This window comes from Apodemus sylvaticus, chromosome 9 (assembly GCF_947179515.1).
Source record: "Apodemus sylvaticus chromosome 9, mApoSyl1.1, whole genome shotgun sequence".
NCBI lineage: Eukaryota > Metazoa > Chordata > Mammalia > Rodentia > Muridae > Apodemus > Apodemus sylvaticus.
Window position 1 is genome coordinate 7,036,914 of NC_067480.1, and position 60,948 is coordinate 7,097,861.

General features: G+C 45.6%; 1 protein-coding gene across 1 annotated transcript; it reads left to right on the forward strand.

The window, feature by feature from the left end:
* The first annotated feature begins 5,002 nt into the window (after positions 1 to 5,002).
* Positions 5,003 to 49,513, forward strand: LOC127692755 (protein THEMIS3-like). Its single transcript, XM_052193355.1, has 4 exons — positions 5,003 to 5,090; positions 6,415 to 6,549; positions 44,780 to 45,250; positions 48,528 to 49,513. Exons 1-4 carry the CDS (start codon positions 5,003 to 5,005, stop codon positions 49,511 to 49,513), a joined length of 1,680 nt encoding a protein of 559 aa, XP_052049315.1.
* Positions 49,514 to 60,948: the final 11,435 nt, after the last annotated feature.

The following is a 60,948-nucleotide window of genomic DNA, read 5'->3' on the forward strand; positions in this document are numbered from 1 at the left end:
GCCTGGTCTTAGGTGTTTTATTATAGCAACAGGAAATGGATACAATGCAGCCCTTGCCCGTGGGCATGTGCAGGGGAAACTAACGAGAACACTGCTGAAAAGATATCACTTTTGGTGGCCGCTGTGAGCAGCACGGCCATTCGTTCATAAACAAACCAATGGAACAGCGAACTGCAATCCCAGGAGTGTGGGTGTCACTCACCTGGCCGGGTGTTGCCTGGTGTTCTTAATCCCTGGGTGCAATGCCCATGGCTGCATTGAGTGGATGTGTTGGTGCATGCCAATAATCTCAGCACTCAGGAGGTAGAGGCAAGAAGATCAGAAGTTCAAAGACATCTTCAGCAGAGCCATGTGTGAGGCCAAACTTGACAAATGAAACCCTGCCTCAAAAGAATACAAATAACCCAAATGGTCCCTTATAGCTTTGTAACTGGCAAGGGGCAGACACGTGTGTCCCTGCTGTGGTCTCAGAAGCATAAGACTGAGGGTCGGCAGCAGTGGGGGTTGCTGCCCTGGCTGTCATTTCTGTTCTCTAATGATCTTTAACAGCAGGAAGGGGTCCTGCTGTTGAAGTCCTCTCCAAGGTAACCATGACTTAGACCCCATGGCTGTGACTTCTCCACCTTTCTAATAATCAATCCAAAAAGAGCAGATTCTCTTCATTATTCTCTCCAAACTAGCAGCACCCTGACCTTGCACCTCGTCCTTTCTGTCAGGCTCAAGTAGAGACCTGCACAAGCCCTGCTGTTGCAGTGGCTCACGCAGGAGATGTGTGGAGTGAAAAGGCCAGCCCCCAACCTTTGAGGCCATAAACAACATTCAAGAGGAGGTAGGAGCCTGTGGCTGCTGGGAAACCTAGCTGCAGAAAACAAACACCCCAGACTAAGCATAGGCCTCGAGAAGTCTAAATGAGTTTCAGTGTTAATGTTACAGTGACGTCCTCTTCACTTGTGCAAAGTTCATAAAGAATATACAGAGGGAACCGAGTGGGGGTGTTGGTAGAACTGAACAGTTACTGCAGGCTGGTGACATCTGACCAGCAGGGAGCTAGAGCTAAGCCAAGCCCTTATTCCTCACCAAAGCTTGTCCACCTGGATATGGGACTATCAGCCTCTCTCTCTCTCTCTCTCTCTCTCTCTCTCTCTCTCTCTCTCTCTCACACACACACACACACACACACACACACTTTATAGGTTTACTAGAGGCCTATCTGAACTGTAAAACCCACAGGTAGAAAGGGGCTGCTGGGAGCAGATCAGGTAGACTGGACAACAGTTGCCTATGAGTGTGGTCAAATCCAGATGTGGCCCTGGTCAAATCCAGATGTGGCCCTGCGTCAGATGATATCTGGCCTGGGATTAGCTCTCTCAGGTATATTCCAGAGAGCTGGAAAAAGTTACTGGCCATGAGTGTCCAACCGCAGGGGAGCTGCGGGACGTATGTGGAGAAAGCTGGATGGCCTCCAGAGGCCTGAATCCCATTGTTTTTTTTTTCCCATGGTGGCATGGCCACACAGTGAATGAAGGCCCATCACCACCGAGGAAACAGGAAAATCACAACCACACCAGACTGGTTCCTAGCACATTAGCATATCCCAAATCAGCAGTTCTCAAAGCTGGAGAGGAAGTCGGGTACCCTGATACACAAGTCAAAGTTTCAACGATTAAAACTTTCTGCAGAACAACTTGGCAATAGATAACAAAAGCCTCAGAAATATTAAAATCGTTTAGCTCAGTAATTACTATAATTAACGTTGGTAGGACTTGCTCCAAAAGAAGTGGGATGAATATAAAGATCTCCTTTGCACATATAGAAGGAAAATTTTAAGTGGTCTATTGTTTAACATTAGTACCAAAACAGTTTATTAGTGGCTAGTATTTAGATATTTATAGGAACTAAAATTGTGTCTTTAGAGTACTTTAAAGCCTAAAATATATCTGTATAAACTGGTCACATGACTGCCCCATGGTACGGTTGAGAAGAATGGTTGTTAGTGTGGCTGTAGAGGAGAGAACATCCAGAGACATCTGACAGAGTCCAGAGCAGAGAGAGAGAGAGTAGTAAACTGAACATGGCCAGCAGAAACAGGAAGAGGGAGAGGGGAGATGGGGGGAGGGAGAGGGGGAGGGGAAGAGGAGGAGGAAGGGGGAGACGGAGGAGGAGAAGGAGAAAGAGGAGAAAGAAGAAGAAAAGAAGGAGAAGAGAGGAGAGAGAGAAGAGAGATGATAGAAAGGAGAGAGAAGAGAGAGGAGAGAGGAGAGAGAGGAGAGAGGGGAAAGGAGAAATGGGGAAAGGAGGAAAGAGGGAAGAGAAGAGAGTGAGAGGAGTGAGAGAGAGAGAGAGAGAGAGAGAGAGAGAGAGAGAGAGAGAGAAGAAAAGAAGCAAATGGGAAAGTGTATAGCTGAAAGAGCGGGGTTATAAGAAATAGCTGTGGGAGGAAGGCCCATGAGCTGTGGACGTTGGCGTTTCCGGTAGAAGAGCTGAGAGGAGCCAGGACGCCCGCATAGACCTTGCAATGTGTAAGAGGCACTCGTGCTGCTGAAGGATGCAGAGGCCAGCACCCACTTCAGTGTGTGCTGACAGCTATAGACACCGAGAGACACTTGGCCCTTCCGCCAATGATAAGGGAACTGGCTCCTCTTGATAGAAGAACTGTCTTCCCAAGTTCCTGAGAACGACTAGCTTTTGTCCGACTTCAAGAATTTGGGAAAATGGAGTTTCCCTTGGCCCTGATAACATCAAGTAAAAATAACTTTCTGAAGGATGCATACAAGGAGAGAGAGAAGATACATTCCAAACTATCAGAAGTAGCCTCTCCTGGGAGGAGAGGCATGGGGAACTGCACATCTCTTCTTTACAATTGTATTTTCTCACAGTAGATATTACTCTTCTAACCAATAAGGAAGAGGTGCCCGGGGTGGGCTGTGGTGGGTGGATCATGTGATTCATGTGGCCCACTAGGACCCAGTTCTGACAGAGGGTGTTAACCAATGCTCAGTTCTAAGTAGCTGGGGTGTAGAAAGCCCCTGGGGCTTGAACTGTGTCGTCCTTTCAATAATCAAGTGCCCAAGGCTGCCATTACCGAACAGTTCTGCTGCGGTACCTCTCACATCTGAGGTTTAACCCTATCAGCTGGAGAACCTGTTTAGACGGGGATTCTGGTTCAAGGTGCCTGGGGTAAGGCCTGCATCCTCGACACACTGGTAGATGTCAGAAATGCTGTCCACCCGAGGCCACAGCCTACTGGATCCCACACCTAGAGATCAGGTTTGACAGCTTGGGAGGGGCTTGTTGACCTGCATTGTGTCTCAGGTAATGTTGGTGCTGATCTATAGACGTCCCAATTCTAAGAGACTGGAACTTTTGCTGGACCTCACAGCCAGAGTAATAATATACCCTGTAGTCAATGGAGACTGTTATCCTACTGTGTGCTCGAACTATTTGTTTAACCTGCTTTTAAGAGAACAAAGTCACAACCAAGCTAACTTGCCTGGATTTCCCCTGCAGTCGGCTTTTACAACCCAAGCCAGTGCACAGCTGTAATCTTAAATCAGTCTCTTCCACACCCCGGACCCAGACAACGCATGTGTATGGCCTACTGAGTGCAGCAAACACAGAAGTTGAAAGCAGCATCCTAAAATCCACCGTAAAGATTGAAAGTGGCCGTTTATCGTTTCTCGGTTGGTAAGCAATAATGTCTGCTACCTGATAAGTAGGAAGCCATGGCGGCCAGCAGCTCAACCTCTTATGAAGCTCTGTTAACGATCTCTGTAAAGTATCCCGTTCCTTCCCCCATGTCATGTTCCCTGTGTTGTTCAATAAAGGCAGAGCGAAACACTTTGTGAGAGACAGACCTCTTACACATGGCTCATACGACAGACAGACACACACACAGATACAGTGACAGATTCACCAGACAGTCACAGATTCAGTCAGACTCATACGACAGACAGACAGACAGACGGAAGGAAGATGCACATGGACATAGAGACTTCGAATCTAGACTCACTCTGCGTCCAAGGGGCAGTACTTTGCTTTCCTTCCTTAATGTGACCCATATGCGATATTGGTGATGCAGAATTAGTCTCTAATACATATAATCCAAGTAAAACTAGTATCCCTTCTTGGACTTTAGCTTAGGCTCCACCCCACAGTTACCAGGCAACAGCCAGGTGTGCCTGACTCACTATAAAAGGGGCTGCTTGCCCCCTCCTCTCTTCTCTTGCTCCTGCTCCCCTCCCCTCTTCCCCTTCTCTCCCCGTTCCCCTCCCCCTCCCCCTCTCTCCACATGCTCATGGCCAGCCTCTACTCCTCCATTCTCTCTCTCTCTCTCTCTCTCTCTCTCTCTCTCTCTCTCTCTCTGCCTTTTTTTGTCTCTACTTCCTCAACTCGCCTCCCCAAGCCCTAAGTAAACTATTCTATACTATACCCATGCTGAGGCTGGTCCCTCAGGGGGAAGGGTGCCTCAGCATGGACCTACAGAGGCACCCCCTCCCCCACACCATACCACGCCTCCACCAAACATATCCCTGACTTTTTTCTTTTTATAAAACATGACATCCCTTGTACCTTGTTCCTCAAAAAGGAGTTTAAGAACCAGCAGGTGTTGTCTAGAGGCTTGGCAGAAATGCAGGTGTCCAGGCCCCCACCTTCAGGATCAGAACCTGCGCTGTGACAGGACACTTGGGTGATATGTATGATGCTGCTTGGGAGTCTCTAATCTAGAAGATGCTCCCAACAACACCTAGTGAGCCTTTTCAGAGAACCCTTCATCCTAGTCCCCTACCCTGCCCTTCCCAGCCCTTGGCCTTTGAACCAATAAACTTTCTTCCTGACAAGTTAGTTATTTCCTCCTTTTCCCTGTGACTCATGCGTGTGTGTCTCACAGCCAGAGTCACAATCTGGTGGCTGATTTCCTGGTCCCGAGAGACCTCTTCTGCTGTCGGTTCACTGCCTTGAGCACTACTGACCATGTCCTGAAGGATGAGAACAATCCAGTGACATGGAGCAGACCTGGGATTCTTACATCAGTTCCTTAAGTCAGAACTCCTTGCCCAGACAAGTGGAGGTGACCCAGGGAAACTATTCAGGTAGGAGAGAGGGGGATGTTATCTGAGGGGGCCAGGAGAAATATAATCTGCCAAATTCCAAGGAAACGTGGTTGGTCACAAGACTTCAGGAATGGGACTGGGTGAAGGGAGTCATGGTCTATCTAGATTATGCTGGGAAACGCTAGGCTAAGGAGAACCAGGTGTTTTTCTACCAGAATCATCTGCCTGTTAAAAAGAAAAATAACAACTGCACTTATTTCTTTTTAGCATACCATAACTTAAAGGGGGCAAGAAAACCTCTTTCCCAAGAAGATAGAGCATTGGAAAAGAGAGAGAAAATGTTCTGTTTATGGAAGACATATATTTACTTGCTAAAGTGTTTTCCTTCGCCATGGGCAGAATGAAATATACCACCTAGCAGTGCTCCTTGCTACATAGTTGCCCCAGCTGGCAACACAGTTGGCAGATTTCTGCTGTCTGAAGAGCTATTTTGTTTATTTATTTATTTATCTGTTTATTTATTTATTTAAATTTGGCAAACAGCTGGGAAAGAAAGGAGCTATTTACCCATATTTTCTAGGAAGAGGGAAAAATGTTATTTTTGAGTGGTGAATATTTTTCACTCTACTGAGAAATTGCAGCAATTTGACACATGAAGTCTAAGGCATGGATAAATGTGAGCTTGAAAAATTGTCTTTTGTTAGTTTGATGATAACAAGAAAAAATCATGTCAATGCTCTGGGGGTTCCCACCGTTAGGAAGGAGTCCACCTGGGCACCAGAGGGCCATCTACCACTTACTCTGCATTGTGAGAACACAAGAAATAGGGCTCACGGCTGGAAATGACAAAGGTGGCCGTACTGCCCACTGGGCAAGACAAATCATGATGGCTACTCTGGAAAAAAGAATTATTTTTAACTTTAAAGTGAATTACACATAGTGACATACTGAGGAGTCTACTGTCATAAAAGATGCTGAACTGTTCAATTAGTGGTCCTGGTAATTTTTCTGTATTCATTAAAAGACCTCTGTCTGTATCGTGTCATATTTAATAAATTTTACTTAAAATTTTATGTAAAGTTTTTATTTACCTGGAGAAATACTAGATACTAGATACGAATCTCTGGGTGTAACCTCGACCTTTGAGGCCTTTGAACCAATGAACTTTCTTCCTGGCAAGTTAGTTATTTCCTCCTTTTCCCTGTGACCCATGTGTGTGTGGCTCACAGCCAGAGTCACCATCCGGTGGCTGATTACCTGGTCCTGAGAGACCTCTTCTGCTGTCGGTTCACTGCCTTGAGCACTACTGACCATGTCCTGAAGGACGAAAACAATTCCCCCCATGTCAACTATTGTCTTTCAGTGTCACATGAAGACCTGTCGTTCTCCAAAGGGGATATCATCACGGTGGTTGGCCTGGAGCCAATTTACGTCAGAGCAGAAGTGAAGGGTGATGAGCGAGTTCTGGATGTGATCAATATACCCCTTGAATATGAAGGTACTGGGTACAAAACGCTTCCTTTTTGGTCTTGTGACTCTTCAGAGCACACATGGAAGGTCATTTTGGTCCCGATTTGTCAGGTGCCAGAGAAGGAAACCAGGTTGTCTGCTGGACACTGGTGAGTGGGGGAAGCAGTCGGAAGAGGGTGTTTGCCAGACCCGCAAAGCCCACTGCACGATCCGATCCGTGCCTGGAGCAGGGCTCCCTGGTGGTGTTTACATCCGCCTGCAAAGCTCCTGACCCAAGCTCCGGCTATGTCCTCAACCCCATGCCTGTCAGAGACGAGTGGGGAGGAAATAAATTCTGGCTTTTCTCTCTTCTGCTGGCTCTAGTTGTTAAACATTCCTTCGCAAAAGTAAAAGCCAGTTTTAGAAACTGTGGAGAAGATCGCAAAGGCACAGCATCGATCAGTGTAGCTCAGCCGAGGGACTGCTTTGTTTTGTTTTTGAGAGTTAAAGAGGGACAAAGATATGAGATAAAGGAACCACAGCATGAATGACTCTCGTATCTACAGTAGGGTCAGTCAGGAAACAGCAAAGAGAGGGGAAGACAGTGAACAGCGTGCAGGGCATCACACCCATGCAAGCTGAGAAAAAGGAAGGCAGAGCCTTTAGCAGGAATGGCGGGGATTTTTAGGTCTAGGCGAATGGAGACCTTCTATGTGGGGCGTTAAAGCTCAGAGTGCAGGTACAGTGACTGTCACATCCAACACTGAGAAGGGGATGACTCTGCTGGTGCTTTGAGGATGCTAAGGCCCCGATGGACACCTTCTGACCTTGAAATCTGGGAGGTCCACAGTAGGTGCCAAGGCTGGTGTCAGAGCAGACGGTGCTGACGCCTGAGCAAATCCAAAGGACATGTCTAATGGCTTCTTTATGTGTGGAATATTGGAAGGCAGGGCTGGAAAGAGAGCTCACGAGTTAAGAACACTGGCTGCTCTTGTGTCAGGGACTCTTTCTAAAACATTTATCAAAAAAAAAAGTTAGAATGCTCTGAAGGGGGCAGTTCTGGTGCTAAGGTCTTATTCCCTAATTGATTCTCAGATTTGTCAGGAAAGAAAGCCGGGTGGGGGTGTGGCTAATTTCTGGGTGGATACTATAGGCAGGACTTACAGGTCCCAGGAGGAAAGGGCAGACCAAGAAAGGAGAGGGCTGTTTTTTTCTGCTTGGTTTTGGAGGTATAAGAACGCAACAACCGCGAGAGGTCTCTGGGTGAGCTAGGGACTGTGGCCTATGCTACAGGCAGGTGGCCAAGGATGTTTGACCCGGGCTAGGTGGGACTAGCCACTAAAGTTTAGGGCAAGTGGAGAGACAGAGATAAAAAATTGGTAAGGGTACGCTTTTCCAGGCGGGAGATATCAGCGCCCAGCAATTGTGCCAAGAAGGCAAATTGTAAAGGAACAAACTGTATGTGTGTGTCTTTTATCCTTGGATTCAAAGATGGGGGGGGGGGTAGTACTGTCACCTCCCCGAGCAAAGGAAAATAGAACAAAAGGGAAGCCAGAAGGGCTAGTGGATCACCAGTCGTGGGCACTACACGCAACAATGCTTAAGTCACGGATGCAGCAGCCTACTACCTATGTGAGGGAAACGGTAGTGGCAGTGAGATCCTGCGGGCAGCTTCTCCATTCTAACCACAGGCCCAGGCGCTCCCATCTCTGGGTGTGGACACACACTTTGCAGCTCTCCCAGAACACGAGTGAAGATACTGAAGCATGAATTCCCTGGAAAGGAAGGAACAAAAATGTCAGTTTTGTTAGTCGGGGTTCTGGGCAAGCATTTCTTGGATCTGGATTAACTTGGGAGGAAGAAAGCTTCTGAAATGTTCCCCAGAGCCCGCATTCCATGGCTGTGTTTACTGATGCAGTCCGAGCTGTCAGTCTGGTCTGATGTGCAAGGCACCAACCAGCCCTGCCTTTCTCTTCTCCAAGAGCCCTTCTTCCCAGCTGAGGAAGTTCTTATTTAAAACTGTAATTCTTTGGGCTTCAGTGTGGGGTGTGGGAGGTGGTGGCTACTAGCTCCACCAGCTGGTCAACCCGAACCTCTGGACAGGCTTCGTGCTGGAGCTCCCGCTGCAGGTGACTGGACACCCTCTCCAAGCTCCACCCCCAGGCAACAGGCCAGCCTAGAACCCAGGCTTGCCCTCTCCACTACCACCGCTGTGCCCTGTGCGCTGTGCCCCACCCTCCTCTGGGACAGAAACTATCCCAACACAGGACTCTGAACAGCCAGAAGACAAGCCTCCTGGCTCAGGGGTGTGGGCTCTGTCCCTGCCAATCAGATTCAGAGACCTGCAGTCTGCTCTGTTTTCAGAGTGGGGTGGACCTGCTGAGCTCTAAAGGGCTTATCAGAAGGCAGTGGTAACCAACACTCTCTGCAGGCTCCGTGTGAGACAGGCGAATAAAGAGAGGGTGAGAGGAGGCACCAGGGAACCAGGAAGCCCCAGGATGGCCACAAAGCAGGGAATGCCGGCACATGGGCAAAGGAGGCTGCCCTGGAGCTCTCCCAGTCGGGCCTGTGAAGGGCACACCCTTGCTTCTGTTGCGTCTTCTGCTTGCTGGCAGGTGGGGGACATGGCTAACCTTGCAAGGTCTCTGCCGAACAATCTGTAACTACTTAACCAACTCCCCAAGCCGCTGATAGGCACATGGCGTTTCAATATTGCCAGGGGCAGTGCTCTGAGAGCCAGTTAAGATGGTGTTCCTCCGTTGTAACAGCTCCATCAAGTACAGCTTAGGGATAAAGCAGCAGTCATACCTGCTGTTCTGACTGACGTGGGCCTGTTTCAGTTTTCAGTGCAAAGGGTGGACTTGTCAGAGAGCAGAGGGCAGCCTTGCGGAAGGCCAGGCTGAGCTGGACACCTGGGGAGTTGCTTCCTCAGCTGCATTCATTCCCTGATTAGCATGCTAACGTGCCTCTCTGTTAAGGGTGGCCCAAAGGGTCAGATTAATCAAAGTGGAGAACATTCCTCTTTAAATTGCAATCACAAGCATTATCTGTGTTTTGATATTAATCAATCACCATTGACTACCCTTACTATTTTTACAGCATTTTGGCGAATGAAACAAACAAAATTTCAAGGCCTTGCAGGGTCTGTAGCCCCATGCTACAAGGCAGAAATGATCTCATGTCGAGAGGAAGGGAGGAAGGAGGGCTGGCTGGTGGTGGTGGGTATTAAAGCAGAGCTGGCAGTTTCTGAATAAAGCAACATGTGGTTTGCGACTCTGAGGTAAAAGCTGGTACTTCTTAGAAAAGGTGCCTGCTTCCTGGGTGTTTTGGAGCTGAGTGCAGTGTAGCACTGTATTCAATCCAGCCTCTCTGCGTGTGCACTGGAGAGGTGTCCACAGGGTCCTCTTCCTGGTTTCAGTGTGTAGGGATTTTCCTTAGCATAACAGAAAATGTACACAGTTAACAACTACACTCATGTCTGCTGTGCTGGTACCCACCAACAGGATATGCCAAAGAAGCAGAGACAGGAGGATTATGAGTCTGAGGCCAAAGAAATGGCTCTGTGGTTAAGAAGAGAGGTACCCAAGTTCAGTTCCCAGCATCCATTTTGGGTAGCTTACAATCACCTGTAACTCCAGCTCCAGGGAATCTGAATCTTTCTTATGGCCTCTTCAAGCACTTTTGCACACATGCACATAACAACAGCTACAACAACAAAAGACCACTCTCACATTCTGAGGATGATGATGATGATGATGATGATGATGATAATGATGATAAATTCAGTTGAAAGAAGGAAGATTTTAAACATCATCTAACACAAGACTTCCTAAGCGTCACAGAATATGGAAGGGATTGGTACAAACATCCTTCCCCAACATGAAGAGGAAAATCTTAAGCTGCTCATATACCTTCAATAAAACGGCACATTAGCATATAATCTGTATGTATTCCTCCCATCTATTTCAAATCACTTCTAGATTATTTACAACATCTAGCAGAATATACATATTATGTAAGTGGTTAATCTGGACAAGTTGAGTACTGATTTGTTTGGTTGTTGTTGTTATGTTGTTATGTCTAATTGTGTAGTCTAGCTTGGCCTTGACCTCACCATCCTCCAGCCTCACCCTCCTAAATCACTTTTCCCCGAATGTTTTTGACCACAGCTGGTTCTGTCTGAAGGTACAGATCCTGCAGGAAGGAGGGCAGCCATTTTGCTAGCATCTTTTACGGTTATTGTTCTGTGAGCTGAGTGAGGCAGTTACTAGGCATCTACAAGATGTGGTGTGGAGAAGCGATAAATTTAAACAGTGCTCTGAGTGTCAGAAAGGTTCGATTTTGAATGTCAAACCTTGTCATTGTGTCCTCAAGAGTGGAATCCTGACAGGGAGGAAGACAGGCACATAGAAGCGTGGTGCACACTGCATCCAGACACAACCCCAGGCTCTTAGTCGTTCCCTCTACTTTCTACAGTTTTCTCCAGAAGCCCATTTCCCAGCCCCAGACCTCAGACCCTGCAGCTTCTGGAAGCCCAGGATCAGAGGTCTCTGTGTCCAGTCCCACGAACTGGGTGCAGGCCCTGCTGGGAGAAGGAAACCAGAACCAAACTTAGCCTGGCTGGTTCTACCTTGCCTGCTGACAGGATTCGGACTGACCGAGACCCCTGTGAGGCCAGCTTCATCCTTCTTTCTAGGTTGACATGACATGGTTAAGTGTCCTTCCTCTTGCAGCTAGCAGACCAGGTTTCGGAGACCAGTCTCAGACCTAATGCCATGACCGGCAGTTGGCAGTTAGCAGATCCTCCACATCGAGCCGAACCCGGGAATTCATAGAAACCAATTTCCGAAGAAGCCCAGGAAGATGGAGCCCAACCGACCTCTCCCCATCTGGTGGCTAAGCTTCTTTCCAATTAGGGAAATGGATGACCTGCTGAAAAGTGAATGAATGGTCAAATCAATAATATCCTTGTGCAGTAATTGATTGCTTATCCCTCCACATGTGCCTTCGTATTCCAGTCACTTCAGCATCTAAGTCTCGGGTCCAGTGTGTTAACTCCACAGATAAAAAGACTCTCCAATCCTATTTGACTGTCAAGGCCCCTGACAGGACTCAATAGCAGAGCAAAACACATTTTCTGTTTACTCCCTGAACATGTTATGTTTTGCTGTTAAGCTCAGAGAAGAGCCTCCTGGAGACTGCTAAGGATCTGAGGCTGATACCTGCATGCCTTTCTCACTTCTCATTCAGAACAAAGAAAGGGAATCAGGCGTGGGATAAACCCACTTGCCATCCCCATTAGCCCTACTTTAAAATGCCACAGTTCACAGAACAGCATTGTCTAAAGCCTCAGGAATCTAGCCCAGCTCCCATTGCAACCACAGGCAATTCTGCCCTGATTGTTCTAACCTAGATGGCCGTGCATTTTGCTGTACAGGGAAAAACTAATGAGATGGGGAGCTTTCTGCGATGGGAACCTGCTGGCCCCCTGCCTGAGGCACCATGCCTGGGACCTCTGGGAGCCCACCTCCCTGACTGCCGCGTGCCTGGTTGCAGAAGAACATGCTTATGTGCCTGTTGGTGCCGATGGGATGTAAGTGGACTGTAAAACGGAACAGCGGGTGAAGGGGGACCCTGCGGGGAAGCAGCCAAATGGCCCCTCCTCTCAGCACACCAGATATCAGCATCATCGTGGGCATCATTACCTGCCTGGAGAGTGCATCAGGAACCCAGCTGTGGAACCAAGATAGGAAGGTCACAGTTGGGAACCGAGGCAGCAGCTAGAGACCTGGCACTCTCTCACGTCAGGAGCCAGGAGTTATGTCTTAGCATTGTGAATCTCGCAGCAGCTGAATTGTGGTACTGATGATGTTATCAAGGTGAATCCAGATGTGCAGAGAGCTGGTGACCTCCTCTTCACTGAATTAGGCCACTCAAGTTCAAAGGGGAAAGGTTAAAATAAATCAGAAGTCTTTGGTGGTGGTAACGTTGGTCAGCTAAAGGACAATCAAAGGAGAAATGGAGACCAGGAGCTTCGAGCACTGTGGAAGTCTCCAGGGAAGACAAAAGCTTCATCTCGAGCGCCCTGTTCGTTTCCTTGATGGAGGGTCCTACGTGTGACAAATGACTAAATCACAGCTGTGTTTTCCTCTGTGCCTCATTTGGCATGTCTTCCCATCCTGCAGAGCTCTCTGTTGGAACATGGAAGGCTGGCAACGTTGAATAGAGCAAAGAGGTTTAAAAATCAAATCCTCTCTGCTTTGATTGAGTCACCAGCTCTTCCCAGAGAAGGAGTCAGCCACGCTCCTTGGCTCCGCTCTAGTTACTGAATCCCAGGGGACGCCATATGAGGACTCTCCCAACCCCTGTCTCACTGATGTTTCTGTCTGCTGGGCTATAAGACAAATAGAATGCTGGGGGCAAGGAGTCACTGCCAAAGATGTGACTGGTCCCATCTGGAGTGCTGGGGCTCCGTGACAGAGGGCGCACTTGCCTCACCAACTTCACTGCCAACCTTCAGTGTACCCAGTGCTGCATGTCTGGTCTCCACTCTGGGTACTATAACCAAACACAAAGCCTTGTCCTTGCCAATCTGAACAAAAGAAGAGAGAGACATGAGCCTCTGGGTAAGATAAGATGTCAAACAAATCAACTCCAATCTGCCAACCACCCTGAGCTCTGCTGAGAAACTGAGGCAGTGGAGGCTTGTGTTGAACCCAGCAACCCTTCTGGCAAGCTGCTCTGAACATGGAAGGTTGCTATGAGCCCTGTAGAAGACAGCCACAGACAACAGTTACACAGCTCCCACCTCAGTGCCAGGCTCATTCCAGCAGCTGACAGAGGATCTAGAAAGTTCTGGTCTACCACAGCCTTTTCAGTCCTCCAGGTTCCAGCACTCTGCCAAGTTGGAGAATTCTGCTTCCTGTGTGAGCAGTGCTTTAATCCATGCATTGGCTATAGCAGTGCTGGATAGATTTTGGAAAGAACATATGAGTTCAAAGCCAGCCTAGGCCAGGAACTCACAAACAAAAAGAAATCACTCCTTTTTGTGGGACTCCTAACAGGGGGAGCAGGGGCTGTCTCTGACACTTTTGCCTGCTTTGGGGACCCTTTTCCTCATACTGGGTGACTGCATCCAGCCTTAATACAAGGGTAGGTACCTAGTTTTACTACAACTTAATATGCCATGTTTGGTTGATGTCCATGGGAGAAGGCTGCCATTATCTGAACAGATAGGGAGGTGTGAATGGGGGACACAGAGGGACAGTGCAGGGACAGACTGGGAGGAAAGGGGGAAGGGGAACTGTAGTCAGGATGTAAAGATATAATAATAATAATAATAATGAATCTCTCATGCCTAGACTCTCCTGTGGTCCCGCAGGCTTCAGCCAAGTTCTGATTACAGCCAAGAGAGGCTTCCTGTGCTAGGTGAAAAATTGAGACCATTACTAAACCATCTTAGAAGTTTGATTATTGGGACTGAACACTGTTTTCAAGGGTGTTCTTGGCACAGGGTACTTAGCTGGGGCTCAGTGGGCTGCCTCTCTGAGTCCCATCAAGGGCCTGTGTTCAGCAGAGGCTCCAGATGACGGTGACCTTGCTAGGAGACAAACTGGGAAGGCCAATGCTTAACCTTGACCTTGATGGAATCTACAATAACCTTGGAGGAGTATCTCTGGACCGGGCTGAGGGGGACCACCTAGACGAGGTTAGGTGAGGTAGGAAGGCTGAATATGGGCAGCTCTACTGGACAGAAAGGAGAAGGCAAACTGTGAACAAGCGTCTTTGCTCTGAGCCCTCTGGCTGCTGGCGCATTGTGACACCAGTCACTTCAAGCTCTCCGAGCTATGCAGACCCCACTATGATGGATGGAACCTTTGAATTTTCCACCAAAATGAACCCTTTCTTCCCTAAGTTTCTTTTGTCAATCTTTTAATCTTTTTTCACAGCTGCAAAACAAGTAACTGATAGAGAAGGGAATCTGGATGGCCAGATCAAAGGGAGTAAAAACCCTGCTTGGGGTACAGGGGTCTCATAGAGGGTCTCCTCCATCCCATGGTCCCTGGCAACTGCCTGAATGGTTGTGGTGGCTGAAAGACACTGCCCATCAAGCAAGAAAATGAATCACAAAACCCTTTCCAGGAAATAAAACCCTGTTAGGTACAGTTCCCAGGTGAACCTGCAAAAACAAAGGAATAAATGCTTGCTGTATGAAATTAATAATGCCCCAACCCTTCATTTCTACATCCAACAAGAAACTGCACGTGATGTTGGCTTTGCCCTCCTGAAACTCAAATGTATTGATCTAAGGGGTGTCACAGGGCAGCCCAGGGATGGCTTAGACATGCCTTTGTGCCTCCGCCATTGCCCACTGCTGTACCATTGCCCAGATGAGATGATGGTGAAATGCAGATAGGATTGGTGAGCCAGTGGTAAGCTGTTGGTGCTTTGTAACCAACCAGAAATGAAGGGTTAGGCCAAGGAAACCCATGTTCCTTAGGAAGCTCAAGTAAGCAAATGCAAGTCAAGTACAGCCAGGGCAGGAAGGGGCCTTGCTAATGGACTCTCGTCTGTCTGTGTCTAGGAAGAGATAGCCCCATTCCTACAGTCTAAGGAAGATTGATAAAAACGGACATTTTTCAAAAAACGACTTTCTCCCCAAGAGGAAGATGCTTACTATTCCAGCAGAGCCAAAGTCCGTCTTCCCATGACTATTTGAATGATGGTTCTGTGCCTTGGGCAGTCAGCCTGGGGTTCCAGGAAGCAAGACTAAAGGATCCAGCGATTCTCGTCACTCTGAAGGTCCATGAAACTCAGTCACTACAGCAAGCTAGGATGGTCATCAGGAAAATCCTACATGGTGCCCCTTTATTTAAAATAAATGGCCTTTTCTCTGTTCAGTTGATGACCTCTTCAGATTTGTGGGGCCATTGTTCTCCCCCTTTGGCTTCAGTTTTGGTACTGCTAGTTGATCAAAACTGGGGCGTTTATTTTTTTTAAGGCTCTTAAAAGTGTATAACCATATTTCTTCCTAAAGGTGTGTGTTTTAGTCTATTCTGATATGCCAGAAACACATCCATTCATTTGTTTCTATTAAAAATCTATCTTCTTTGTTATCATGATTCATAGTAGTTAAGATATGGAAACAATCTAAGTGTCCATCCATGGATGGATGGGTGCAGATAAATGATGGAGTATTATGCATCAGTTATAAAGATAAAAGTCTGGCATTTGCAACAAAGTGGCTAGAACCGACATACATTATGCTAAGGGAAATAAATAACTGAGATTTGGAAAGACATGTACTATATAGTTTCAGTGATATGTGGAGTCTAGAAAAGCTAAGATATAGAAATGTTTTGGTGACTTGCTACAATGCATGTTGATCACAGAGGACAATGTCTTGGGTGTTTCAAAAATCACTGAAACTTTAAACATGCTTACCACACAAAAAAAAATGAATTGGTGACATAACTGATATATTAGCTAGCTTGATTGAACCTTCCTGATTCTAAAGGCCACGTGGTTCTTTGTAGTAAGTTCTGAAACTGGTCTCTGTTTTAGAAGAAAGCATATTTGTACTATGAATTTGTTCAAACATGACCACGTAGGTCCACATCAGCAATGGGATAAATAGGAGAGAGCTACTACTCAAGGATCTTTCTAGAAGGGCATCAAGAATGAGCTAAAAGTCTCTAGGATACTTATTCTGAAGATGAAACCATGGTTGACTTGTTCCCTAGAGTACATGACAGAAGAGGCCATTTTTCTTCACCACCGAGTCTCACCTCTCCACCCGTGCTTTCTCCATGGGCACCCTGCTTCTCGGCAGTAATGGAAACCTAACAGTTCTTTGCACTCAGGAGTACAATTTCCTTTTGAGTCATCAGAAGGCTAGATTCATTAAACTAATGAAGGACTGGAAGAGATGCTATATTATACCTTCAAATCTGTAAGTTAGTCAACAAAGGCAGCCTCTTCAGCTCACTGTATCGTCTTGAAGACCAGGTTGAGTCCACAGATGGCAGAAGTCACAGAGGCAAAGAAAAATTGCAAAGAGATCTGGAGAAGCATAATGTCTGGATTAGTCCTGAAGACAGTGAGTTTGATTGCTTTTACCTAGCTAACTTTCTAGGGGGAAGAACCTGGAGATGCTGGTGGATTCAAATTGGTGAAAGGTGAACATAGACGATGAGTTCACTTTTGAGAGACATTGCTAGGGTAGCACAGCCAAGGAAGCCTCCATTGTCCCTCAGATGGCACCCAGTGGGGCCAATCTGAAGCATGATAACATGTTACAGCCAACCATACTAGCTGGTCCAGGACGTGGCTACAGCTCCCACATCAGGGCAATGCTCATAAACTTCACTGTCTCTTTCCTGGCCAGACACCGTTGTTCCATTGACTGAAGTCACTCTTCCCACATATACCTGTTGCCATCTGCCTCCTCATGGTTGATGATGTTCACAGTTCCCCAAGAAGGAAACCAAGGCTATCCAGCCCCAGCCTCCCTCTGACACACACCCCCCCCAGGGCTAAGACATTAGCAACAGCATGTTATTCTCCTATGGTGTGACTAAGCATGGTGATTAAGTTCTTAAGTGTGTTGGCAGTCCATCCTCACAGAGAAGGTATTTGGCATTGTATATGTGATAGAGCTTGCAGAAGGAGAAGGTAATGGAGACTTCCTTTAATTTGCCTTAGTACTTGACTTGGTTCCTAGGTCTCTTATGGTTTCATGGTTCTTATGTTAGAGTTACTAACTTATTTTAGAATTACTCCAGTGTCTCAGATAGCTTAGATGCACAGTTTAAGGCTCACAGGGCTGAGGCATGATGATGTCATTGCTATGCTTTTCCCTTTTATAACGCCTTCCAAAAGGAGGCTGAGGAAAGTCTTTACGACCACAACTTAATCCTTGCGAGTGGAATTAAAGTCTGGGAAGAGGCACAGCAGTCTCTGATTCGTAAGTGAGGGGTTCCGATGGGAGGGGATAAACAGCAAGCAGCATCCTCTTGCACCCTCATGCCAAGCTCATGATACCCAATGCTGAGTGCAGACTCACAGACGCACCCAGTGTGTACTGGAAAGAAGAGATGGGAGCGCCAGCCTTGACTACACAAAGATGACAGATTCATCTATTCCCCCCAAGTTCACTGTGGCTCTCGTTAATCGGCCTCCATTATTCTGACAAAATTCCTACAAAAAAACCTGAAAAGCCGAAGAGTTTGGGGGGGGAGGCATGGTTCATGAGTTCACAGTTCTCAATCTGAAGGTGCCTGGCCCTCTGTGGCACCAGCATCTGGTGGGAGCATGGAGGAGGAGGAGACCCCTCCTGTAGCCCCTCCCTCTTTCCTTAGCACGTATGTTCCCCTGTCCCCAACCCAGTTACAGCCTCGTGTTCCTTCCTGTATGGCCTCTTTGCAACTTCCAGGTCTCCACTTGATCTTAGTCAAAAGGCCAAGAAGCGATAACTTCCAGGTCTCTACAGACGTTCCAACTAAACAACTAGCACTTCAAAGCCATCATCTACATATGAGAGAACATACAGTATCTGGCTTTCTGGGCCTGGGTCACTTCGCCCTCTATATCTTTCCAGCTCCATCTATTTTCCTGGAATTTTCACAGTTTTCTTTCTTTTTACAGCTGAATAAAATTTCCACTGTGTTTGTGGTAGTCATCCATTACCCCTCAGCTGATAGATGTATAGGCAGATCCTATTTCCTAGCTACTGTGACAAGGGCAGCTGTGGATACATAGTATCTCTGTAGTTAGATACAGAGTCCTTTGTGTATTCCCCCACATATGGTAGAGCTTGGTCATATGGTATCTTATTTCTAGTTTGGTCGGTTTTGTTTTTGTTTTTAGAAACCTCTAAAGTGATTTTTCAAAGTAGTTACACTAGTTCACACTCCCACCGGCAGTGTGTAAGAAGCCACACCAGGATTTCTACTCTGGTTCTCCAGGTCCTAGAAACAAACTGAGATTCCCACATAGGTAGCAAACTAGTGACAGTCACGCAGGTAGTGAGTGCCGTGCAGGCACACAGGCTGGAACACCTGTACACACTGGGTGGGGCAGCCGGCGGGCATCAAGAGATCTCATCAAGCTAGTCATCATATTGAACAATTTAAAGTTTATAATTTGTTTCTGGCATTTTCCACTTAGTGTTTTCAGACCTGGTTGTGTATAGGTAATGAAGCCCCCAAAAGGGAAGTCTCAGATAAGGGTGCCTGCTTCAGTCAGTAACTCCTGCTTGAAAGAAAATGCTTCAAAAGTTCACCTCAAAATAGTAAACATGTGAGGTAACATGTGTTAGCTTGATGTATTCATCCCCCAATGGACACATATTTAAAAACACCATGTCATATCATCATATAAATTCACTTTTATTCAGCAATGCAGAAACAAAAACAATACTGACCCTAAAAACGTCTACCAAACGATAATAACTGCAGATGAGTTTCCTGTGTGTTTGCTCTGACCTCAGAGCCAACACAGACGATTATCTCAGCCTTAGAAATCGTTGCTGTGAAATCACAGTCGCCTGCTAACAGCTGTGGCCAGGCACCCAGCCGCTCCACGCTCTAACACAGTGAGCCGCGGCTCTGTGCATTTTACACCGTACCTGAGACGTAGGAGCCTGAGGAAGGTGACCCAGATGACCAAACTGCCCCCAACACCCTGCCTCAGCAGCTGGGGATACGATTCTGTGGCCCCTAATCCGTGTGTGTGTTCAGCAACTCAGGTTCAGCAGCGGAAATTGCAGATCGATGGCTTGCCATAGGTCTGCCTGTGGTTCTGCTAGGCAAGGTGAGAACACAGCCGAAGAGCAAAGAAATAAGGGCCAGTGGGGATCGGTAGGGCAGGAGATGGTCTAGGCTGCGCATTAGAATCCCCCAGGGGCGCTAAAAGGCTGTGGTGGCCTCACGCTGCCACATCGGATTTAATTAGGCTAAGGTGGAGCTGGGCCTGGCTGGCTGCTAAGGCTCCCCAGGTGACTGTAATAAGCAGTCAGGGCCGAGCATAGCTTAAAACCACTCTTCTGCCGTGCATTGTCCCACTAGTGTCCCAGAGGACAGCAGCATTCCCGGGTATTTCGTAAAATCATGCTTTCCTGTGCCCAGCTCGGGTCGCTCACCCACAACATGTGTGTACTTGGCCATGCCCTGTCGAAGATTCCAGTGTAGCCTAAGGTTTGAGAATCATCAGGTTCAAACAAATTGTGAAGTGTAATGAAGGTGTTGTGCCCAGAGCTTGCGGGTCGGAGGGTAGAAGTGAGGATGTTGCAGAGAGAGCTGGCTGGAATCCAGTCACTAAACTCGCAGTCTGGGGAACTGTGGTGCGGAGCTGACTCCGGATGATATGGGACTTGCAAAGGCAAAGGAGGTTGGGACATAAGCTTCCCCGAGATGTGCCGGAGTAGAGTGGATGAAGAATTAGCATATGGATGCCCTGAGCCGGGTTAGGGAGTGAAAGGTGGTTGTTCAAAAACAGGTTTGTGTTGTAGCGTTTCAGGCTTTGTCGCGTGGCCCTTGAGCCTGTAGTTCTTTGGCCCTGAATGGTCGCCCCGGAGACCCTCAAAAGAAAGGAAATACTCCCTTGGGGACACTATTTGTATTTCAGGTATATTGTCTACTTTTCTTGCAGCACAAGCTATCAGACAGAGGCCAAGGAAGGAAGAGGGTTTATTTGAGGCAGCTGGTGACTTTGTATCCACCACTAGGAAACAGCAATGAGCACGGAGCTCTGTTTCCTTATACTCCGTCTGGGACTCCAGCCCACATTTAGGGTGGGTCTCCCCACCTCAGTTAACCCAGTTGAGAAACTGGGTTGAGAGGCTTGTCTCTTCGGTGATTCTAGATCCTGTAAATCTGGCCATCAGTCTTAACCCTATCACAACTGGTACCCAGCAGCTAGGGTGAGTTGTGGAGGAAGAGGCGCTGAGTGTGCCGCCGAGGGAAGGTTCCAGAAGGGAGCAAGAGCCACAGAGAGAGGGGCGCACAGTGGGTGGACTGCAGCTTAGTGAGGAAGCCACACCCCAGCTCCTCGGCAGGCAGCGGAGCCCTTGGAGTTAACTTCTGTTAGTCCCAGTTACTTCACCAGGAACTGGTTTGCGCCTGAGGCTGGCAGCTGCTCCCTGCTGAGGTGGTGAGGTTAAGGTTGCTGAGACCTGGAGCTCCTAGCCAGCCCCGCCCTGAGTTCCCGGCGGCTGCTAGTCTCCCCAGGCCGTCCTCCCTTTCCAACCTTTTAACTTCATGTCCTGTGTGATGCTGGACCAAAGCAGATAATTACTACGACCCTCGGCATCTTCATCAGTGACAAACAGAATGTCATCTGCAGAGCAGTGGTGAGGCTGAACACTGTAGAGCCCAGCTACTGCCTCTGCCTGTGCCCCACAGGGCTGGTTGAGGTTCTGTCATGGTGTTCACCACAGCAACGGAAACGCTAACCAAGGCACATTCACTAAATCCAGGCAGGAGCTGAAGTAGAGGTCATGGAGGAGTCCTGATCACTGGCTTTCTCCTCAGGGCTGGTTCAGCACCAGCGCCACCAGCCCAGGGTTGGCCCCGCCCACCAGGAGCTGGGCCCGCCCATATCAGTCATCAATCAAGAGTAAGCCCCACAGACTTGCCTACAGGCCAAGCTGATGGAGGTATTTCCTCAATTGAGGTTTCGCCTTCTCAGAAGAAACTAGCTTGTGTCAAGTTGACAAAAGAAAACTGAACAACACAGCTGAGGTGCTGATTAAGGGCTTTGCAGGTGAATAGGATGGAAGGAACTGCTAATAGTAAAAATGAAAATCCTATTTTGAAAATTATGATTAGAGTGTCTGTTGGAAAATTTATGGAAGAAAAAGCTACAAAGTTTTAAGTGCAGTTTATTTTCCCCGTTTATGTATTCTTTATGGAGGAAAAGAATTTGATGCCGCCCAGAGGGACAGAGTGAAAACTGTTTACAGATGGGCTTTCTTGTGGTGTGAATGTACTGTTTGTTAACACTTGTAAGTGACCGAGTCACAAACTGAAAGCACACACTTTAATTATACAACCATCCCCAAGCATAGCACCAGAATAGGGCATCAAGCCTGCAGGAGCCACACCTGGCCCTAGTGAGTCTCTATCAGGGATTCCAGTTCCGCGGCAGGGAATGGATCTAAGCACCTTTGCTGTGGTGACAGCGCCATCTTGTGATCGTGCTCAGTATTCGTGTATGTATACACTTTCTCAGTGTATGTATGTATGGGCCTTCAGAACCCTTCTTTTATATTATGATCTATAAAAGCCATTTCTCCTGGTGCTGTGTGTAAATGTGTCTAGGGCTCTTCTGCAGCTTGAGAGGAGAGGGTGGGTTTAAGAAGTAACAAGAATCTTCAACTCTGGAAACTGTCTCTGGCTTAAGGAAAGACATGTTTATCTGTGTGAGTTCTACGGAACCAATTTATCGACTAGGCTGGGGGAAAAAGCCTTCTCGTCTTTTCTGTGTGGTAAGAGAACAGTAGAAATAGGTGCAAGCCCTTTCAGAGTCCTCAGGGCCTGAAGTCTTCATCTTTGGGAATAGAAGTCTCAGAAGAATCTGTCAGCGCGATCCATGCTTTCTGTTTCTGTCAGACAGAGTAGGTCAACGTCGGTGTTCTTGAATGCAATATTTATAGGCCTCCCGCTTGCCCGGCATTATCTGGTTTCAGGAAGACATACACCACGCTGTCTGAGGACACACTCTGTGGCCTTTAGATTCAATGAGCTCCGGCTTGAGTGACAGCTGAGTTTGTTAATTATGACTGCTGTGTACCTGGGAGAAAATCTAATAAAAAGCTTTATTGATCCACTTTCAAAGGAGTGGCATGGTAACTTCTAGAAACACTGAACGAACTTGCAGCTTCCGTTCTTTGGCAGAGAGGAGGAAGAACAATTTGAGGTGTGCAATAATTCTGCAGGTAGAATTGATGGTCATGGGACTTCTGATTAACTTGATAAAAAATTATGCATTATATCAAAGTGCATGGAAAGAAAATCAGCCACCTTTGTTAGAGATGGGCTAGGTGGCCAGGGTGTCCCTGAAGAGATCTATGTCACTGCCTTTACTCCAGTGGCATAAACCTATGACACTCTCCTTTCCCTTGTGTTAATTGTACTGTCTGTTCACAAGCGACAAGCACTCATTACACAAAGTTGGAATGGAACAGGTGCCAAAAAAAAGACGAATCACTCCTGTCCCTGGTGGCGGTTTGCAGACTGGTTCCAGGTGGTTGTTCATTTGTTGGCTTTGTTTGTTTTTAGTGAGGTGTTTTGCTTTGTTTTGTTTCTTCTGAAGATTAGTTCTCCCACCTCTTCCTCCCTCCTAGATTTTGTTTCTCTAGTTGCATGTAAACCACTTTGAGCCAATTAATTTATTCTATTATATGTGTATATATGCATATATCTGATGAAATATATGCATATATAATGGAATAAATTAATCATAAATAAATAATACATTATTAATTTATAAACTAAATAAAATTAGTAAACAAATATTAAGATGAATAAATTAATTATACAATATATTATGATGTGTGTTATATATCATATATTGATATGTAATTGATTAATTTTAAAGTATATATATATATATGTATATATATATATACATATATATATATATGTATGAAAATTTCAGACCCCAATGATGCATAAGTTTTAAGTTGCATGTGACTCCTGGTAGTATGCTGACCTCTCTTGTCCCATCCCTGCCCAGGATGCAAATCACTATCAGTTGAGCTTGGCCATGCCACCCACCTGCTAGTGGGTCAGCAGCTGCCTGAGTTATCAGATCAGATGTCATCGTCTGACGGTGCTGAGTTCTAACTGGCCTTATTTATTTCCCTAATGGTCTCAAGGCACAAGAGTAGCTTTAATGAGCTAATGAGAAGCTACACAATGTTTCTTTTAAATGAAAGGTTAAAATACACAGTTTCCATGTAACTTTTCTTGTAGTAGACTGTCATAATCCTTCAGTGTTGTGATTAATCCTTTCTGTCCTTTGAGTCTAGACCGTTCCATAAAGGCTTCATAAAGGTTTAGGCCCCAGCCCTGAGAACAGACCTGGGAGGCGGGGCTTAGTAGAAGGTTATAGAGGATTCTGAAGGGGATGTTGAAACTCCAGCTCCTCTTTTCCCTCTGTCTTGGCTTCATGTAGTCTATGAGGTAAATGCACTTGTCCACCATGAGCTCCCACCGAGTTGTGTTGTCATCCATGGAGCCAAAACAACAGTGGCCTGACCATGAGCTAAACCCCTCACTGAGATTAAATAAACATGCCCTTTTTGTAAGATGATCGACTTTCATATCTTGAGATAGTAACACAAAGCTGCCTGACAGTTCATCGTTTCCGTTCTCTATTCCCAAACCTAAAACATGTCTTCCATTGACAAAGGGGACTGGTATAAAAAGGTCAAATATAGGTCTTAATAGCAGACATCATTTTATTTGCCACTAACATTATAGCATAGTATCAAACCAAATTCTTTGTAAATACCATTTTAATGCCACACATGTTAAACAAAGGCAAAAGCATACACAGGCATATGTGACTATTAACATTGCTATTTTTTTAATTTTTTTATTCAACATATTTTTATTTACATTGCAAATGATTTGCCCTTTCCTGACTCCCCACTACCCGAAAGTCCCATAAGCCCTCTTCCCTCCCCCTGTTTTCCCATCCACCCCTTCCCACTTCCCTGTTCTGGTATTCCCCTATACTGCTGCACTGAGCCTTTCCAGAACCAGAGGCCACTCCTCCGTTCTTCTTGGACATCATTTGATATGTGGATTATGACTTGGGTATTCCAAATTTCTAGGCTAATATCCACTTATCAGTGAGTGCATACCATGATTGATCTTTTGAGACTGGGTTACCTCACTTAGTATGATGTTCTCCAGCTCCATCCATTTGTCTAAGAATTTCATGAATTCATTGTTTCTAATGGCTGAATAGTACTCCATTGTGTATATATACCACATTTTTTGTATCCATTTCTCCGTTGAGGGATATCTGGGTTCTTTCCAGCTTCTGGCTATTATAAATAGGGCTGCTATGAACATAGTGGAGCATGTATCCTTATTACATGCTGGGGAATCTTCTGGGTATATGCCCAGGAGTGGTATAGTAGGGTCCTCCAGAAGTGACGAGCCCAGTTTTCTGAGGAATCACCAGACTGATTTCCAGAGTGGTTGTACCAATTTGCAACCCCACCAGCAGTAGAGGAGTGTTCCTCTTTCTCCACATCCTCGGCAGCAAATGTTTTATCCTGAGTTTTTTATCTTAGCTATTCTGACTGGTGTGAGGTGAAATCTCAGGGTTGTTTTGATTTGCATTTCCCTAATGACTAATGATGTTGAACATTTTTTAAGATGCTTCTCAGCCATCCAAAGTTCTTCAGGTGAAAATTCTTTGTTTAGCTCTGTACCCCATTTTTAATAGGGTTATTTGGTTTTCTGGGGTCTAACTTCTTGAGTTCTTTATATATATTGGATATTAGCCCTCTGTCAGATATAGGGTTGATGAAGATCTTTTCCCAATTTGTTGGTTGCTGATTTTTCCTTTTGATGGTGTCCTTTACCTTACAGAAACTTTGTAATTTTATGAGGCCCCATCTGTCAATTCTTGATCTTAGAGCATAAGCTATCAGTGTTCTGTTCAGGAACTTTTCCCCTGTGCCCATATCCTCAAGGATCTTTCCCAATTACTTTTCAATTAGTTTCAGTATGTCTGGTTTTATGTGGAGGTCCTTGATCCACTTGGAATTGAGCATAGTACAAGGAGATAAGGATGGATCAATTTGCATTGTTCTGCATGCTGACCTCCAGTTGAACCAGCACCATTTGTTGGAAAGGCTATCTTTTTTACACTGGATGTTTTTAGCTCCTTTGTCGAAGATCAAGTGGCCATAGGTGTGTGGGTTCATTTCTGGATCTTCAATCCTATTCCATAGATACTCCTAGATGTCACTGTATCAATACCAAACATGTAGTTTTAACACTATTGCTCGGTAGTATTGCTTGAGGTCTGGGATACTGATTCCCCAAGAATGTCTTTGTTGTTGAGGAGAGTTTTAGCTATCCTGGGTTTTTTGTTTTTCCAGATGAATTTGAGAATTGCACTTTCTAACTCTATGAAGAACTGAGGTGGGATTTTGATGGGTATTGCGTTGAATCTGTATATTGCTTTTGGCAAAATGGCCATTTTACCTTTATTCTGCCAATCCACGAGCATGAAAGATTTTTCCATTTTCTGAGGTCTTCTTCCATTTTCTTCTTCAGAGACTTGAAGTTCTTATCATACAGATCTTTCACTTGTTTGGTCAGAGTCACACCAAGGTACTTTATATTGTTTATGGCTATTGTGAAGGGTGTCATTTGCCTAATTTCTTTCTCAGCCTATTTATCCTTTCAGTATGGGAAGGCTACTGATCTGCTTGAGTTGATTTTATAACCTGCCACTTTGCTGAAGTTGTTTATCAACTGTAGGAGTTCTCTGGTGGAGTTTTTGGGTTCACTTAAGTATACTATCATATCATCTGCAAATAGTGATAGTTTGACTTCTTCCTTTCCAATTTGTATCCCTTTGACCTCCTTATGTTGTCTAATTGCCCTAGCTAGTACCTCAAGTACTATATTGAAAAGATATGGAGAGAGGGGGCAGCCTTGTCTAGTCCCTGATTTTAGTGGGATTGCTTCAAGTTTCTCTCCATTTAGTTTGATGTTGGCTACCGGCTTGCTGTATATTCCTTTTACTATGGTTAGGTATGGGCCTTGAATTCCTGTTCTTTCCAAGACTTTAAGCATGAAAGGATGCTGAATTTTGTCAAATGCTTTTTCAGCATCCAATGAACTTACCATGTGTTTTTCTTTTCCTTTGAGTTTGTTTATGTAGTGGATTGCATTGATGAATTTTCAAATATTGAACCATCCCTGCATCCCTGGGTTGAAGCCTACTTGATCATGGTGAATGATCATTTTGATGTATTCTTGAATTCGATTGGCAAGAATTTTATTGAGTATTTTTGCATCGATGTTCATAAGGGAAATTGGTCTGAAGTTCTTTTTGTTTGTTGGTTCTTTGTGTGGTTTTGGTATCAACATAATTGTGGCTTCATAGAAGGAATTTGGTAGTGTTCCTTCTGTTTCTATTTTGTGGAATAGTTTGAAGAGTATTAGTGTTAGGTCTTCTTTGAAAGTATGATAGAATTCTGCACTGAAACCATCTGGTCCTGTGCTTTTTTTGGTTGGAAGACTTTCTATGACCCCTTCTATTTCTTTAGGGGTTATGGGACTGTTTAGATGATCTATTTGGTCCTGATTTAATTTTGGTATTTGGTATCTGTCTAGGAAATTGTCCATTTCCTCCAGATTCCCCAGTTGTGTTGAGTATAGAGTTTTGTAGTAGGATCTGATGATTTTTTGAATTTCCTTAGTTTCTGTTGTTATATCTCCCTTTTCATTTCTTTCTCTCTTTTTTGGATTTTTTTTTTTTTTTTTTTTTTTTTTTTTTTTGTCGAGACAGGGTTTCTCTGTATAGCCCTGGCTGTCCTAGAACTCATTCTGTAGACCAGGATGGCCTCGAACTCAGAAATCCGCCTGCCTCTGCCTCCCAGAATGCTGGGATTACAGGCGTGCGCCACCATTGCCCAGCCCCTTTTCATTTCTAATTTTGTTAATTTGGAACTATCTCTGTGCCCTTTGGTTAGTCTGGCTAAGGGTTTATCTATCTTGTTGATTTTCTCAAAGAACCAGCTCCTGGTTTTGTTGATTCTTTGTATGGTTCTCTTGGTTTCCACTTGATTGATTTCAGCCCTGAGTTTGATGATTTTCTGTCTTCTACTCCTCCTGGGTGAATTAGCTTCTTTTTGTTCCAGAGCTTTCATATGTGCTATTAAGCTGCTAGTGTATGCTCTCTCCCGTTTCTTTTTAAAGGCACTCAGGGCTATGAGTTTTCCTCTTAGCACTGCTTTCATTGTGTCCCATAAATTTGGGTATGTTGTGCCTTCATTTTCATTAAATTCTAAAAAGTCTTTGATCTCTTTCTTTATTTCTTTATTGTCCAAGGTATCATTGAGTAGAGTATTGTTCAGCCTCCATGTGTATGTGGGCTTTCTGTTGTTTTTGTTGCTATTGAAGACCACTCTTACTCCATAGTGATCTGATAGGAGGCATGGGATTAGTTTGATCTTCTTATATTTGTTGAGGTCTGTCTTGTGACCCATTTTATGGTTGATTTTGGAGAAGGTACCATGAGGTGCTGAGAAAAAGGTATATTCTTTTGCTTTAGGATGAAATGTTCTATAAATATCTGTTAAATTCAATTGGTCCAAAATTTCAATTAGTTTTACTGTGTCCCTGTTTAGTTTCTGTTTTCCTGATTGGTCCATTGAGGAGAGTGGAGTGTTGAAGTCACCCACAATTATTGTGTTAGGTTAGTTTTGAGCTTTAGTAAAGTTTCTTTTACAAATGTGGGTGTCCTTGTATTTCCTCTTGGTGGATTTTTCCTTTGACCAGTAAGAAGTGTCCTTCCATGTCTCTTTTGATGACTTTAGGTTGAAAGTCAATTTTATCTGATATTAGAATGGCTACTCTGGCTCGTTTTCTGAGACCATTTGCTTGTAAAATTGTCTTCCAGCCTTTTACTCTAAGGTAGATTTTGTCTTTGACACTGAGGTGTGTTTCCTGTATGCAGCAAAATGTAGGCTCCTGTTTCCTTATCCAGTGTTTTAGTCTATGCCTTTTTATTGGGGAATTGAGTCCATTGATGTTAAGAAGTGTTAAAGAATAGTGATTATTACTTCCTGTCATTTTTGATGTTATTTTTATATTTGAGTGGTTATCTTCTTTTGGGTTTGATGAAAGAAGGTTACTATCTTGCTTTTTGCAGGGTATAGTTTCCCTCCTTGTATTGGTGTTTTTCCCCTATTATCCTTTGTAGGACTGGGTTTGTGGAAAGATATTGTGTAACTTTGGTTTTGTCATGGAATATCTTGGTTTCTCCATCTATGGTAATTGAGAGTTTTGCTGGGTATAGTAGTCTTGGCTGACATTTGTGTTCTCTTAGAGTCTGCATGAGATCCTCCTAGGGTCTTCTAGCTTTCGTGGTCTCTGGTCAGAAGTCTGGTGTAATTTTGATAGGTCTTCCTTTATATGTTACTTGGCCTTTTTCTCTTACTGCCTTTAAAGTCTTTCTTTGTTAAGTACATCTGGGGTTTTGATTATTATGTGACGGGAAGTATTTCTGCTCTGCTCCGCTCCAGTCTGTTTGGAGTTCTGTAGGCTTCTTGTATATTCATGGGTATTTCTCTCTTTAGGTTAGGGAAGTTTTCTTCCATAATTTTGTTGAAGATATTTGCTGGCCCTTTCAGTTGTAGATCTTCACTCTCATCTATACCTATAATCCTTAGGTTTGGTCTTCTCATTGTGTCCTGAATTTCCTGTATGTTTTGGGTTACAAGCTTTTTGCATTTTGCATTTTCTTTGACTGTTGAGTCAATAATTTCTATGGTATCTTCGGCATCTGAGATTCTTTCTTCCATTTCTTGTATTCTGTTGTTGATATTTGCATCTATGGCCCCTGATTTCTTCCCAAGGTTTTCTATCTCCAAAGTTGATTCCCTTTTGTGATTTCTTAGTTGTTTCTACTTCTCTTTTCAGATCCAGGATGGTTTTGCTCAGTTCCTTCCTTTGTTTGTTTGTGTTTTCCTTTAATTCTTTAAGAGATTTTGTGCTTCCTCTTTCATGACTTCTGCCTGTTGACTCAATTTCTCCTGCATTTCTTTAAGTGATTTTTGCATTTCCTCTTTATTGGCTTCTATCTGTTGACCCATATTCTCCTGAATTTCTTTAAGTGATTTTTGTGTTTCCATTGTAAGGGCTTCTAACTTATTCATGTCCCCCTGTATTTCTTTAAGAGATTTACTTATGTCCTTTTTGTGTTCCTCTAGCAGCATCATGATCAGTGATTTTAAATCCAAATCTTGTTTTTTTGGTGTGTTGGGGTATCCAGGACTTGCTGTTCTTGGAGAATTGGGTTCAAATGCTGCCATATTGCCTAGATTTCTGTTAGTAACGTTCCTATGTTTGCCTTTTGCCATCTTGTTATCTCTGGCGTTAGTTGGTCTTGTTGTCACTGGCTGGTGTTTGAACCTCCTGTGAGCCTGTAAGGCTATTTCAACACCTCTGGATGACTGGGTTTCCTGGCACAGATTGCTGATGTGCTGCCCTCCTCTTGGGTGCCCTTGGAGCCCTAGTGTGACCTGCCCCAAGTTGTCTCTGTGAACCTGGTGTTACCGGTTTGCTCCTTCAGGGAATGATGATGACGGATGCTGCAGAGACCTTTTCCAAGTGCTGATCCCTCTGCAGGGCAAAAGATCCCCCAACCAGGTTGGTGCACAAATGACCTGCCTAGCTGCCCAGGCCCTGAGTCCAGGTAAAAGCCTGACATGCTTAGGCCCAAGCGATGTTTGCCTTGGGCTATGTCTACTAACTGGTTCTGTCAGGTAGCCAAGATGGCAAGGTGTGCCCCTGCAAGTGCTGGGCAGTCTACAGGGCAAACGAACCTGGACCAGGTTGGAGCACAGACAGCCCACGGAGCTGCCCAGGGCCTGTGTGCAGGTAAAAGCCTGACAGGCTTAGACCCAAGCGATGTTAGCCTCGGGCTATGTCTGTGTAGCCGGCTCTGTCCCTTAGATCACTCTGGCATCCAGTAGCCAAAATGGGTCCGCGCCTCTGCAAGAGCCAGACAGTCTGCAGGGCAAACTACCCTCTGGCCGGGTTGGCACACAGACGGCCCACTGAGCTGCCCAGGACCTGGGTGCAGGCAAAAGCCTGCCAGGCTTAGACCCAAGCAATGTTAGCCTCGGGCTATGTCTGCTAGCTGGCTTTGTCTGTTAGATCTTTCTGGTGTCTAGTAGCCAAGATGGTGGTGCGCCCCTGCAAGTGCTGGGCAGTCTGCAGGACAAACGACCTCCTGGCCGGGTTGGCACACAGATGTCCCACTGATGCACCAAGATGGTGGCACATGCCCCTGCAAGTGCTGGTCAGTCACAAGCAATGTTAGCCTCAGACTATGTCTGTGTACCAGGCCACTGTCAGATCTCTCTGGCGTCCGGGAGCCAAGATGGCAGAGCGCCTCTCATAACTGGCTGGCAGAGGTCTAATGGGGCTTCAGTGCAGTAAAAAGCACTGCAACTCCTCTGCATGCAGCCCGGCTAGCCAGTGGTGGCCAGTGGTAGCGGGCACAGGACCTGCCTGGTCCCTGTCACCTCGGTTCCTCTGGTGGCAGCCCTCTCTGCCAGATGAGCTGCTGCCACTGCCGCCTCTCACCAACTACTAACATTGCTATTAAAATTATCCCTCAAAGACAAAGAGTTAACAAAGATTGTGTCTTCTTCCTAGCCACTCTCAGTAACGCTGCCATGCCTGCCTGGGGCCACAGTCCCAGAGGTAAAGCAACTGCCCTGAAGGGCACAGAGAACCCCTGTCTTCTGCTGTCTGCGCTCCACAAGAGGTACCCATCAATGTCCCATCATGATGTTGAGAAAGCACTGGCTTCCTCAGGCCAGGTAACACCCACCTGTGCTCAGGGAGTGAGCCTACCCATCTGGCTGGGCTCCACACTGAGCCCGGTGTTCCAAGCTCGAACTTCTAAACTTCCTCTGACATTTACCACTGATAGAATAAGTGCGGGAACAGTCTCCACTTAATTGCTGCCCATCCTCAGCCTCTTCCATAGGTAGCCCAGGTTTGCCCGCAGCCAGATCCCATGCTTCCACACTACCCTGTGCAGGGCTTTGCCAGAGTCTTTAGGGGCATGAAGGTTAACAAGCAGCGTGGATTTTTCTTTCTTTCTTTTAGTGTTGGGTTGGAACCCAGGCCTCACCTGCTAGGCAAGCACACTTTCTCCCCTGCAGCGCACACACCCCACTGATCACTCTTAACTGTCTGGCTTCCCACCCTTTAGCCTGTGGCCTGCCAGGCACTGGATAATCCTCAGAGCCTGGCTCTGCAGGATCTGATTTGTTTCTTTAAGTTAAGATGGAATGCTGATTCATTTTAAAATGAGAGTGCTCGGGGCAAGCAAGATGGCACCATGGTTAAGAACACTAGCTGCTCTTCCAAAGCATCCATCCATGTTCTGCTCCCAGAATCCACATGGTGGCATAGTACTGTGGGTAATTCCAGTTCCAGGGGATCCAGCCTCAATACTCACTGCATATATGCACAGACATGTGTAGGCAAACAGCCACACACATTTTTTTAAAATGTTAGAAAAAAAGGTGTGATTACTTTAAAGAAGGGTGTTCACTAAACTGCTTTGAACTGTGATTATCTTTATGTGAACTACTGTACGAGACCGCTTGGCTCTCCCTCCTCCCCCGTTCTCCCTCTCTTCTTCTTTTTCCTTATTTCTTTCCCTTTCCATGAAGTTACACACACATACACACATATATGCACATGTACATACATACATACACATGTACACACATATACATACACAAGTATATATGTACATATATACATACATATAGCACACATATATGCAAAATATATACATATACACATATACACACATACATACACACACACACACACTTCTTTCTCTACCCTACTTTGTTAGATTTGCCTGCTTTGTTTCCATATTTCTGAGTAAAATGCATCCTTTGGTTCCCACTGAGATTTGTTCAAGGACCCCCTGTGAATACTAAAATCTACAGATTCCCAAGTACTTTATATACAATGCACAGGATTTGCATATGTATGCATATATATAACATATATATGTGTTATATATATGTTAAATTATCTCTAAGTGACTTGCACTACCTGATACAATGTAAATACTGAGAATCACTGTTGCGCTGTGTTGTTTAGGGACTATTAAGAAATAAAGTCCGTGCCTGCTCAGCACAAATACAATGTTTTCCCAGGAGTGTTCAGTCCTCAGAGGAGTTGTCAGTCCTCAGAGCGAACCTGCAGGTATGGAAGGCCACTGCACTGGCCTTCTTGATTTCTATCCCACTTCAAGATAGTTTCTGTTGTAGAAGACAGAGATGTGGATCACGTTATCTTCCTATTCTAGTCTATGCACACACACACACACACACAAGATTTACATAGTTACAATTCAATTATTCACAACTGAACCATATAGTAGAATAGTTAAATCACTCTTCTTTTGTAAATTTATTTTTGAGAGAGAGTCTTCCTATGTATCCCAAGCTAATCTAGAACTGGTTATTAGCCCAGGTTGGACGTGAACTCATGATCCCCTTGCCTCCGCCTCTGGAGTAGTAGAATTACAGGCATGTACCACCATGCCTGGTGGTCAAGCACATTTGCTTTGGGTTTCTTTGTATCATCTTTTATATCTTTGTATCATCTTTTGTATCTTTGTATCATCTTTTGTATCTTTGTATCATCTTTTGTATCTTTGTATCCTGGGATCCTTAGCAGTTTCTATTCCCAGTCTGTTCAAATGCCTCAGGCTGATCAAGTTTGTCTTTTCCCCCAGTCCTCCTCATTGTAATGAAGCCCTCTGCCAACCCAGGCTTCTTCCCTGGCTCCCTCCTCACAGGCCTGTACTCCTCTCCCTGCTTCTCTTCATGGCCCACCCTCTAATATGGTGAAGAAACATCTAGCAGCTTTCTTAGAAATAGTATATGGAGAGCAAATTTTGAGCCTTATCCATGTAAAACCTCCTAGCCAATAACAGCACTGGGAGCCCACCCTTCCTGTTCCACCCATCCCTCTTCACTCCCAAAGTCCCTGCCTCCAAATATCACTAACAGATCAATACAGGGGTTAAGTTTCCCACACCAGAAATCTGGGTGCTCATGGTCAAGCTGCAGCAGGCCCCTGTGCTTTTGGTGACCAGGTGGAGTAAGGCAGGGCTGAGCAGAGGCTGCTGACGTGGTTCCCTTAAACAGAGATGGGTGCACTCAAGACAGGCTTTAGGAGATCCACCAGAACTTAGTGACGGACTGGATGGCAGCCTGAGTCCTGGCTTCCGACTTAAGAGTAAGTGGGGGGATCGTGTGTTTACTTCCAAAAGAAGGGGTAGAGGGGGAAGAACCCATTTGAGAGTGGGGGTGGGAGTCAAGGTCTTCAGTTTGCAGTTTTCAGATTAATATAATTAGAGATGGCTGAAGATGCCAAGTGGAAGCAACATAACCCATTGAGTCTCAGATCCCACATCTGTGGAACAGATTAAGTAAAATAATCTTAGTGCAACATGCACATGAGCACACACATGCATGTATGCATGCACATGCATATATACATGCACTCACACACACAGAGACACACACAGATAGACACACAGAGATAGACACACAAACACACACATGCACATGCACTCATACACACAGACACACAGACATACACATATACACAGACACATGCAAACAGACACACACAAATGCATGCACATACACTCACACACAGACACACATACAAACACATGCATACACAAACATGCACTCACACACAGACATACACAGACACATGCACATGCACTCACACACATTCACACACACACACACACACACACACACACACACCACTTCTATCTGTCTATCTGGTCTGGGTGTTGTCTTTACAGAATCTCAGAGGACAGATACTTACAGTCAAAGGAACTTTGGCAACTTCCAGTGAGAAAGCGTGGGAGGTAGTTATATCCTGCCTGCACCTTGAAGAACATAGCTAATGACTGCGTTGTGTGTCCAGGGAAAGAAGAAAAACCCCGACCCTTTGCCTTTTCTAGGCACTGTCAAAGAAAGGTGGACAGAAAACCTGAGGAGAGAACTAACTCACTAGCTTGCCCCCTAGTGGTGGAGTGTATCTGACTGGAACAAAACCACAACTATTAATGAATAAAAAAAAAATGTCAACAATTAAAACTCCAGCTGGAAGAAGTGGCCCCGTGCCTTTTGGTCCAGCTCCCAGGAGTAAAAGCAGGCAGATCTCTGTGATTTTTGTGGCAGTCCGGGATTGCATAATGAGATTGCCTTGAATATAAAATAAAAGGAATTTAGAAGGCGTTGGAAACTGAAGATGTGATTTCCAGCTGATGTGGGGAGAGCTAAAGAGGCCTCAGGCGGCACCGAGCAGGGGATACCAGGTTTGCGCCAGTGTTCAAAGCGCAGCATACATATATCAGAGCAGTAACCAGCATAGATCAGCAGCGAGACGCACCAAGTTAAGTCATTCCTACAAGAAGCAATTTGCTGTCACTTCTTATTATAAGACTGGGCCGCTTCCCCAACTTCTTTCTTTTTCTTGTCAAGATAAGTAAGTTTTCTGCCCCCCTGGGTATCAGGCTAATTTCCAACTTCTTTCTATATTAAAAGTGAATTTAGAAACTACAATCAGATTAAAAAAAAAAGGCATGGTGCTTACTCAAACAGTTTCTCCTTAAACAATTTAATTTTTAAAATTGCAGCATAAACAAAAAATAAGCAAGATGTTTTTGATTTCAAATTACATGTTTCTGAAAACACAACCCAGGGCCTCTGAGGCCAGGAAAGTCTTCTACTGTGAGTTGTAACTAATCAGGTATAATGTTGGAAAAATGAAGTTCTAAAATTGAGATTTTTTTTTAATTCTCTGTACTAAGTTATACCTTAATTCTGCCCAAAAATCAATTTTGAATATGCTTCTCTTGTAAGCAGTTAAGAAAATCCTTTGAAGGGCTGGAGAGATGGCTCAGCAGTTAAGAGAACTACCTGATCTTCCACAGGTTCTGAGTTCAAATCCCAGCAACCTCGTGGTGGCTCACAACCATCTGTAATGGTATCTGATATCCTCTTCTAGTGTGTCTAAAGACAGATACAGTGTACTCACATACATTAAAAAAAAAATCTTTTAAAGAAAGAAAGAAAAGAAAAGCCTTCGACTTTGCAGCATGGTATTTTTATAGCATTGTGTTTATTGGGCGCAAGCCAAACTGCGAGAAATACAAAGAAATATAAAGCTGAGACAGCTTTATTCATTGAGTCTGTTATGAGCTCATTATAAAGCAAAACAAACAATATGGAGAAACACCGAAGACCGTGTGCGGGGAGTTGTACCACTCGGGGGTTGTGTCGACCACGCTCGGGATGTGTAGCCAGGAGATAGCGTGGTTAGCATTTGGCACGCACTCTTGCAGTCTTTTTCTGTCTGCCTCTGTGCCTTTGCTGCTACATGCAAACTCAGTCCCAGACCCTAGTACGGTTCTGAACTGCAGTCTTTCCCTCTCAATGTACCGTGAGCGGCTTCTTCTGTGATCTTCGAGTCTGCTTACTATCATTAAAGTCTGTGTAAGTTTCCATGTCAGAGCCACACCAGTGCTTGCTAAACTCCCTCCAGTAGCCAAACCAAGCGCACATTTTCCTGTCACAAATGAGGGAGCCGTGCGTACTGTGTATGCCTGGCTTTACTCTAACGACTTCCTCAGGATGCATTCCTAAACACAGAAACAGATGTGTCAGGAAAATGTTGCCCACATGTAAATTTTCCCTTTGCTCGTAGAGCAATTTTACCTAAAATGAAGCAAAGCAGAGCAGAACTGGGTGGGAGGGGCAGATGTTCCCCGCCAGCCCCTGCCTTCCCATGTGCAGGACTTACTAATGCTGGCTGGAGACACCGCAGGGACACACTGTCTTCATCCAGAAGGCTCTGGGGGCGCTGTCCATCCTGAAGATACATGATGATATTCGCCCGCTGTTGCGTACCACTATGGTCCTATACAGTTGAAAAATACTCTGCAGGGAGGAATGTCTGGGAAGGGAAGCTTATTGGCTAAGCCCTCCGAATCTCTAGGTACCTCATTAGCATAGAGAACACTGTCTTGGGCCTACCTGAACATAGGACACATTTCTTTTATGTGAGAAGCATGGCAGGTGTTCCAAGTCAGGAGTCTGGCAGGGAGCTGGGAGTCGCCTAAGCCTCAGGTGTGTGTCCACCAAGTCTCCAGGTCTCGACCTGCTCTACCTTACCAGACTTCCTGGCCTGGTTTTACATCCCACTGCCACACCTGTCATAGTGTACTCTTATTCTGTCTCTTTGACTCAGCTATAGGCTTGATGGGAAGAGGGACCTTGTCTGTGCTGCTTATCACTTTTCTTCTCACACTTAGTATGGCCCAGGCACAGAGCACCAGGAGATGCTTCCTGTGTGCCTATTCCCTCTAAAACAATAAACAGATAAATCTTAGATGGTATTGCCTCTCCAGTAAGCATATGTCCACATACAAACATTGTTGTGTAGAATCATTGGGTAAGAAGTGGGACTCTGATAAAAAAGATAGGAAGAGACTGGACAGGACTGGAGAGATGGCTCAGCAGTTAAGAGCACTGACTGCTCTTCCAAAGATCCTGAGTTCAAATCCCAGCAACCATGTGGTGGCTCACAACTATCAGTAACAAGATCTGATACCCTCTTCTGGTGTATCTGAAGACAGCTACAGGGTACTTACATATAACAATAAATACATCTTTAAAAAGACTGGACAGGCCTAAGAGAGGGTGATGCTTAGCTTTCTGGAACCTAATACAAACAGATGTAACCATTGGGCACAGTCACTACACCTTCACTTTCACCTCTTAGATGACTTAGGGAGCACACAGCACTTAACACACACTATTAAACTGCTACAGTAGACCTTGTGTGTGTGAGAGTTTTCTATACAAGGCATTCAACCACGCGCAGATCAAAAACACTCTAAAGAAAATTGCTGGTGCCGAGAATGCACACAATCTTCCCTGGGACATTAATCCTTGAATAGCAGCAGAATACCAGGAGCAGGTCCTTCAGAGCTGATCAGAAACAGCGGGAAGATGGTACAGGTTCTGTAGAATTAACACAACCACTTTATAGAAAGGCCTTGAGTATCCTTGAATCAAACCCCTACACATAGCAAGAGGAGATAATATTATGTTCCAAGCGCTATATGTGGAACTTGAATAGACAAAGGACTAAAAAAGCATTCCCACCAGCAGAACATGACCAGCCAGCGAGGAAGGATTCATGGTCACAGGAAGAGGGACACATGCACACACAGACGCAGAAAGCTGGACTCCAGGAGATTAACTTCACATCTCCATACTCGGGCCTTCCATCAACATCTGTATAACATAAGGTTCATGCACATGTCCTGACTTGACTTCAAGGAGTTTAGGCTTTGCCCAGAGGCAGGAAGTGAGCTGTGCTCACTGCTCTGAGGCTGGGAATCTCTGTGCAGTGTCCACCTGCGCTTCCATGGCAGGAATCCAGAACACTGGCCTGAAGGGTGCTTGTGTAGTGTGCTACTGGCACTACAGTTCTGAGTGACCATGAGTAGCATGGTCTGGGAGGATCTTGGGACCCAACCATAAGCACAAGTCAGTACCTGGGTCTCCAGCCACCTCCATCAGCCGAGACAGGAGGAGCCATTTGACATAATATCTCCAAAATCATTTGGACAATGACATCTAGCAAACTCCTGCATCAACATAACTGTGGGGCCACTGGGGAAACCAATGGAAGAGAGTAGGTACATCACCCTTTCCAGCATGGCTGAGGTGCTCCAGCCTGGGTGAGTGAGGCTGTAGTCCACCCTCACTACCTCAGCCCACACCTTCTGTGGTGGTTTGTCTATGCTCGGCCCAAGGAATGGCACTATTAAACAGTGTGGCCCCGTTGGATTAGGTGTATCACAGTGGTCATGGACTTTAAGACCCTCATCCTAGCTGCCTGGAAGTTGGAATTTTGCTAGCAGCCTTCAGATGAAGATGTAGAACTCTCAGCTCCTCCTGCACCATGCCTGACTGGATGCTGCATGCTCCTGCCTTGATGATACTGGTCTGAACCTCTGAACCTGTAAGCCAGCCCCAATTAAATGTTTCTTTACAAGACTTGCCTTGGTCATGGTGTCTGTTCATAGCAGTAAAACCCTAACTAAGACACTTTCTCAACCACTCTGTGATTTAGAGATGTCTGAGATGTTCACCTGGGGACAAGGCTCGAGGCTCCCTCTAAACCTTTTCCTAACTTGGTCAGGTGTGACCCTGGCTCTTATACCACCAACTGGAGGCTCTGCCTTTCTTTCTCCTTGACTGTCTGTCTCTCTAGTCACAGGCTTGCTTGCCTAGTCACATCTTGTTGCCTGCCACTTACTGCCAAATGATGTCTTCTGGACACAAACTTTAGCACCCTGCTTTGGGAGAGTTCTGAACTCCTTGGACCATCCCAGACCACACTGCTGATGTGCTGTCACGGAAAGCAAATGTGTGATGCAAAGAGCAAACCAGGCATTGGCTCAGTCTGTGCTGTGTGACCCAGGACAACAAGCACATTGCTTAACCTCGGGGGTCTTATAGACCCTACCTGCAGCAGAGAAGAGGAGCAGTTGACATCATGCCGGTACAGATTAAAGGAAACCCTAAGATCGCACTAGGGTGGTGTGGGCCTTGAATAGGAATGGCGCCCACAGACTCACGTGTTTGAATGCCTTGACCCATAGGGAGTGGCACTATTAGGAGATATAGCCTTGTTGGAGGAAGTGTGTCACTTCGGGGTTGGGCTTTGAGGTCTCCTATGTTTAAGCTATACCTAGTGTGATGCACAGTCTCCTTCTGTCTGATCTCCTGCCTGAAGATCAGGATGTACAACTCTCAGCTCCTGCAACACCATATCTGCCTTGCAAGTGTCATGCTTCCTGGCGTGATGATAATGGGCTAAACCCCTGAAACTGTAAGTCAGCCCCAAATAAATGCTGTCCTTTATAAGAGTTGCCTTGGTTATGGTGTCTGTTCACAGCAATAAAATGCTAACTAAGGCAGGTGGTGACTGGCATCCAGTGGGTACTTAATAAATGCTCTCTGCTGCCAGGGGAGCTTTATAAGGTCCTCTAGATGCTAAAGGTTAGGTGTTACTATGATTCGCTTTAATGGCAGTAAAAGAGAAATGGGTGACAGCAGCTGGAAATGCCTGGGGCTGCAGGACCCCCGGTTCCTCTTTCACCACACAGAAGGGTCAGGATGACTGGGGACAGAACAGCAGCTCCTGAGTTTAATGGAGTGGACAGAATCGGGTACTGCATTCTTCTGCAAATGGGCGTTTCCCACTGGCCGAGCTGAATAACTCCTTCTGGTAACAAGGATAGCAATGTCAAGTCAACAGCTTCCAGAACTCAGAAGGCAGCTCAGTGACAGAAGGAACTTCATGCCACTTAGAGTGCTTCCCACTGCATTCCCCACTGTCACTCACTGTACCTCTGCTGAAGGGTACTCAGCAGGATGCAGACAGCTGCGGCCACTGTATGGAGGAGGCATTTTAAATGCAAGCAAGGCATGCAGGGCTGGGAGGCCACACGCCCCCTCACCTCCGGCCTCCTCTGACTAGCATGCTCTCCCAAGGACCTGGTTTCTTCTGGGCAGTATTTCCAGAAACACGGCTGGAGTCAGGCTGTTACTGTAGTGGTTTGCTTTGTTTGTTTTCCAGCTTTGCAAGAACACATTCTGCGTGTGATATGGTTCTCTCGTTTCCAGTGTAGAAGTCAGTTGTGGGATCACTACCATAAATCAGGTTTAGGCCATTTTGGTTGGCAGCATAAGGCCCTCCTCTTCCACTAACCGTTAACCTCACTTCCCATCCCCTGCCCTCTGCAACCGCTAATCTCTATAAACGCGTTCTGAGAAACATTGTTATCAGGGAGAGAAGCTTTTTCTTTTAAGCTTTTTGTCATCTGAAACACATCCCACTGTCTTTAGGATTCCAGTTTCCTGATCCATTCTTCTGGAAAGAGACTGTTGGGCTTCTCCTGTCTTGGCCGCTGTGAATAATGCATAATGTGTAAAAAAAAATCTTCATAAGCTCTTGTTTGGAGTCCTTCCTTTCCAGACCTAGAAGTAGAACCACTGACTGCGGGTGAGTCACTGTTTAACACCTAAGGAACCACTGTGTTGATTTCCACAATGGCGGCCATATTACATTTTGTTCCCATCAGCCACACAAACATTAAACCCTCCCCATCCTCACCAGTCACTGGTACTTTCTGTGTGCTTCTTGGTGTATGTGTGTGTATGTGTGTGTGTCTATGACGTGTGTGTATGTGCATGTGTATATATGTCTGTATGTCTGTGTGTCTGTCTGTGCGGCATAGTGTGTGTCTTTTGTCTGTGTGTATGTATGCCTGTGTGTGTATATCTGCATGTGTGGTATGTGTTTCTTTTTCTTTTTTTTTTTTAAGAATTTTTTTTTTATGTGAGTACACTGCAGCTATCTTCAGACACATCAGAAGAGCGTGTCAGGTCCCATTACAGATGGTTGTGAGCCACTATGTGGTTGCTGGGAATTGAGCTCAGGACCTCTGGAAGAGCCATCTCTTTAGCCCTGTCTATGTGCGTGTGTGTGTGTTTGTGTGTGTGTGTGTGTGTGTGTGTGTGTGTGTGTGTTTCTTTTAAGATACGATGATGATGATGATGATGATGATGATGATGATGATGATGACGACGATGATGATGATGTAACATTTTCTATGTGGAGAGAGTTTGTGTGAGTACAGGTGTACTGACTGTTTTTGCGTGTCAACTTGGTACAAGCTGTAGTTATCACAGAGAAAGGAACTTCAGTTGAGGAAATGCCTTCATGAGATCCAGTTGTAAGGCATTTTCTCAGTTACTAATAAGGCCCCTTGTGGGTGGTGCCATCCCTGGGATGGTAGTCTTGGGGTCTATAAGAAAGCAAACTGAGCAAACCAGGGTAAGCAAGCCAGTAGTAAGGAACATCCCCCCATGGCCTCTGCATCAGCTCCTGCTTCCTGACCTGCTTGAGTTCCAGTCCTGACTTCCTTTAGTGATGAACTGCAAAGTGGAAGTGTAAGCTCAATAAACCCTTTCCTCCCCAACTTGCTTCTTGGTCATGATGTTTGTGCAGGATAGAAACCCTGGCACAGTGGGTATCCTCAAAGGCTAGAAGAAGGCTTTGGATGTGCAGGCGCTGGAGCTGTAGGCAGGTGTGACTCACCTGATGTACATGCTGGGAAGGAACTCACATCCTCTGCAAAAACAGCACATGCTCTTAACCACTGAGCCACACCTCTAGTCCCATTTGTGGTTTTTCCAGCCAGTCTAACTGCTGGGCAGTGGTTATCTCTCCGTTGTTTTGACCTGGATTTTCTAATGTCTGTTTAACCATGCTTCAGTGTGCTTTGGCCATCTGTGCACTCTGGGGAGCGGTGTGTTCCCATCTTTTGACTCTTTCCTAGTCAGGTGGCTTAGGTGATATTGGGTCATGGTGTTCTTTATATATTACTGCCCCTTAGCGAATGCTTAGACATTCTCAACCATTCTGTGGATTGTATTTTTATTTTCTTTTTGTTTTTTGTTTGGTTGATTTTTGTTTTGTTTGTTTTGTTTTGTTTTGTTTTGTTTTGTTTTGTTTTGTTTTGTTTTGTTTTGTTTGAGACAGGGTCTCTCTGTACATAGCCCTGAATGTCCTGGAACTCACTATGTAGACAGAGCAGGCTGGTCTCGAACTCACAGAGATCTGTTTGGTGGGACTAAAGGCATACACCACTACACCCAGATTGTCTCTCCACTTCCTTGATAGAATTCTTTGATGTAGAAAACTTCCTAATAGTTTTGAGGTCCAATCTGTTGGGTTTTTTGTTTCTGGTTTTTAAATTCTGTTTTTGTTGGGGAGGAGGGGGACATTGGTTTGTTTTCTGCTGTGTTTGTTTATTGTTTGTCACTGTTGCCTGAGCATTTAGTGGGAAAAGCATCGGTTTTTGCTTTCACAAAGCCAGAGAAACCCAGCATATACCTTTAGTTTGAGTCACACAGTTGGGAAGCAGAGACAGGTGGATCTCTGTGAGTTGGAGGCTAGCTTGATCTACACAGTTGAGTTTTAAGACAGCCAGAACTACATAGTGAAAAGCCGTTTCAAAAATATATACATACATACATACATATGTACATGCATTCATGCATACATACATATGTACGTGCATTCATTCATACATATACACATACATCAAATAAATAAATCCAAAGAAAAAAACCTGTATATGAAAATCAAACAGGAAAAGAAAACCTCCTCAGGCCATGATGGGAAATCTATGATTTCTCTAGAATTAGTTCTCTAAACATTCGATTGTTTCTACCACACTTCTTGGCATGGGTTAAACAGCAGCTGCTGCAGCTCCTGGGCGTTTGTGAGACACGGCTAACACATCTATCAGAAAGACTGAGATCCGAGCACTTGCTGGTTCCAGAGTCCTTTCAGTTCCAAATGACAGAAAGGCAGTTTAAAACAGCTCAGACAGAAAAGGGAAATTACAGGTTCATGTGGCCAAAATGCAGAGGTGGGCAGAGCCTGTCTTAACCAGAGCCCAGTGCTGTCTCTCAATCATTTCAGGTTTTTCTTTAGTGATTTTTTTCTATCTCCACTGTGACCTGAATGTTCATTTCCCCACCCCCACTTCAAATGCTGAAACTCCAGCCTTCAAGGTAATGGGAGGTGGTGCCTTTAAGAGGTGTTTAGTCAGAGTCCTGATGACAGTAATTTGTTTCCTTATAAAAGAGGCCCAGAGAGTGCCTTGCCTTTCAAGTGAAGTTATCAGGAAAAGATGATCACCTACAAACCAGGAAGCGGTCTCTCATTAGACAGTATGTCTGCTGGCACCTTGATTTAAGACTTCTCAGTCCTCCATGCTAAAAATTACCTCGGCGCTAGAAATTGCTAGAGTACTGTGATTATGAACCACCCGGTTTATAACAGCACTGACAGGGAAAACACTCTCCCATCGTCTCTCTCTTTCTCTAAAGGGCTTGGTTTGGGTTTAGACTTCCTGTTACCTATTGGCCCCATTCCTGTGCATTGTGTGTAACTTCCTTTATGTGGCTGGGGGCGTGGTCATGAGATATAGCCTTTCATAGCTTATCTTACTATACTGTCCAAGTCCCGGGGAATGCTGATAAGGTCTCTTGGATCATGAATCCATCGATCTCTATGGCCTGGGAAATGCACAACTCTTGACTGGTAGGTCACTGGCTTGGGGGACTGCTTGTATGCAATGGATGCACATAAAGACATAGAACATGCCCTAAACTGTGAACACATTACTGAGCATGTGCCTGGCTTCCTCCAGTGCTATCATTGTCTGTTAATTTTGGTGGGTGCTTCTCATTTGATGTGTATACATATACATATATATATGTACATGCTCTTATAAGATAAAGACTTTTTAATCCATGGGAATTTCCAATAGAAAAAGCATTGGATGGGACCTGGAATTGGGGGATGGTAACTTTCTAGACAGGAAGGTTTATGTGTGTACACAGTAGGGCAAGAATAGAAGGAGTGAGTAAGAAATAGCACAAGGAAGTAAGAGTGTTCATGGCTTAACCTTTCAGAAACTAGTCATGAGTGTGGCTTTAGGAAGAGAAAGTCAGAAGGCTGGCATAATGTCATGAGCCTTTGATCCCAGCACTCAGGAGGCAGAGGCAGGCAGGTCAGGGCTACACAGTGAGACTCACACAGAGAGACAGGAGTGGGGACTTGATCTAGGCTACAATGCCTGTGGGGTCTGCTGAGGTAGATGGCCACCTAGTCAGCTAGTGCTGGCATTCTCTGCAAAGACCGCCAATAGTGCGGTCTTCAGACAAGGCAGGGACAGCGAGTACTGGCTTCCAAAACTGTGGGTCCCAGGAAGCCTAATCACTTCATTCATTTGAGCTAAACTGAAGTTGAGATAAACAGTATCTAAGTCCAGAAAGGCCTAACTGTTGGGTGAGGAGAAGTGTGCTCTGGAGGGCACAGTCTTCCCTACAGGGGGAGCTGGATGGATTCCAGGCAAGCAAAGACTGGAGTGGGAGCATGGGGAGAAATCTCCAGAAGAGTGTGTTTGGAACTGGCTGCCAGGGAGACAGAGAGCTAGGGACAGGTGTGGTCTGAGTGAGGAGGGACGATACCAGGTAGTCTGAACATAGGAAGGGCAGGTGGGGATCTGTGGTGCCCTCTGGGAAGAGGAGAGACAGAAGCCTCGGCAGCCTTCTCAAAGGGGAGAGAGGCTAGGACCTGATTTGTAACCAAGTCTGTAGGATGGAGAAGGGCTGATTCTCAGGAAGGGGCTCTGTGTCCATAGAATCCAGCAGGTGAGTGACCCGTGTTAAAATGGTAATAATAACCTTCGCTGTACTTCCGAACAGTATGGGGTTTGAAGCCACAGTCCTGCTATTCTCCTGCAAGATAGACCCTGAGCACTCTTTTCTGTTATTTTCTCTGCAGGGAATTTCCAACTGATTGCAGACCCGGTTTTTTTTGAAACTGTGGCTGATTTAGTCCGTTCAGTCCGACTTCCCCAGAGTCCGGTGGCCCATAGAAGTCCTCCCTGCTTCCAGAACTTAATCCCCATCTCCATAGCCGGTTTGCCCATGAAGCTCAGGAAAGGAGAAACACTGTCCTTAATTGGCTTAGAAGAGAGTCAGGGGAGGAGGCTGCTGCGATGCGAGCTAAGGAGGAAGGCGCCACTGAATCTGCTCCTCCCCATGAACTGCTTGGGCCACTTCCTGGAGTGCCAGGACGACCAGCTCTACTCCATCGACACCATCGTGAGGTGGAAGCTGCTTGCAGGCAGGAAACGCAAGGTTAGGGCCCAAGCTGGACATCGCCTGAGGCTTCTTAGCCCCCTGGTTCCAAAGCATTTTAGTGGACACTTAGTTTTGCATCCCTATTTCTCAGTGATGGCGTATCTGCCAGGTAAGTTAGGCAAAATAGTTTGGAGCATGTGTCAGTCTGTCTTCTGATCCTAGAACAAAAATCCTTGAGGCGGGGACACTTATTTTTTTTAAATGAGGTTTTATAAATCAGCTCTGGAGACTGAAAGGACGTGGTACCAGCTCTGGCAGGGACTTCGTGGTAGGTTGAGTCCTAGCAGGGATTTTTGCATGAGAAAAAGATCACGTGGTAAGACAGGACGCCATATAGCAGGGCAGGGGTATTACTGTCCTAAGACACTCTCTTGAAAAAAAGAACCTTGATCCCACCATGTCTCAAAATCACCCCTCTAAGGACCATATTTTTAGAACAGGAATCTTGCAGGACAGGCTCAGATCATAGTCAAGCACCTATAACAGAAGCAATGAAAGCAAGAACACTGCCCCCTACAGGCATGGAAGGGTATTTGCTTCGAGAACATGTGATGGAATAAAAAGCAGTGGCAACTTGCCAAGGCCCAAGGAGTCGTAGATTGGTGGGGTGAGGAACCCCGGAGACAGCTGCGAAGGTCCCATTTTCAGACACTGACTAGGTCTCACCTCACTGGCCTCGCCCCTTGATTTATAAAGAACTATTAGATGCTGAAGACGCACTCCTCCCGAGAGGTGATTTATCCTCTGAGTTACATATCTGCTCCATCCCATCGGCCGTCATTACATTCTTATCGTCATATATATTTAAACACATTCCTGTAGTAGACCTAAGATGCTTTCATTTGACTCCCTTCATAAATATCCATACCGGGGTGATAGCCAGGTGGGTTTGTGAGCGGATATAAAAGAAGTCTCTCCTTTGAGAAAATGTATTATTGATGTATTTTCTTATATGTTATCATAAAAGCTAGTCCCTCACCACCCATTAGTTTTATGGTGCTGTTTATGGTCCACGTGAAAGCCAGACTCCAGCGCACTCTTCCATCTTCTCACGGACCCCATCACTTTATCGTTTTTTGCAGAAAAGAAATGCTGCATTATATTAAGCATGAATTTACAGCAGCCTTAAAATTTCTCTCACCGGAAGATCCCTTTAAGGAGGCAATGTTTGTAATTTAGCCCCATGGCTGGGCACAAGTATTCCTGGTCTCCATTGTTGGGTCTCCAATAGAAACCTCGCTTTGATTTGTAGCGCTACAGCTTTGTTTATCAGCTATATTTAGACCAACTATGACATGTTCCCCGAACCCTCACTCTACACTGTCCCCATAGCTCATGCCTGTTTTTTATTTTTAATTGGCTTGGTCCTTGAGTATGGAGACAACAGCCGTGCATATGATGGAAGGGGTTGGTCTAGCACGCAGCCCTGAGGAGACCAAGTAAGGAGGTCACTCACCTGTGTGCAGTTCTGAGGCTCACTCTAGTGGCAGCTCTCTGACATGTGCATCTAAGATTCAGTCCTCTTGCCAACCGATTCCTTGGTAAGCATCTTCCTCCCCTTGTCTTACTCTGCCTTCTGAGGCTTATAGCATATGGCTTCTACTGAGATGAATGAATAAAGCCTATTGCTAAAATTAACAAGGCACAACTGAGGCTGTGGCTTAGTGATAGAGCACGCGCTTAGCATGTGTGAAGCCCTAGCACTGAAAGGGTGGAAGGGGCTGGAGGGATGGCTTCTGTGGGGTCATGTACACATAAGACATACATACACATATATACACACATACACACAAACATGAGTAACAATAAAGTCATTTTAAATCAATCAAAGTGACTATATTAGAAATCAACTGAGAAGTTAAAAACACGTTTATTTATACTCACTTTAGAATAACAATCTATTTCATCTTCAAAAATAATTGGCAGACCAGTAAGGCAGCTTGGAGACCATACAAAGGACACATGTGGTTAAACCTTCTGGTCATTTTCATATTTTAATTTTTAAAGGAAACTTGGGGCAGGGGCTGAGAACTGAGAGGCAGGAGCTTGCTCCCCGTGTCATGTAAATGCCGGCTCTCTTCATTGCCTGCTCAATGCCCACCTTCCCTTTGGAATTTCTGAAGTTTAAAAGAATACACGGAGATCCCTCTAATGCTACCACATTGATAAGATGCATCTTCAAAGATAATTTAAGCAAAGGGACTGAAGAGGTGACTCAGCTATAAGTGCACTCACTGCTCTTGCTGAAGACCGGGGTTTGTTCCAAGCACCCACGTGGCAGAGCACAATGGTCTGTAACTCTAGGTGGGGGGGGGGAGGGTCTCAGTGACCTCTTCTGGCCTCTATACATGGGCCAAAACATTCATACATATAAGCAAAAATAAAGTATTTTTTTTTAATTTAAGCAAAAGAAGTCTCTGCAAGTCTGTGATCCCAACCCTCAGAAACTGAGGCAGGAGGATGGTCTGTCCATTCAAGGCCACAGTCACATAAATAGGCTTCTACTTATCCTTTTGAAGTACAGCCATACAGAAACACATGCGCCTGCATCTTCCTATCTGGCTCCAAGCAAATCCCATCTCCCCATCCGTCTCTAGGGACCACCACTTTGTTCTCTCTTCATCCAGCCCCAGAGACTAGGGTTGACCTGTGAAGATGGTATCAACCCACTTTCCTTGCTTCACAGAATAGCTGACCAAGAAATGGAAGTCCTAATTGAACTTAGGAACATGAAGGAGGAAGAGGAATTCCAACCACATTGCTGCCCTGTGCTCCAACCTGGCTGGCCTGGGGTTTGCTAATTGCACAAGGGAGGGTAAATATTTTCTGGGAGACAGAATATGGGAGACATATTTTGCATCTTTTGCAGCCAATGAGTGTTTCCTGGCTCTGAAGAAGAGTGTGGATTCTTTTTGTCTATCCTGTATTAAATAGGACATCCTCTCACATGTCCTATTCAGGGATGGTCCAAGAGCTAGATCTCCAAGTCTTAACCACAGTCAAAGACAGTGAGAGCTTCCCTTGCTGCCTGGGGTGAGAACCGCAGATGTGGGATTGGAGCTGTGAACTACAGCACACTCAGCTGTGTCCTTTCTTTCAAGAAGGACCCCTCATGTCCTGTATAAAGAAAGCAACTTGACTATTCCATTCACCCTCCAGGGCCAGACACACTGACAGATCACATAGCAAGGAAGGGCTTGAGCCATCTTACCATTGGATTCGCCTTAGCACCTCATGCAAATCTATTGGGTGGCATGTTACGGGCCATAAGAGAGGAGTGTAACAGTGTAGGCGCCTGAACAACCGCGTGAGCCCTCGGCAGCGATTCCTTCCAAACTCAGGCCTTTCTCACAAGCCTCATATTGTCTCCCTTTTGACTTCCCCAGGTGAGATCCAGGTCAGCATCCCCTCCGATCTGGACATCAGTGTGACTGAGACTGCCTGCTTAGATCGTAAGCCCAGGACAATGCGACAGATATACAGCATGGAAGAAGACAAGTTCCCAATGAGAATTAAAATAATGAGCGTGGGGCACCCAAAGACTCTGAAGTGTGGACAACTCTTAACCATCCTCAAGACTAAAGATGTGAAAAAATTCGTTGCCACTGAGATTTCCCAAGGAAAGAAAGGGAGGCATTTTCTCATCCCATACACCTATCAGGGCCTGGTACTCAGGAAAGGTCGGTTTTTTAATGCTGTCTCTGATGTTGCTGCTGCCATGAAAGACGGGCAGCTCTGCTTCCAGGCCTCCAGGGACTACACCTCCCACCTGGAACCTTTTGCATCTTTCGCAGCCAAGGAGTGCTTCCTGGCCCTGAAAAAGAGCGTGGTGTTTGCCAAGATTCACAGTGAGCTGCACAGAGTGGAAGTCCTCAAGTGCCTGAACATGGCCACCAAAGCCCGCGTCAAACTGCCTCTGTTTGCTGTAGGAGGGTTCCTGGAACTGTTTGACAGCGCGGGACCGGGGACCCTGCGGGAGCTATGCCAAGTGTCGAGACTGCCGTGCCACATCACAGTGACCAGGCCAGATCCCTCCATGTCTGGAGACCCTCTGTATGGAACTGAGGAACTGAGAATTGAAAATGTCATCATTGAACAGTGCCTCATAGCCAAAGACGAACCATCACTGGAGGACATACTCTCCTCGGAAGACATATACAGGGAGTGGCCAGAAGCCATATTTGAAATCCCGATTGAGAAGTCAAGCTGTGAGGTCTTGGTGGTAGAAGAGCGGATAGCGGATAGCGGGAAAGAGACATGCGCACCTCTCCAGAACATTCAGGAGGTCACTAAAGAGTCTCTGGCCTTTAGCAATTGCTTGATAATTCCCTGTCCACCGCCACTTCCTCCGAAGTCCAGATATTTGATTTAAAACAGAAACTGTGACTACTACCCATTGCTTTGTTTACGGGACCATCAGCATGTTCAGGAATTGAGTATTTGGAGTTCTCTTAAAGCCAAAAGGAGCCCCAAGAGGTGGGAGCCCAGGTGAAATCGTAGGTGTTGAGACGTGATTCCCATCAGCCCTGTACGTTTGCTAGAAGTTGTGTTATCATTCTATTACCGTGGCAAAATGCTTGTGATAATTAACTCTTGGAGGTCAGGGATGGTGGGGAAAGGTTCCTTTGGGCTCAGAGTTGCAGATATTTGAGTCTGTGATCACTTGGCCCCACTGGCATCACGGTGGGAACGTGCAGTGGATCAAAGCTGCCCACCACATGACTGGTGGAGCAGTGGGACTGACTTCCCACCACATGGGAAGCAGAGAGGCTCCCATATCACTGTCTATAAGCCCCCAGTGATATAACTCCCTTCATCAAGGTACCGCCTATTAATGGTTCCATGATCTCCTAAAAGCACTGTGGCCTGGAGACCAAGCCGTTAACACAGGAGCTTTTGTGGGACTCCTATTAAAACTATTGCAGCTGGGCTGGAGAGATGGCTCAGTGGTTAAGAGTGCTGACTGCTCTTCCAGAGGTCCTGAGTTCAATTCCCAGAAACCACATGGTGGCTCACAACCATCTGTAAAGGGATCCTCTGCTGGTGTGTCTGAAGACAGCTACAGAGTACTCTTACACATAAAATAAATATAAGTAAATAACAGCTACAGTGTACTCATACACATAAAATAAATATAAATAAATAAATAAATAAATAAATAAATAAATAAATAAATATCCCAGCTGCCTGGGAGACTTTTTCCTCAATTTGCTTGAGAAGCGGGTCTCTGACACTGTGTATGGCCACAGCATTCTTCTTTCAATGAAAGTAAAGTTCTGTTTATTCAGCAGGAACATGTATTGTCATCAGACATGACTGTTCATACGGTCCCAGGTTTGGAACCTCCCGTTGCCTTCACTGTAAGAGTGCCTGGCATGTGGCACACACTCAAATAAATCTCTTGGATGAATAATGGAGTGCACACTTTAATTTATTAACATCTACGTTGGTACTGTGTCTGTCTCCTTGCCCCTCTGTAAGGAAGGTGCCATCACCCCCAGTTGCTCAAAGCAGACGACTGGAAAACTTTCCCTTACTCATCCAATTAATCAATTGGTCACTATGTCCAACCAATTTCTACAATTCCTATCAATCTCTCACCTCTTACCTTTGCCCAGTTCCATCTCAGACCCCTGTCTGGACCACCATGTTTCTCATTTCATTGTTAATCTTCCGTCGCATCCCACCATTTTCCTGTCAGTTCTCCATTCTAAGCAAAGAGATGCCTCATGACCAACAAATGAAAAGATTAAAGCCTTCAGAGCCCAAGTGTCTCTGTTGTCTTAGGATACAGTCCAGCCATCTTGAACAATTTCTAGGGCTGTTCAACCACTGTCCTGTAGCCTCTGACCTCTACCCTAGCTTGTTTCTCTATCATTCTGAGTTCCAGCCAGACCAGATTCTAGATTTCCCTGGTATGGCTTTGAGCCCAGTCACACCAGAGTCTTGCCTTCTCTTTCTACTTTCTTAAGCATGACGTCTGCCCGTTCTCCAACTCTCACCATACACTGCATCTCTCCAAGTGCCTTCTCTGAGTCCCGCTTAGTCTCTGCTCTGCCTGCTTCAGAATCGTAGCCTAATGGATAGGACTGGACAGTGCTGGCAGCTGGAGAGATGGCTCAGCAGTTAAGAGCACTGGCTGTTCGTCCAAAGGACCTAGGTTCAATTCCCCAGCACCCACATGGTGGCTCTCATGGTGGTGTCTGTAATTCTAGTACCAGAGGATCTGACACCCTCATGCAGACATATATGCAGGCAGAACACCAATCTGTGTGAATAAAATCAATAAATCATTTGAAAGCAAAAGAGTAGACAGCACCGCAGTTAGATAGATGATGATTACCCCCTCCCCAGTGACAGCTCCTCCTCTGGAATTTTGTGTCCACCCTGCCAACTGGATAATCCTGACTCCCATTCACTCATCATTGCAGAACTGAAGGGGGGACAATCTGTAGGAGCACACAGCACAAGGCCTGTAGTGTACGTGGACAGCCACTAGACAGGGGCTCAGTGACTGCCTCTGCCACTCCTCTGTGGTGCTTACCCGCCACAGGCTCGGGTAGTTTGTGGCACTGCTTGGAGATGTTATGGAGCCTTTAGGAAGCATGGCACCGAGGGCACACTGAGAAGGTAGAGCCTCGTCCTGTTTCCAGTTTGCTTCCTATGTTTCTGACTTGCGACCACTCATCTCATCATGCTTGTGGCAAAAGATGAGATCTCTCAGCTCCCCACTCCCACCTGCCTCTTGCTGACAAATTTTCCTGCTGTAGTCCTCTCTGGGACCATAACAAACTCTTTCTTCCACAGATTGCTTTTGGTCGTGGCATCTTATCTCGACAGAAAAGTAGCTGATACCCCATCCCCGTTTAGTCTGTAGCACAAAGTCACTTCAGTGCAGGAGGACACCTGCCTTCACTGAAGCATCTTAACGGAAGTATGAGGGTCAAGACCTTGGAAGCAGGCTAGATGGGGTAGATGGGGCCAGGGGCCAACTCTGGTTTGGACCAGAGCTGTGCCAACCAGAGAACAAGAACCTCTTGACGGCTTCTCAGATACCTGAGCCTGTGAAGGATATTTCTCATTTCATCCACCACAGAGAAGCGGTGGAGACACAGTCACTGAGTACCTGTCTAGTGACTGCCCACGTACACTACAGGCCTTGTGCTGTGCTCTTACAGATCGTCTCCTTCAGTTCTTTAATAATGCGTGAAAGGGAGTCAGGATTATCCAGCTGGCAGGCCAGTTGCTGTGTCTAGTGCTATGTGTGGTTGCTGGAGGTTCCCTGTGGCAGAAAGGGAAACAGAAAAGCCAGTTTGTCAGTCAGACAAGAGGTCTGAGAACAGAGTAAGCATCTAGGAGGGCTTTGGAGACAAGCGGCTTACCTGGAAGGTGGTCCTGGGATGTAGGCGAGTATGCCAGGGAAGGGAGGGAATCAGTACAGGCACCTCATGGGCAGACCCTGCTGTGGGCCACAAGGCCCAAGTCTAGGAAGCCACTCAGGCTAGGGTCAGCAAGCTACAACAAGTGAGCCAAGACCATTGTATTCCTGTAGGGTAAGACTGGTCATTAGATTTTAAATGGTTGGAAGATATTCCAAGGAAGAAAAATACATTGTGGCACAAAATTTATTAAAATTCTCATTTTACTAGATACACATAAAATTTTTATTTGTAGCAAAGACCACCCCTTTATTTGTCTCTGTCAGCTCTGTGGCTGCTTATACCCTATAATGTAGAGATGAACTGTTGTAGTGAAGACTCAGCCCACCAAATATTTACTATATGGAACTTTAAAGGAAAAACTTGCCAACTCTGGTTTGGACCATGCTTCAGAGCTGTGCCAACCAGAGAACAAGAGCCCCTCTATGACTTCTCAAGAGATAGGAGGTCTGAGGATCTTAATTTGTCTCTCCCTCAGTCAGGCATGCTCTTGAAATTGCTATGGTAGATTCATAGGTTCTCATAGTAAGATTGCATATTTAGATAGCAGTGGGTGCCAAAGTGAGCTGGGCAGGGCTCAGACAGCTCCTGCTACAGGGGAATGTCTCCAAATATGCTCATTGTGAGTTGGCATCCATCGTGGTGCCTGGAGGAAGTAGCTTCACCTGAACCCATGAGAAGGCACAATTATGGAAACTAGCTTGTCTGTAATGAGATTGTCCTGTTGTGAATATCTTCTCTAGAGAGGGGACAGTCACACCAGGCCCTGTGTAGTGAATGTGCTGCACTGTCACATACAGATAGACCAGGATGAACTTCAGAGACTGTGCTGGAAGCTGACTCACAGAAGCAAGCTCTGTGCTTGCAAGGAAAGGTGTTAGACACGCTATGGAGACCCAGGGTCTGGCAATCTGGCTGCACATAGATCTGCCTCCCTCAAATCCCTAATGTCTAAATCTTTGAAGGAGAGAACACAAGGAGAAAATAGAACTTTGTCAATATGAGAAATGTGGTAATAGGATACCCCAGTTTATGCCTGGAAATTCAGATGTTGTGCCCTCTCAATATAAATGAGAACATAGAAGAGAATGGGGGAGGTCTCCCTTCTAGCGATGGAATGAGAAGCAAACATAGTCTCCTATTCCTTGTCCCTCACACATCATGTTTCTATAGCTCTTTTATTTGAGATTCATTAGAATTACTTACAGGTTGTGGTCCAGCTAATTTAACAATGGCACCTATGTACAGAAGATCCAAGAATCTAGAAGTTGCTTGGTCCACAGGGCTGGGTGTCCTAACTGGTCTTAGTATGTGCCAGAATCCTGATGAAGTAGCTCTAAAGCCAGTGAAGGGATGGATTTGCTAACAAAAGGAGAGAGCAAGCAGGCAGAGAGCAAAGCTTTCTTCTTGTATGTCCCTACATAGAAACAGTTATCACCCTTTCAAAGGTAGTCTATCAGATACTCTACATAAAATCACACTTACGAAGTATCAACAAAATAGCTCTATGGTTGGGGGTCACCACAACAGAAGAAACTATAAGAAAGGGTCACAGTGTTAGGAGGGTTGAGAACCACTGTTATATAGGGTTCGAGCAGAAGTTATGGCCAGATTGAAGGTGGGTTTTACTAGTTTAAAAGATCTGGATTTAAGGAGTGTCTTCTTACCTCAAAGATCTGGATTAGAAGTAGATCTTCCCACTTCAAATTAAGTAAAATTCCTTCAGAGTTGTACCCTCCATTTTTGGGTTTTAGTTAGGTCCAGGTATAGTCAAGTTGACAGCCAAAAATAGTCATATCATGCACACACGCGCGCGCGGGCACACACACACACACACACACACACATTTTTTTAAAAGAAGATGGGCTACAATGTCAGTTGCCATTTTCTTAATATCAAAGAAAATCTTGAATCATTTTCTCAGAGAACAGGAACTTTGAAAGTGAGACATTGATAATGTATTGGAGAATTAGCTGATAACAGCAGATATGAGATGACAAAGATAACATTGCAGTCAATGCTCTATCAAAACCCCACATGCCAAACAAAAGCAAATGCTCTTAACCCGAGCACTTGGAAGGCTGAGACGGGGGCATCTCAAGCTTGAGGACAGTATGGGTTACATAGTCAAACTGCTTCCAAACAAAACAAAATGAAACAAAAAATAGTGTATATTCTTAAAATTCTAGAAAGTAATATATGAGAAGCCAAAGAAATATCCCATATTTGAAATCACAAGAGATGGCCCTGGACCCATTTCCTCTCCGCAGGCACTGGCCAGATGATTAAGATTGAGTGGCTACGTGGTCTTCTTGGGTGACCTTGGGTCCACCTATGGGACCACCAAGGTGGAAGTGGCATAACCCTGACCTGAATTTCCAGCCGCCAGCTCCCCTCTGATGCTGCGCTGGAAAGCCAGTCCCGTTCTCTTCCTTCTCGGTCACTTGTTTCTCAGACAGTTGTCTTTGAGACAGTGTCACCGTCCTCCAGGCTGACCTGAGACTTGCTGTATGTCCCAGATTGGACTTGAACTGACCACCCTGCTGCCCTAGCCTGCTGAGGGATGGGCTTGTAGGCATGCGCAAGCACTCCTGGCTCTTCCAGCCCACTGTTTTCAAAGGAGACTCTACCCCTGGACCCTTGTGCCCTGTGAGCACAGGAGACTTTGCACAGCTGGGTGACTTTGTATCTGTCAGAACCTCAAGTCCTATAGATCTGACTGGAGATTTGGAAAGACTGTCTAGCTTTCCAAAAAAATCACAGAAATACCTCCTTTTTTAAAAAAATCAATACCTTTTTATGTGACAAAAGTAAAGCAAACCAAAAGCATCTGCTATAACAAAACATAGCCTAAAATAAAATGGAAATCTGCATGCCAAATTTGGGGAAATATTTCTTCTCTCTCTCTCTCTCTCTCTCTCTCTCTCTCTTCCTCTTTTTTTCTCTTTTTATTTCCTTTCATTTTTTTATTTGATATATTCTTTATTTACATTTCAAATGATTTCCCCTTTCCTGGTCCCTCCTCCCCAAAAGTCCCATAAGCCCTCTTCCTGTTCCCCAATCCACTCCTTCCTGCTTCCCTATCCTGGTATTCCCCTACACTGTTGCATTGAGCCTTTCCAGGACCAGGGACCTCTCCTTCCTTCTTCTTGGGCTTTATTTGATATGTGAATTGTTTCTTGGGTGTATTCCAAGCTTCTGGGTTAATATCCGTTTATCAATGAGTGCATACCATGAGTGTTCTTTTGTGATTGGGTCATCTCACTCAGGATGACAGTCTCCAGTTGTCTTAGTCAGGGTTTCTATTCCTGCACAAACATCATGACCAAGAAGCAAGTTGGGGAGGAAAGGGTTTATTGAGCTTACACTTCCACGTTGCAGTTCATCACTAAAGGAAGTCAGGACTGGGACTCAAGCAGGTCAGGAAGCAGGAGCTAATGCAGAGGCCATGGAGGGATGTTTCTTACTGGCTTGCTTCCCCTGGCTTGCTCAGCCTGCTCTCTTATAGAACCCAAGAATACTAGCCCAGGGATGGCACCACCCACAAGCGGCCCTCCCCACTTGATCACTAATTGAGAAAATGTCCCACTGCTGGATCTCGTTGGAGGCATTTCCCCAACTGAAGCTCCTTTCTCTGTGATAGCTCCAGCCTGTGTCAAGTTGACACACAAAACCAGCCAGTACACCAGTTCTACCCACTTGCCTAAGAATTTCATGAATTCATTGTTTTTAATAGCTGAGTAGTATTCCATAGTGTAAATATACCTCATTTTCTGTATTCATTTCTCTGTTGAGGGACATCTGGGTTCTTTCCAGCTTCTGGTTATTATAAATAGGGCTGCTATGAACATAGTGGAACATGTATCCTTATTACATGCTGAGGAATCCTCTGGGTATATGCCCAGAAGTGGTATAGAGGCATCCTCTGGTAGTATCATGCCCAGTTTGCTGAGGAACCACCAGACTGATTTCCAGAGTGGTTGTACCAACTTTCAACCCCACCAGCAATGGAGGAGTGTTCCTCTTTCTCCACATCCTTGCCAGCACCTGCTGTCACCTGAGTTTTTGATCTTAGCCATACTGACTGGTGTGAGTTGAAATCTCAGGGTTGTTTTGATTTGCATTTCCCTGATGACTAAGGATATTGAACATTTCTTTAGGTGCTTCTCCGCCATTCGATATTCCTCAGGTGAAAATTCTTTGTTTAGCTCTGTACCCCATTTTTTAAGCGGGTTATTTGGCTCTCTGGAGTCTTACCTTCTTGAGTTCTTTGTATATCTTAGATATACACCCTCTGTTGGATGTAGGGTTGGTAAAGATCTTTTCCCAATTTGTTGGTTGTTGATTTGTCCTTTTGGCAATGTCCTTTGCCTTACAGAAACTTTGTAATTTTATGAGATCCCATTTGTCAATTCTTGATCTTAGAGCATAAGCTATTGGTGTTCTGTTCAGGAAATGGGAAAATATTTCTAACAGTTATTACAAACTAATGATAAGAGTGAGGATATTATACAAAATGCTGTCTGGGCAACTAGAAAGACTCATGTAATGGGAAAAGTAGGGAGGTATTGTATTCTGTAGCTGCCTGCAGCTACTACGAACTGGGTTCCTGGAACCGGAAGCTGAGGGATGTATGAGGAAGGGGTGAAAAGAAAGAGACCAGGATGATATTTCACCAATCAAGGCCCCAACTTTAATGTCAGTCAGACCTTTTAAGAGTTTGGGTAAGCCCTTCTCCCCCACCCCACCCCCACCCCAGGCTGAGTTCGGGGAAGTCTGGCGGTTCACGGTGTTGGCTCCACCGCTCAGGCATCTGGGCGGGTCACTTGCTTAATTCAGGAATTTGTAGATCTGGAGAAACAATGAACTTCACCTTCACTCTGAGCCTTCCACCCTAGGTGGAGCAGGATCCTGCAGTCACCTACTTCCCTATTATACCTTATGTCAGATTTCTGCCCTGAAGACCTTGTCCTTGGCCAGCGTCAAGTTCCTACCATGTGGCATGACTCCCCAATATGGCTCTGTACAGGGAGGTTAAAAAGGAAATCAGAGATGCAGTAAGAGAAATAGCCAGTAAATATATTAAACAATGCTTAACTCTGCTATTAATGGTGGGAATTAAAGCATTAGGAAATGAGTCTTTCCATCCATTGTAATGCAAAAGTTTAGAATTTTGCCAGAAATGTCTCAGGATGACACTCTAATTGGTCTGCATCATGTAAGAAAGAAGTAAGAGTTACCTGACCTCAGAACAGGGTTTGGGGATCTGGCCATTGGGATTGAGAAGATATGTAAGGGGTTCATGCCTTTAATCCCAGTACTTGAGAGGGAGAGGCAGGAGGATCTCTGTGAGTTAGAAGTAAGCCTGGTCTACACAGTGAGTTCGAGAACAGCCAGGGCTACAGAGTGAAACCCTGTCTCAGGGAAAAATGAATAGACCAACAAACAAAACCCAGAAGATAAAGACTGAAAAAAGTCAGCTGTCTCTTTTTTTTAGATTTATTTATTATTATATGTAAGTACACTGTTGCTGTCTTCAGACACCCCATAAGAGAGTGTCAGATCTCATTATGGATGATTGCGAGCCACCATGTGGTTGCTGGAATTTGAACCGGGGATCTTCAGAAGAACAGCCAGTGCTCTTAACTGCTGAGCCATCTCTCTAGCCCAAGTCAGCTGTCTTTAAGCAAACATTCTCACAGCTGAATAGTGCTTTATGTTTCTTTAAAAAAAAAAAAGACTTTTTTAACAATTTACTGTACATGTGCAGAGAAAGGGACTTTGGAGCAAGCATGTGGTCTTAAATGGAAAGTCCTCATCCAACCCTTCCCTCAAGGCTCAGGCATCTCTCTACTAGAAAGAGAAAGCAGAAAGATTGTTGGAGACCATCATGAAGGGTGTCTCTAAGGAGAAGTGCCTTCCAGATAAAAGAGAACTGGTAAACATGCGAAGTCACAGAGCCTGTAGCTCTGGAGGACCTGCACAGGTTGGCCAACCGAGGAACGCTGACACACGGTCCCAGCCAGCCCTAACCAAGAAGCTCTCTGCACCTGCTCCCCACAGGCAGAGTTCCTTCTCTCAGGGTATTTGATCAGTCACACTCCAGGACGTATGGCCAGGAGTAATTGACTAATACAAATTGACCTCTATAGTGTTTATTGATTGTGAGGGGAGTTGGAAATTTTGGTATTGGGGATCATTCCTTGTCTTATTGGTCCCTTGCTTGTTTAGGTTTTTGTTTGGGTTTTTTTTTTCCCAAAGAGAGAGAGAGGACATGGAGTTGGGTGAGTCGTGAGTGGGGAGTGTTCTAGTTAATTATTTGTCATAGTGAAGAACACCATAACCCACAGCAACAGACAGAAGAAAGAATTTATTTGTGGCTTGCTCACAGTTTTACAGGGAGAGTCCATGCCAATCATGACAGGAAGCATGCAGCAGACAGGTAAGCACGGTGTTGGGAGCTCATGTCTCATCCATAAGCATGAACAGAAAGAGAGCATTAACTGGGAATAGTGCAAATGTGTGGATCCCCTCCCCCCCAGGGACACACCCCCTCCAACAAGACCACACCTCCTAATCCTTCCCAAACACTTCTGTTAGCTGAGACCAAGCACTCAAATGAGCCCCTGGGGGCTGGTCCCATCCAAAACAACACAAGGAGGATTTGAGAGGAGTTTGAGGAGAGAAAAACATGATCAAAATATACTGTGCGGGGTGGGGGAAGGGGGGAAGGTGACCATGAGTTTATGTACCCCATGTGTGTGCAGTTACCAGAGGAGACCAGAAGAGGGCATCAGATCCCCTGGAGCTACAGTTCCAGGTGGTTCTGCGCTCTCACACGGGTGCTGGAAACCAAACGTGGGTCCTCAGAAAGAGCAGCAAGTGCTCTGAATGGCCAAGCTCTCTCTCTCTGACCCAGCTTTGTGTTTCTTAAGTGAAATGATTTGTCAAGTGCAGGCTTCCCACCGTCCCCTTCTACTTCAGGGTTCCTTGGTCATTTGTTCCACAAACCAAAACCTTTCCAGCGGTATAGTTTCTGAAATTTTAAAATAAACCATGTTTGGATTTGCTTGTTTGTTTGTTCGCTGTTTTGTTGTTGGTATTGTTAACAGTTTCTTTCTCTTTTTTTTAAAAAAAAGACTTACTCATTTTATACATATGAGTACACTGTAGTGTCTTCAGACACATGGGAAGAGGGCGTCAGATCCCATTACAGATGGTCGAGAACCACCATGTGGTTGCTGAGAATTAAACTCAGGACCTCTGGAAGAGCAGTCAGCGCTCTTAACCATTGAGCCATCTCTCCAGCCTCTGTTTGCTGTTTTTTAATCACTCTTTTTCTTATTTTTCTTGTATTTTTACTAAAAATAACAAGAAAATGAACTCACTCAAAACTCACCGCATGCCTGCTACAGTCTCGGACTGGCGCGCAAACACAGCTGCTTCCTGACAAACCGAGGGCAGCAGGCGCAGACACCACCTATGTGCTCAGCTCTGCCAAGGGTGGAGCTAAGAGTTCACACTTGAGCGGTTTCCCCCTCCCTCCTCTGACACTTCCCATCTCCTTCCTCTGGCTCTTTGTGAAGTCGCCGAAGAGTTCCTGCAAATCATGCTGCATTCTAAATCTGTCTGACCCTTTCCTTTCGATCAGAATTAGGTCAAACGTTCCCAGTCAGACCATCTTAACATCATATGGGGGAACTTGTGAAGCTCTCTTGCTGCTTCACAGCCTGAACAGGGTGTAGTCAGTGTTCTCTCTCTCTCTCTCTCTCTCTCTCTCTCTCTCTCTCTCTCTCTCTCTCTCATTTTATTTATTTACATTTCAAATATTATCCCCTTCCCAGTTTCTCCTCCGCAAATCCCCAATCCCATCACCCCTCCCCCTGCTTCTAAGAGGGAGCTCCCCACCCATCCACACCTGCCTCAGCACCCTAGCATTTCCCCTAGGCTAGAGCATCAAACTCCACAGGACCAAGGGCCTCCTCTCCCATTGATACCAGATGAGACCATCCTCTGCTACATCTGTGGCTGGAGCCATGGAACCCTCCATGTGTGCTCTTTGGTTGGTGGTTTAGTCCCTGGGAGCTCTGGGGTGGGGGTGGGGGAAGTCTGGTTGGTTGATATTGTTGTTCTTTCTACGGGGGTTGCAAACCCCTTCCGCCCTTCAATCCTTACCCTAACTCCTCCATAAAGGTCCCTGTGCTCAGTCTGATGGTTGACTGAGATCATCCACATCTGTATTGGTCAGGCTCTGGCTGTGCCTCTCAGGGGACAGCCATACCAGGCTCCCTGTGCCACAGCCATCTGCACCCCAATCCTACCCAGAGAAAACTGGTCCCCCAGGAGTGTTGACACACCCAAGCTCACA

What these genes read in the sequence shown, in the direction of transcription:
- LOC127692755 (XM_052193355.1), top strand. Translation starts at nt 5,003, where the DNA reads ATGGAGCAGACCTGGGATTCTTACATCAGTTCCTTAAGTCAGAACTCC. An exon ending in GACCCAGGGAAACTATTCAG is followed by an intron (nt 5,091 to 6,414) that starts GTAGGAGAGAGG and finishes ATTGTCTTTCAG; the next exon opens with TGTCACATGAAGACCTGTCG. An exon ending in TATACCCCTTGAATATGAAG is followed by an intron (nt 6,550 to 44,779) that starts GTACTGGGTACA and finishes TTTTCTCTGCAG; the next exon opens with GGAATTTCCAACTGATTGCA.